This window comes from Ranitomeya imitator, chromosome 4 (assembly GCF_032444005.1).
Source record: "Ranitomeya imitator isolate aRanImi1 chromosome 4, aRanImi1.pri, whole genome shotgun sequence".
In the NCBI taxonomy this organism is placed as follows: Eukaryota; Metazoa; Chordata; class Amphibia; order Anura; family Dendrobatidae; genus Ranitomeya; species Ranitomeya imitator.
In genome coordinates, this window is record NC_091285.1 from 35,337,893 (window position 1) to 35,406,186 (window position 68,294).

The following is a 68,294-nucleotide window of genomic DNA, read 5'->3' on the forward strand; positions in this document are numbered from 1 at the left end:
TATACAGTTCAGCTATCTTTTCCTGTAGATCCGTTGACAGTTCTTTTGCTTTCCGTATGACTCACAATCCAGAAACATCAGTGGCTGGTTGAGAGATGCAAGAGTCTGTCTGGATCCCAGAAACTCACTCAGCTTTTAAGCACACACACTGATTACAAGCAAACAGGTCACAGGTGAGGATGTTACCTTTAGTATCCATTCAAACCCATTTGTGTCAACTTCTGTGCATGTTATCAGGCCAAAATCACCAGGGTTTGTGATCAGGGTCATTTGGATGTTTTGGGTTGTTATTATGATTTAAAAAGAGCAAATACAGTAGTTTGACAATAAATGGCTACACCCAACCACTAACCATGAGTGGAGAAAAAGTTTTGGTGTTATCATTCATATTCAATGAAAATTCTGCCGGGGTATGTAAACTTATGAGCACAACTGTAAAGCCATATTAGGTACTGGAGCACTGGGGGTACACATTTTGTTTTTCACCATACAAGCTGCTTCACTCCTCTTATATAATATATTCTTAGTAAAAAGATTTATACAGGTAGACGTTCAAATATTTAATTTTCTTCATTCAGAAATTCTTTGGTATTTGCTTAAGATAAAAGGTAAACTGATATGGAATTCTGATTTAGTGACAATAACAAAGCTAGTATAAAAGTATAATAGTTAATCAGAGACAAACAATGTAATATAATCTACTTTGATGAAAGGGGCGGTGGTTTCTACCTTTCCCTATTTACTCACCCTTGTAAACGCCCATTTCTTGTGAAGTCCTCATATTTAGGAAAGCAGTAACCCTTGATTTACAGAAGACTCTGAGAGCTGTAAGCACAAGACAGACATCAGCCATAAATACACAGGTAACATTAACTTTACCATTACTGTTTTGTATGCATTTTTTTCTTGTGTTTTGGGTTCAATTAGGATAGAGCTTGTAAGTTTATTAATTTAGTAGCTGTCAAGAATTCATTCTGCAACAACTTTTTTCGTTTAAGAATTACGGGATCTTTTTTAGAAGTTGTAAGACTTTTCAAGCATTTTATACATTTTTAACCTGTTTTCTTCTTCATTTATTTGCACTGTTTGACAGCTTTTGAGAACATGAGGCATAAATACTTACCGTACCTCAATAAACATGCAAAATACTCTGTTGTTGAAATTTGTGTATTTTTTACATTTTATTTTTTAAGCATTTAATATTTACATGATCTTATAATGATCAGACCTATAATGTCAGAAAATGCCTGCAACTGTGAATATTTGGTTGTCCTTATATTGTGAAGAAATCAACAAATAGGACAAAATAACTGAAAACTTCAGTGTGCATAACTATTCAACCATGTGTTAGGGAAGAAAAAATAGTTGCACTCACCGGTCATGTAAAATCCAATGTCTTTATTCAGGAAAATATATTAAAACTGGCTGTAGAGAGGGAAAGAGCACATACAGTATGAGGGACAACAATTGTTTTGCGCCTTCCTGCGCTACTACTGGAACGACCAGGAACGGTACAAGCGCAGGAAGGCACGAAACGATCGTCGTCTCTCATAGGTGCTCATTCCCTCTCTGCAGCCAGTTTTAATATGTTTTTCTGAATAAAGGACATTGGGTTTTTCAGGGCTGATGAGTGCCACTATTTTTACTTCTCTAACACATGTTTGCACTTCATTATGTGAGCACCCGGTACCTGCAGGTTTGACTGCTCAGTCCAAAGTTCAGATTAAAGACACATAAAAATGCGCAGGTTGATTGGTGTCGGCTTTTTCCTTCGCATAGCTATTCAACCACCTAAAGTCAGTACTTTGTAGAGCCTCCTTTTGCGGTAATTATAGCTGCAAGTTGCTTTGGATAAGCCTCTATGAGCTTGCCACTGGGGATTTTGACAATTCCTTAAGGCAAAACTGCTCCAGCTCCTTCAAGTTACATAGTTTTCTCTGGTGAACATCAATCAAGTCTGATCACAGATTCTCAATTGGATTAAGGTCTGGACTTTGACTAGGTCACTCCAAAATATTTACACTTTTCCCCTTAAACCACTTAAGTGTTGCTTTAGCAGTAGGCTGTGGGTCATTGTCTTGTTGGAAGGTGAACCTCGGTCCTAGCCTCAAATCGCTTAAAGACTGAAACAGGTTTTTCACACCATCCATCTTCCCCTTGACTTGAACAATTTTTGCTGTACCTGCTGACGAAAAACATACCCACAGCATTATGCTGCCACCACCGTGTTTAATTGTGGGGATGGTGTTCATGAGATGATGACCTATGTTTAACTTGGTGGCCAAAAAGTTCAATTTTGGTCTCATCTGACTACAGCACCTTTCTCCATACATTTGGGGAGTCTCCCACATGTGTTTTGGCAAGCTCAAAACGAGCTTTACAATTTTTACAAAAGCGAAGGCTTTTTTTCTGCCCAATCTTCCATAAAAACCACCACTATGGAGTGTACGGCTAATTGTGGTCATATGGACAGATACTCCATTCTCTGCTTAGGAACTCTGTAGCTCCTTCAGGGTTACATTTGGTCTCTGTGTTGCCTCTTTGATTAATACCCTTCTTGCCAAGGCTGAGAGTTTTGGTGGGTGGCCTTCTCTTAGCAGGTTTGTTGGTACCATTGTCTATCCAGTCGAAGATAATGGATTTGATGATACTCCGGGGATCATCAGAGATTTGGATAATTTTTTACAACCCAACTCTGACTTGTACTTCTCAACTTTGTCCCTGACTTGTTTGGAGATCTCCTTGGTCTTCATGGTAACATAACATAGTAACATAGTAACATAGTTAGTAAGGCCGAAAAAAGACATTTGTCCATCCAGTTCAGCCTATATTCCATCATAATAAATCCCCAGATCTACGTCCTTCTACAGAACCTAATTGTATGATACAATATTGTTCTGCTCCAGGAAGACATCCAGGCCTCTCTTGAACCCCTCGACTGAGTTCGCCATCACCACCTCCTCAGGCAAGCAATTCCAGATTCTCACTGCCCTAACAGTAAAGAATCCTCTTCTATGTTGGTGGAAAAACCTTCTCTCCTCCAGACGCAAAGAATGTCCCCTTGTGCCCGTCACCTTCCTTGGTATAAACAGATCCTCAGCGAGATATTTGTATTGTCCCCTTATATACTTATACATGGTTATTAGATCGCCCCTCAGTCGTCTTTTTTCTAGACTAAATAATCCTAATTTCGCTAATCTATCTGGGTATTGTAGTTCTCCCATCCCCTTTATTAATTTTGTTGCCCTCCTTTGTACTCTCTCTAGTTCCATTATATCCTTCCTGAGCACCGGTGACCAAAACTGGACACAGTACTCCATGTGCGGTCTAACTAGGGATTTGTACAGAGGCAGTATAATGCTCTCATCATGTGTATCCAGACCTCTTTTAATGCACCCCATGATCCTGTTTGCCTTGGCAGCTGCTGCCTGGCACTGGCTGCTCCAGGTAAGTTTGTCATTAACTAGGATCCCCAAGTCCTTCTCCCTGTCAGATTTACCCAGTGGTTTCCCATTCAGTGTGTAATGGTGATATTGATTCCTTCTTCCCATGTGTATAACCTTACATTTATCATTGTTAAACCTCATCTGCCACCTTTCAGCCCAAGTTTCCAACTTATCCAGATCCATCTGTAGCAGAATACTATCTTCTCTTGTATTAACTGCTTTACATAGTTTTGTATCATCTGCAAATATCGATATTTTACTGTGTAAACCTTCTACCAGATCATTAATGAATATGTTGAAGAGAACAGGTCCCAATACTGACCCCTGTGGTACCCCACTGGTCACAGCGACCCAGTTAGAGACTATACCATTTATAACCACCCTCTGCTTTCTATCACTAAGCCAGTTACTAACCCATTTACACACAATTTCCCCCAGACCAAGCATTCTCATTTTGTATACCAACCTCTTGTGCGGCACGGTATCAAACGCTTTGGAAAAATCGAGATATACCACGTCCAATGACTCACCGTGGTCCAGCCTATAGCTTACCTCTTCATAAAAACTGATTAGATTGGTTTGACAGGAGCGATTTCTCATAAACCCATGCTGATATGGAGTTAAACAGTTATTCTCATTGAGATAATCCAGAATAACATCCCTCAGAAACCCTTCAAATATTTTACCAACAATAGAGGTTAGACTTACTGACCTATAATTTCCAGGTTCACTTTTAGAGCCCTTTTTGAATATTGGCACCACATTTGCTATGCGCCAATCCTGCGGAACAGACCCTGTCGCTATAGAGTCCCTAAAAATAAGAAATAATGGTTTATCTATTACATTACTTAGTTCTCTTAGTACTCGTGGGTGTATGCCATCCGGACCCGGAGATTTATCTATTTTAATCTTATTTAGCCGGTTTCGCACCTCTTCTTGGGTTAGATTGGTGACCCTTAATATAGGGTTTTCATTGTTTCTTGGGATTTCACCTAGCATTTCATTTTCCACCGTGAATACCGTGGAGAAGAAGGTGTTTAATATGTTAGCTTTTTCCTCGTCATCTACAACCATTCTTTCCTCACTATTTTTTAAGGGGCCTACATTTTCAGTTTTTATTCTTTTACTATTGATATAGTTGAAGAACAGTTTGGGATTAGTTTTACTCTCCTTAGCAATGTGCTTCTCTGTTTCCTTTTTGGCAGCTTTAATTAGTTTTTTAGATAAAGTATTTTTCTCCCTATAGTTTTTTAGAGCTTCAATGGTGCCATCCTGCTTTAGTAGTGCAAATGCTTTCTTTTTACTGTTAATTGCCTGTCTTACTTCTTTGTTTAGCCACATTGGGTTTTTCCTATTTCTAGTCCTTTTATTCCCACAAGGTATAAACCGCTTACACTGCCTATTTAGGATGTTCTTAAACATTTCCCATTTATTATCTGTATTCTTATTTCTGAGGATATTGTCCCAGTCTACCATATTAAGGGCATCTCTAAGCTGGTCAAACTTTGCCTTCCTAAAGTTCAGTGTTTTTGTGACTCCCTGACAAGTCCCCCTAGTGAAAGACAGGTGAAACTGCACAATATTGTGGTCGCTATTTCCTAGATGCCCGACCACCTGCAGATTTGTTATTCTGTCAGGTCTATTAGATAGTATTAGGTCTAAAAGTGTTGCTCCTCTGGTTGGATTCTGCACCAATTGTGAAAGATAATTTTTCTTGGTTATTAGCAGAAACCTGTTGCCTTTATGGGTTTCACAGGTTTCTGTTTCCCAGTTAATATCCGGGTAGTTAAAGTCCCCCATAACCAGGACCTCATTATGAGTTGCAGCTTCATCTATCTGCTTTAGAAGTAGACTTTCCATGCTTTCTGTTATATTTGGGGGTTTGTAACAGACCCCAATGAGAATTTTGTTACCATTTTTCCCTCCATGAATTTCGACCCATATGGACTCGACACCCTCATTTCCTTCGCTAATATCCTCCCTTAAAGTGGACTTTAGAGAAGACTTTACATAGAGACAAACCCCTCCTCCTCTCCGATTTTTACGATCCTTTCTAAACAGACTGTAACCCTGTAAGTTAACTGCCCAGTCATAGCTTTCATCTAACCATGTCTCGGTTATTCCCACTATGTCAAAGTTACCTGTAGATATTTCTGCTTCTAGTTCTTCCATCTTGTTTGTCAGGCTTCTGGCGTTTGCGAGCATGCAGTTTAGAGGATTTTGTTTTGTTCCAATCTCCTCACTGTGGATTGTTTTAGAAATGTTCTTACCTCCCTTCTGAGTATGTTTTCCTGGATCTTCTTTGTTCAAGTCTAATGTTTTTCTTCCCGTCCCCTCTTCTTCTAGTTTAACGCCCTCCTGATGAGTGTAGCGAGTCTTCTGGCGAATGTGTGTTTCCCAGGTTTGTTGAGGTGTAGTCCGTCTCTGGCAAGGAGTCCATCGTACAAGTAATTCACACCGTGGTCCAGGAATCCGAATCCTTGTTGTCTGCACCATCGTCTTAGCCAGTTGTTTGCATCAAGGATCCTGTTCCATCTCCTGGTGCCATGCCCGTCTACTGGAAGGATAGAAGAAAAAACTACCTGTGCATCCAGTTCCTTTACTTTCTTCCCCAACTCTTCAAAGTCTTTGCAGATTGTCGGTAGGTCCTTCCTTGCCGTGTCATTGGTGCCAACATGTATCAGAAGAAATTGGTGGACGTCCTTGGAGCTAAAGAGCTTTGGTATCCTATCGGTCACATCCTTGATCATCGCACCTGGAAGGCAGCATACTTCTCTTGCAGTTATGTCCGGTCTGCAGATGGCTGCTTCTGTGCCTCTCAGTAGTGAGTCTCCCACCACCACCACTCTTCGTTGCTTCTTGGCTGTACTTTTTGCTGTCACTTGTTGCTGTGTGCCCTTTTCTTTTTTGCTTGCTGGTATTGCTTCATCCTTAGGTGTGCCATCTTCATCCTCTACAAAGATTTGATATCGGTTCTTTAGTTGTGTGGTTGGTGATTTATCCATGGTCTTCTTGCTTCTTTTGGTCACATGCTTCCACTCATCTGCTTTTGGAGGTTCTCTGACACTTTTTTCACCTTCTGTGACCAGTAGAGATGCTTCTGTTCTGTCTAGAAAGTCTTCATTCTCTTTGATGAGTTTCAAAGTTGCTATTCTTTCTTCCAGACCCCGCACCTTTTCTTCTAAAAGGGCCACTAGTCTACACTTCTGACAGGTGAAATTTGATTCTTCTTCTGGTCGATCTGTGAACATGTAGCACATGCTGCAGCTCACCATGTAGGTTGTCACATCTGCCATGTTGCTCCTAGATCCTGCTGACTTGCTGTCTGTTTTCCTTCTTGTGTAATCTACTCAGCCAAGCTCTCTTGCAATAATGTCCTACAGGCAAAAATTTGGTGATGCTTTCCAATCAGCTGGTCCCGGCTGTACCCAACGATCTTCTAGCTTAGGGAGACTCTTCGCTTTTCCCAGAAGGCACCTGGAATATGCAAATTAGCCTCCTCAAGCTTGAATCCCTGGTTTGGTGGTGTTTGGTTAGTGGTGCTTTTTGTTTAAGGTGCTGCAGCCTCTGTGGCCTTTCAGAAAAGGTAAAGTGTAGATACTGACAGACATGGGACACTTAGATCGCACACAGGGGGACGTCCTGTCACTAAGCATGGAACTTATGAAGATAATTGCTTGCACCAGAAATTTTTAGGGGCTTCATAGCAAAAGGGCTGAATACATATGCACATGCAAATGTTTAGTCATTTGATCCCATACATTTAATTTATGCCAACATTTTCTCATTTCACTTCACCAACTTAGATTATTTAGTGCTGGGGCATCACACACAAACATATTACAAAAATATTTAAACATCGGTTGTAAAGTAACAAAATAGGTAAGAAGCCAAGGGGGGTGAATGCTTTCACAATCCACTGTATATCCAGGTATTTGATCAGTAGATAAATAAAGACGCACAAACCAGGCACTGTTACAAAGAGTCTCATTTATTATGACAAAGACAATATTTTTGTTAATAGATTCTTTGCTTACATAAGATATTGCATAATGGTTGCATAACTATAACTAGTGGTAAAGAATAATTGTTTGGCAGAAATACACATATCGAGGTACTGTATGATGAATGGACCTACTGACACTTGAACTGCATCTGAAAAAGAATGTAATTATTTCTTTCACAATGTTCCTTTGTTTACCATGTTGTCAAATGTTGTTCCTTTCCTAGGGTCCCTTTCAGATTGTCCATGTTCAGTGGTCCCATTGGGACTGGCGTCAGAAACCCGAGCAAAAAGGGATTCAGTTAAATGCACCGACGAGGCCACTGACCATAATGATGCCAACAGAGTCAACGCGTGTGCTATCGTGCATTATTTTCAGCCGTATACGCCTACTGGAGGTGGGCCATCAGACACAGTCTACTACTTTTGGGTGTCCGCCTCAAGTAGGCTTATAGGCCCCGTTAACGCATATCATATTATTGATTTTATTTATATTTTTCTTTTCTTGGAGAACCCATTAAAAGAAACCTGTCACCAGAAAAAATGCTATTAACCTGCAGATATCTGGTTAATAGCGTTACTAACCTGCCTACGACCTTACTTAGTTGAAAGCTGCTGGGAGAAATGACCTTTATTCCCCCCGCAGCATTCCAGTTTCAGATATGGGGGTGACGCCGGTGTGGGTTCCGTCAGTGCCATGAGAATACAGAGCGGCTGCTGTAACTGCGCACCCCGGGCGCTGACTGAATCTTGGGTCACGTGTAAGACACGGTCGGTGGTGTCATTTCAGCCGTCGCTCTGTATTCTCAGAACAGTAACTGCATCTGCGCTGGCATCACCCCCATGACTGAAATCGGAACGCCGCGGGGGAATAAAGTTAATTTTCTCCCAGCAGCGTTCAGCTAAGTGCGGGTGCAGAGCAGGTTAGTAACGCTATTAAATTTCAGATTGACCCCATATCTGCAGGTTAATAACATTTGCTCCATTAAAAGGCAGTAACATTTCCTAAAATCTAGCTAAAGGAAGGAAACATTTTGCAGTGTTTTGTTCACGTGGCATGAAAACAAAACGTCAACGCATACATTAATTCTGAGAAAATGTTACACCTATTTTATCTAAATTATGACTACATTCGACATGTTTGAACCTGATCTCCACATACCAGGATACAATTTCTGCTGCAGCAACAAAAAAAAAAAGTATTATCCACTAATATAAATTAAAGGAAACTTGTCTTCGGGTTTCACCACCTAAAATAGAAACACCACACTCTAATTCACGTTGAAAAACCTTCTAAATCTATACTTGTCTCTATTCATATTATTTATCGACCTTCTGCTCTATCAAGAGCCATTGCAACTTGATGGATAAACGATATGTAGGAAGATCGATGTTGTGCTAGCCCAGATAGGTCCACAAGGGTCTTCTTTGCCATCGTTTGGATTATATCAAGATATTGGTTTGCTAGTCTTCCTCTTCGCCTTGTTCCTTCCATACTTCCGACCATGATGTCCTTCTCCAGTGATTGCTCTCTTCGTCTGATGTTCCAAAGCAAGCAAGTCGAAGCTTCATGGTCCTTACTTTGAGTGACATGTCTGGCTTGATTTTTTCCAAAATTGATTTGCTTGTTCTTCTTACCATTCATGGTACCGCTAATATTGTTCTCCAGCACCACATTTTGAATACATTGATTCTTCTTCTGTTTTGTTTCCTCATTGTCCAGGTTTCACATCTGTATGTTACGACAGAAAAGACAAAACTATGTATGAGCTGTAATGTCTCCATTACATCAGTATAATTTAAAATGTCCCTTATGTAAATGAAATCCAAAGTCCAAGTATTTGAAACCCACCTACTTTGTTCTTCATTGACGCTGGTCATACGTCCTGCATCATCCACCACCTTCCCCTAATCAGAACCGGTGCACATGCAGTAGGTTTATTTCCAACATTTCCACTGCCATATGACAAAAGTTTATTAGAAAAGACTGGATGATTCAGGAGACGCCATCCACATCAATCAAGGAAAGATTGTTGGGTTACTAGTGAAAATGCTGGACATTCCAGAGTGTTCAGGCAATGGACATTTCTGCTCTCATTTACCCTCAATACATTTTTTTAGTATTTACATGTCTTAGAATGTGGTAGAACAAAGGTTTCCTTTAAGGCCGAGTTCCCATAATGAGTATTTAGTGCATTTTTGATGCTGCAATGTTTTTAAAAAATAGAGTGTTTTATAGCTCCAGCAAAGTTGATGGGATTTAAATAGATCTCATGCCCACAGTGTATTTTTACACTATGGAATCTGATCTGCGGAGTAATTTTGAAATCTTCAACATGTCTATTTCTCTTTTATTCGTGGAATTTCCCCATAGACTTGAACGAGATAAGGAAAATTCACAGGGAAAAAAATGCATATACATGTGATGCGCACACGACTTCATCCATAACGTTTTATCAAAGCTAAGTAACGGCAGGTGTCCAAAAACAAGACACACCAAAAGGAGAATCAAAAACGGAAATTTAAAAAACTGCTGTAAAAATGCATCCAAAAAACGCAAGTAACCCTATTTATGTAACTGCAGAAATGCTGCAGAAAACCTGGAACATCAAAACTTTCTAGCATTTCCGGTAGAACTGGTGAAGATACCTGCACACGAATAAATTATTATTTCTTTAGAAATATTACTACAGAGTTTAAAATCTCCAGGCTTCATTACAGGAAATTTGTCTCTGCGAGGAAATAGGATGTTGAAACTTTGGTAATACGAATAAATACACCTTCCTCTTATTTGGAAATGTCCCTGAGGTTATATTATGCCACTTTCTGATAAGTATGGCTAAACCAATTCAATGCAATTGCATTGCATATCATTCATTATATGCTGAGTTGGGTATAAAGTACAGTATGAATGTTTTTTAAGAATTCTCGTAAAAAATTTTTTTTTTTTTTTTATAAGTTGTGGGAACACTTCAATGTTAGAAGTTCCCCTCATTTAAATGGTTGGTGAATAGAACTATAGTATTTCTCACTTATCGGGCATATCATATTGATTACCTTTTTTTATATTGATGACCTTGGGTTTTCAACATGCTTTTGCATTGGAGCTAAACTGCAGCACTCAGCAGCGACTGCTACACATACAACAGAGCTGAGCAGTGCAGTTCTGTTCAGTGTTTCGATCTGGCTGCCAGCAGAGTTAATATTTGATTGGTACTGTTGCCAGGTGTTGGATTACCAGCAATCCAAAATTGATGATCTGTCCCGTGTATTGATCTTGAATATTATATGACTTAACAACACCTTTACAGCACTTCAATGGAAAATCTGTAACAGGATCTCCTACCTACCATCTCCCTTTTATAACACTGGCGTCTTCATATGTGGTAGAGATGCAATTTGCATCTGTAGACCCCATTTGTTTCTTCCACCTCTGTAGTCTGTATCAATAGACCCTCATTTTTAGTATTACTACCTCTAAGCAAGTAGATGTACTCATTAGAAGCGTTAATCCCAAAATAGTTAAACAAAGACACAGAGGGAATCTGTACGATGATCCTCAAAGTAATTTAGATAAATATCTTGTAAAAATCCCAGAATCTGTTGTTCTTTTCCGCTTTATGCTCCATAGCAGAGATATTCATATTTGTTTCTCTTGGAGCTCAATCTATGAAATCCGCAGGGCAACTAGGCATTTTTTTAGAGTCTTTATGGAGCTAACTGGATATTACAATTGATCGTTGTACTAAGCTTGGTTATTGTATTCAAGTACCCTTTGTTCAGGTCATGTTTGTATTTGCGTACCTATGGTGGTTCTCGTGATGTATTCATGAACTGATGGAGGTTCTGGTGATGTATTAATTTACTGATGGTGGTTCTGGTGACGTATTCAAGTACAGCTGGTTGGTCTGGTGACATATTCATGTACTTTTGGTGGTTCTGGTGACATATTCATGATCTGATGGTGGCTCTGCCCAATCTTCCATAAAAACCACCACTATGGAGTGTACGGCTAATTGTGGTCATATGGACAGGTACTCCATTCTCTGCTTAGGAACTCTGTAGCTCCTTCAGGGTTACATTTGGTCTCTGTGTTGCTTCTTTGATTAATACCCTTCTTGCCAAGGCTGAGAGTTTTGGTAGGTGGCTCTCTCTTAGCAGGTTTGTTGGTACCATTGTCTATCCATTCGAAGATAATGGATTTGATGATACTCCGGGGATCATCAGAGATTTGAATAATTTTTTAAAACCCAACTCTGACTTGTGCTTCTCAACTTTGTCCCTGACTTTGTTTGGAGATCTCCTTGGTCTTCATGGTGGTGTTTGGTTAGTGGTGCTTTTTGTTTAAGGTGTTGCAGCCTCTGTGGCCTTTCAGAAAAGGTAAAGTGTAGATACTGACAGACATGTTACACTTAGATTAATAATAAATAATAATAATAATCTTTATTTTTATATAGCGCTAACATATTACGCAGCGCTTTGCAGACATTATCATAACTGTCCCCAATGGGGCTCAAAATCTAAATTCCCTATCGGTATGTCTTTGGAATGTGGGAGGAAACCCACGCAAACACGGAGAGAACATACAAACTCTTTGCAGATGTTGTCCAAGGTGGGATTTGAACCCTGGACTCTACCGCTACAAGGCTGCAGTGCTAACCACTAAGCCACCGTGCTGCCCACTAGATTGCACACAGGGGGACGTCCTGTCACTAAGCATGGAACTTATGAAGATAATTGCTTACACCAGAAATTTTTAAGGGCTTCATAGCAAAAGGGCTGAATACATATGCACATGCAAATGTTTAGTTATTTGATCCCATACATTTAATTTATGCCAACATTTTTCTCATTTCACTTCACCAACTTAGATTATTTAGTGCTGGGGCATCACACACAAACATATTACAAAAATATTTAAACATCGGTTGTAAAGTAACAAAATAGGTAAGAAGCCAAGGGGGGTGAATGCTTTCACAATCCACTGTATATCCAGGTCTTTGATCAGTAGATAAATAAAGACGCACAAACCAGGCACTGTTACAAAGAGTCTCATTTATTATGACAAAGACAATATTTTTGTTAATAGATTCTTTGCTTACATAAGATATTGCATAATGGTTGCATAACTATAACTAGTGGTAAAGAATAATTGTTTGGCAGAAATACACATATCGAGGTACTGTATGATGAATGGACCTACTGACACTTGAACCGCTGCACGACCAGCTCTACCCTCACCTACTGTATCCTGACCCATCCCTTGTAGGCTGTGAGCCTTCGCGGGCAGGGTCCTCTCTCCTCCTGTACCAGCGGTGACTTGTATTGTTCAAGATTATTGTACTTGTTTTTATTATGTATACCTCTGCTTACATGTAAAGCGCCATGGAATAAATGGCGCTATGACAATAAATAATAATAATAATAATAACTGCATCTGAAAATTATGCAAACAGTTTGTCCTTGACAGAAATAGATGTCTGGAGACCATAATGAGAATTGTCTCCACTTGAGCATCCAAACTCCCATTCTATCAAAGCCAAATATTGCTAAATAAGGATGTTATGTAGGCAGAGGATAACCACTTAAAAAAATTCCAAAACGATCCCAAAAGAATGTAACTATTTCTTTCACAATTTTCTTTTGTTTATCATGTTGTCAAATGTTGTTCCTTTCCTAAGGTCCCCTTCAGATTGCGCATATTCAGTGGTCCCATCGGGGCTTTCGTCAGAAACCCGAGGAAAAAGGGATTCAATTATATGCACCGACGAGGCCACTGACCATAATGATGCCAACAGAGTCAACGTGTGTGCTGTCGTGCATTATTTTCAGTCGTATACGCCTACTGGAGGTGGGCCATCAGACTCAGTCTACTACTTTTGGGTGTCCGCCTCAAGTAGGCTTATAGGCCCCGTTGACGCATATTCACAAATGCTGTTTTGCACGGGGTTCGGACGCAAGCCTCAACGTGACCACTGAACGTGCACAAGAACACAATGTGAATGTAATAGAGTCATGAATATACAGACAAATGAGATCTGATGTAATATTGGAGCTACTAGTGGTGATGAGGTAAGAAGACGCTGCTCACACTGCTGTCCACTCTGCCTATCTGATCTAATACTGGAGATCGTAGGAGTGATAAGATAAGAAGAGGCTGCTCACATTTTGTCCGCGCTTGTCTTTGTGAATGTTGATTGGCTGCTGTTACTTTCAGAAAGCTTGGAATCATGTGAAATAGGTTATCTCCAGGTCAAAGAAGCAGACCTTCCTACTGCACATGCTCATAGGCCCCTGTTCTATCATCACTCTAGGACAGGTCACGACATTGTAACAAGACAGAGTTCATTTTAGTTTTACAGTGATTATTTATCTAGTCAAAATGAAGGTGATTTGCTAATAAAAGTTATTTAGAAACATATATACAGCTCTTGCAAAAATTAAGAGACCACCACATCAAAACTCTGCCCAATCTCCAGACCTGAACCTCATGCCCACAGTGTATTTTTACACTATGGAGTCTGACCTGTGGAGTAATTTTGAAATCTTCAACATGTCTATTTCTCTTTTATTCGTGGAATTTCCCCATAGACTTGAACGAGATACGGAAAGTTCACAGGGAAAAAAATGCATATACATGTAATGCGCACATGACTTTATCCATAACGTTTTATCTAAGCTAAGTAACGGCAAGTGTCCAAAAACAGGACACACCAAAAGGAGAATCAAAAACGGAAATTAAAAAAAATGCTGTAAAATTGCATCCAAAAAACAAAAACGCAAGTAACCTAATTTATGTAACTGTGCAGAAATGCTGCAGAAAACCTGGAACATCAAAACTTTCTAGCAATTTCAGGCATTTCCTGTAGAACTGGTGAAGATACCTGCACAAGAATAAATTATAATTTCTTTAGAAATATTACTACAGAGTTTAAAATCTCCAGGCAGGAAATTTGTCTCTGTGAGGAAATAGGATGTTGAAATCTTAGATACTTTGAATAAATACACCTTCCTCTTATTTGGAAATGTCCCTGAGGTTATATTATGCCACTTTCTGATAGGTATGGCTAAACCAATTCAATGCAATTGCATGCTTTTCTTTAAAATATGAAGAAAAAGTTATCCACGCCACTCAAAAAGCAGCTGGATCATGGGAGGACTGCTGTTTCGATCTAGCCTACTGCTGTTTCGATCTAGCCTACTGCTGTTTCGATCTAGCCTACTGCTGTTTCGATCTAGCCTACTGCTGTTTCGATCTAGCCTACTGCTGTTCCGATCTAGCCTACTGCTGTTTCGATCTGGCCTACTGCTTTTTCGATCTAGCCTACTGCTGTTTCGATCTGGCCTACTGCTTTTTCGATCTAGCCTACTGCTGTTTCGATCTGGCCTACTGCTGTTTCGATCTAGCCTACTGCTGTTTCGATCTAGCCTACTGCTGTTTCGATCTAGCCTACTGCTGTTTCGATCTAGCCTACTGCTGTTTTGATCTAGCCTACTGCTTTTTCGATCTAGCCTACTGCTGATTCGCATGCTCTTGCACTTTCTCATGGACCCATAATAGTTCTTTAAGAAAGTATGTGTTTCTAGCGAAACAGACAGATCGGAGCATCACTCTTCCCATGGATCTGCTCTTTTGTGAAATAAATAGAACTTGCATTGGCAGATGGTGACTGACGCAGATTATTTATTTTTCATGTTTGATTGATATGTTAATACGCTATTTTTATACCACAGATTACGTGATTAAAATCCAATTCAACCACATTGGAGTTGAGTTTTTTGTGATGTGGTGCATGCAGGGGGATTTAAAAGTAGATTTTTTTTCTAAAAGTAGTCATCACGCATTTCTCTGTATGCATACCAATCATGCCATATGGCTTTTTTGGACAAAAAACAATATCAGGCTTTTCTATTCCCATAAAACCAAAAAGGCTTTCCTACCTATTCTTTATTTACCTGAGAGTTTTTGTTGACTCAAACGGGTCAACATTCAACACTGGTAAGGAATACGTTATCAAAAAGTTGGCCAATTCGAGTCAACGAAAACTCTTGGATTTCCGTATTACCTATTATCTTTATTTAACCAACATGTGAAACCCTTCTTTGATCCAGTATCTGCCAATAAAAGAGGGTTGAGAAATCTACATTTACATTAGTTTGCCGATTCAACCCAAATCATTGGGCTTGTACAACTTTAACATTTATGGACACCATCAAACTGTTTTGTCTTCTATCAGAAAGACATATTGTGTTGGAGGTACTTATCTTTCCTACTCCAGTCTGCAGACTACCCGACCATGCTCCCTTCTACAACTCCAAAGGAAACGTACATTGTCAAAATTGATTTTACCCATATGTGAACTGTCATTTGATTTAATTTCCAGATTGTTTTTACCTGTTTTTGAAGACTTTTTTAGCCCACTAACATAAAAACTACTCAGCCCTTGGTCATCAATAATAAATAATTTATTGAACTTGTAAGCTATGTAAAAAAAAAATGGCCAACAGGGCACTTGATATTTAAAGGAGTTGTCCTCTACCTGAACAACAACGTTTTTAAATTAAGTAATCCCTCTTGTAAAATAAAAATGACAGATACCTCCTGCATCGGCACCATTCCAGCAATGTCGTCGCCGGGTCTCCTGGGATTTACGAGACATAGTTATGTCACTTGAGCCCTACAGCTAATCAGTGGTCACTATTGAGCTGCTCCGCTTTCACTTCCTTTGGACAAAGCTCAAACAAGCAGAAGAAAAGAGCGCAGCAGCTCAATAGCGAAGGCTGATTAGCTCCCGGTCAAGCGAGACCTGGAGACTCAGCGCCAACATCGATGTAATGGTGCGGTAGGTGAATCAGAATGTATGTTATTTTTATTTTACAAAAGGACTATGTGATTTCAAAAAGGTTTGTTCAGGTAGTGGTATTGTCCATGTCAACAATGAATTGGGGCCAGAGAGTAACTAAGGACACTAAGTCCAATGACTTTCCTGTATGGGTTTACTTGGGTTCAATAAGGTTATTGCCAACATGAGACTCATTACAAATTTCCAAATCAATAAAATGCTAATAAATGCATAATTGTTTCATAGACTTGAAAACAAACATGGAAAGCCATCGTTTTATAATAGGAAATAATATAAAAAAATAAAAATAAAAATGTTGAAGTTACAAATTTAAAGAATCCAAATCTTTACCTCAGCAGCCATCACATTTTTCTTTAAATGGCCATACACATGAGAAAAAACATCAGCTTCCAGCTAACTTTCCCTCACAAACGTGAGCTCGTAGTCAAGTGTTGATGTCTTTTCGACGAGGAATGAGGAGAAAGCCTCTGTGAGACACCTCTGGCACCGGCTTATTCTGAAAACAAAAGGATTAGGCGTTGAAATTCCAACTGCCTGATAATTCTCTCCCCAACAGATAAAAGTCAGGAGTCCCCATACACATCAGAAGGTCAGCAGGAAGGCATTAGTGAATCATATGAAATTTCGATTCACCAGCTTCCCTACATTTTCTAAAAAGTTTGATTAATGGAAAATCAATTCTTCATGAATCACCAGTACTTCAATTTTCCTCAAGAGACATGTATACAACTCTGAGGTCTCCTAGGATTCCTAGGCTTACAACCCCTTTTCAAGCACTTTAATTCAAACACAACTTTAGTAATGTAATCTGTAGAATGTGTTTATTGCTTTATGGTTTACCCTTCCTATATCTGTTGCTGAGCTGAGACGTCCTCTCACTATCCAGAATCACCCTAAAATGGCTGCTGCATTTCATGCTTCAGCTTTTATGTAGGCTAAATGAGTCTCTCCTGATTGGTTTTACTATACCATGTGATGTTATGCACCTAGATCATGTGAGTCTTCTCTGGCTGACCCAATATTGTACTTTGTGCAGAATGACTGAGGACTTTTCAGTGATTCTCAGTAATCGAATCACAAATTGTTTGAGTTCACTGGGTTAAGTGAATTCCAAAAAATTCTATGCAGTTATGAGTTGCATTGATTCAATTTACTCATCTCTATTAGCCAATCCTTCAGAAATCGGTGGGTTTATGCATTAATGTATATTGGGATCTAAAAAAAATGTTGGGATTAGTGTGTTAATACAAATTGTTTAGTGAACATTACAGAAGCAGCTGCATTCAGGGGTGATGAAAAACAAAGAGTGGCATAGATGAGGGTTCTTTAGTAAAATACTGGGGGTCATATACCAAAGAGAGAAGGGGTCTCCTTACTAATTAACAATGAATTAATCTACACATCCAACTTCTTTTTGTTTGATTGACAATTATTGGTTCGATAGTTGAAATTTTCTGCACAAAGGAGAAGCCATATAGTAGAGCTAGAGTTGAGTAGAGTAGAGTTTGGGCTATTCACTAATTCTTGTGGTACCATCCATACGATAGAGGGCGAAGATGTATCTATACAATGTTGTGAGTTAGATGCAAGAAAATTTATATTTTAATGTTTATTTATTTAAAGCACTACTCCAGCATTTTTTTTAAATTTAATTTTCAATTCTTTTACTGAGTTTTAAAACATTTTCAATGTTTGTTCTTTTAATTTTATCACTGGAGTGATATCACTAATGCCTGTTCCCTGATCCTAGTCATAAACTTATCAGCCGCTGTCTTCTGCTCTTCCCGGAGCAGTTGTGGTCTCATTCCACCATTTTGTGACTGCAGTTATGACTTAGCCATAGCTAACGATCACAAGCTCTAATTAGAAATCTTTGAGAACCTCATTCTTGCTCTCATGGACTTTTAATGAGAAGTGACATCCGGTATACCCACCCAAAACTGAAGCGCTCCGCCTAGTTACCACCAGCAGAAGATGACCAGAGAGGCGCCAAAAACAGAAGACATCAGCGGCTGGTAAATATTCTATAGAGTTCAGGCAAGGAACATCCATACGGAAGTGAGAATAAAACAAGAAAGTGATGTTTATAATGAGACCATTTATAATAGTTCTAACAACTTTGCATTTATTGTCTTTTTTTTTGCAGTTGTGAGAATACAAAAAAAAAATGGGCAAAAAGAACATGAAGACAACAGCTAAAATCACCTCTTGTAAGTAAAATAGGTTTCCAAGCTTGGAAAAGCAAACTCTCTATTCTGGGACTTCTTGTGATCAGCTGTAATCTATCAGGCAATCTGTCAGTAAGTGTTCAGATTCCCTGCAGCGCCACCAAAGGGGAAGTAAAGTATTGCACAGTCCATATTCAAATCAATGTTATGTATGTGTAATGCAGGATAGGAAGAGTCCTCCAGACGGACACTCCTTGTAACCGTTCTCCAATCTGAAATGTAAAAAATGAAATGTGAACCCTGAAAAAAGAATTGTGCAATTAACTGTAGAATTGGTGTTAGAAAGAAAGTAAAACAAAATAGATAATGAAAGCTAAATGGAATGTCTAAGTCATAATACTATGCAATTGCGGAAGTGATGGCTACATTATTTCTAACAATTCCACTAAGACCCATGTACCAACCAAAGTTCTTTTATCATTTCAGTTAGTCGGCAATTATTGAATAGTCTGAAACGGAAACAGTCGAATCCTCCAAGTCAAGATGTAAATGATGGAAAAGCTCCGGAACCCAAAAATGATCCTCCAAAAACTTAATAAACCTAAGAAGTGATAAAAGGTAAGTGCCTTGCCATTTGTGGATTCAAAAAACATGGGCCCAATTCATCAACACTTTCATGGCAGAATTCTGGTGTAAAAGCTTTGAAAAGTTGCCCAATTTAGGTGCAACTCGCGTCTAAATTTTGCAACGTTTGGTGTCTTCTGTTTCTCCCAGCTTCACCGAAACAAGTGGGGAATGTGGTGGCTAATTCATGATGAGCTGTGGCGTTACGTACACCAGAAGTCTCCCTTCAGTGTCTGACTGGGGTGATAGTTCTGGCATAGTACACGAAGGTGCACACTGGACATCAGATGATCCTTATTCATGAAGAGGCATGCGCCTCTTCATGAATCAGGAGCATCTGACTTCAGCATGCCCCTCATTAAGGCCTTTGCCTTTACATTTTTTTGGCACAACCTAATGGAAGCAAAGCCTAAATATCCAGTCAGATGGTCCCACAATATGGGTAGTTTTCTCCAACTTTGTGATGGACCAGCACCGTGCCGTACGAGGGATGCCTACCCCTCACAGTCGATTCGGCACTTGATCGCAAATTCCATCAGACCAGATCAATATAGAAAATATCCTTAAATTAATTTTTGGCAAGCACAGTTAAGTATAGAATGGTCAAGAAATAGGATTAAAAGGTCTTTGGGTATATTTTTGCTTACATTTTTGTTATTAGCCAACTTCTTTATTATAGCTATTATTATTACACAGCGAGACAGCTTGTGGTTGACGAGTTCTAATCTTTGTGGTGCAAAATCTTCCTAAAACCTTACAGAAACGTATTCCTAGAAGTGTTTGAAAAGTGTCCAAAATATTATTACGCTTATTCTAGATTTTATTCATGCTTTTTAGCCTTTTTTATTTATGGTCTCTGCTTAGCTTTTCTGTCAGCTAAATGTGGCCATAATGGTCCATTATCTTGACTTCCTACACAGACACTTTTCAGTTTTGTGAAGCTGGTATAGCACAAAAAAAGACGCAATAATTTTGTAAACTGCACAACTCCATGCATGCAGAAAAAAGTATACAGCACAGTGTACGTTTTTAAGAATAGACTCATATGAGTGATGTGTTCCTGTGTATGCCCATACAGTAGGATAAGTCACAGAGTTCATTATTGCCCTCCCTGTTTGTCAGTCTGCAGCATTTTCTACATCCTTATTATCAAGAGAATCTCTTGCTCATCTCATCTGTTGCAATGCAGACCAATTAAGTGGTGGAGTAGCTAAGGAGGGACTTACATTCAAGTTCATTGTCTTACATTCAGATACAGGATAGAAGATGGATATTTCTGAGCTCCTGAAAAACACAAAGAACATTCCCTAGAAAAAAAGAGAAAAAAATAAATAGGACAAGAATATTGATGACTGGAGAAGTACAAAATTAATTTGATGCAAAAATCAAATTCGAGTCAAATTTCCTGAAATGTGCAAGTTCCAATAAAAAATCGTCCATAATCATTCTACACATTTTACTCTTCTGCTCTCTCCTCTCACCATCTGTTTCTTGATTTGGCTCTCTTTCCAATTAAGGAGGCTGTCTTTGCATTAAAGCCATGAAAAGTAGTCATTAAAATAAGTTGTATACACTCCTAGGACACCTTGGACTTTGGAGTATTAGACATATCTTTTCAGAATAACTGCTCTACCTGAGACTTGCATGAGGATTATTTTCCGCAAACTGAATTTTTTTGGGAAAAATTTGACGTATCTTGCACCTTTGATTTTCAGAAGGTTCGATCATCTTTATGGTTAACACCTCCTTTGCAAAGCTCCTCCACTCAACTGGTGAGCATCCAAAAATTAAATAAATGAGCAGGAAATTAAGCCCTTAGACAAGACCATCTAGAAAATCCTTGTAATGTGGCATCAGATGGTAGCCGTGAGCGAAGTACTCATGTTCTGCGTCCTGGCACGCTACAGGAAAATGGGGTCACTAGGTGTGTGAAAAGGAACAAAGCTTTCATCAGCTCACCAGATTAAGAAATGCTTGAGATGAGGGCGTGGTGCACAGAAGCTTCAGGCTGGTTTAATGAGCAGTGGAGCCATGAAAGAAAGGATGAAAATCCAGCAATTGCAGAAATAATCTAAAACATCACATTTATTGTAAATACTAGAAAAGTGGGAGAGGGTTATAAAAATAGGGGGTGTATATTGGCATTAAGCAGTGATGCATTTTGACCCATAACAGCTTTAAATCTTGGTCAAGATTACATATTTTCTGTGGCTGCTGGATTTTCCTCCTTTATTCCACGGTCCATGTGTGTGTGTGTGTGTGTGTGTGTGTGTGGTGAAGTTGCTGCAGATACCTTCATGTTTAACTTCTCCAGGATTTGTGCGGCGCCGGACCCCTTTAACCTCCAGCCGGACCCCTTTAACCTCCAGACTACAAAAATAGACACTGACTCGCAGATCCCCAATCCTTCTCCGCAACTATGGGCTGGCCCTACAGTTAACCCTAGAACGCATACCTGGGGCCTCGCAGGCCTGCCAGGTTACTTGTTTTCTATTTTTTGTAAAATTACTTTAGTTAGAATTTTGATATAGTATATAGTTGTTAGTAATTTCCAGTTATTCATATATTTTTATGTTACAGACATTTCGGTATAACAACCTTTTTTTGGGACTACCCCATATTCACGCACCTGGTGCCTTTTAGGCCTGTACTAGGTTTACATATGATACTCAGTCTTTTTGTCTGTATTGTTGCTGGGGAAGAACTTTTATGACTCTGCTATTGCTGGGAAGAGTGTGGATTCTGCATGACAACATGGTCATGTGATCTTGGAAGTGCAAAGAAGCTGATGCTCCAGTCCAGAAAGACCTATGTTCCGACATAGTAAAAACACTTGCTCTACCAATTTTCAATTCAGGAAAAAATATTACAATGGATAATTACTTTACCAATTTTGAAATGGCCAACTTTTTGCTTCAAAAGCAACTTACACTTATTGGTACTATGAGGCCAAACCGCCGCGAAATTCCTCCAATCATGAAGCACAATGCACAGCGAACAATCTACGAGAGTGTATTCGGTTTCTGCAATCAAGCAACACTGGTGTCTTATAAAGCCAAGAAAGAAAAATCCGTGATATTACTGAGTACAATGCATCATGATGGAAGTATTGACACCAATGTCAGGAAAAAAAAACCTGAAATCATACTGCATTATAATAAGACAAAAGGAGGTGTTGACAAGATGGACTAAATGATTGGAGAGTATTCGTGCAAAAGGCAGACTAAACGTTGGCCTGTTGCCCTTTTTTCCAATATCCTTGATGTGTCAGCCCTCAATAGCTACATTGTTTATTGTCAAACTAATCCAGAATTCCATGCCAACAGGAAAGACAAGAGACGTCTATTTTTGACAGAACTTTGTTATGAACTTTTGACGCCTACTATGATGGAGAGAAGCAGCATGATATGCTTATCAAGGCAAATTACGGAGGCAATGATCCGATGTGGAATACGCTTTCTGGAACATACAGAGCAAAGAGAAAAAAAAGAAAGCGCTGCTATATTTGTCCAGCAAAGAAGGAAGGAAAATCGGAGCATTTCTGTTCTACTTGCGGACAAAATGTATGCAAGGAACATTCAGCCGAAAAAATAATATGCGAGAATTGTCGGGGGAATATGTAAAGTTACAAATAAATATTCCTGCACCAAGTTTGCTACAACCAAAAAATGTTTTCATAACAAAATTGCATATAGAATGCCTATTTTTGGCGTGCCCGTTTACTTACTTTTTTGTTGTTTTATGCACATAATTATGTTTTGAAATATACACATCTTAGGCTGTGTTCCCAGTAGCGCTGGGGTTCGCCAGAAGGGGATCCATAATGGATCTGACCTCCTGGTAACTCCAGCTAAGGTTGCCGGAATGGCGGGATTCCGCCAGCCTTAGCTGGGGTCACCAGGAGGTCAGATCCATTACGGATCCCCTCCTGGCGGACCCCAGCGCTAGTTGGAATGCATCCTTACCTTGCAATTGTAAAATAAATTTTGAAAAGTATTTTTATTTGAGTTATTCCGTGTTATTTGCACGCAGGCCTAAAAGGCCCCAGGTGCGTGAATATGGGGTAGTCCCAAAAAAAGGTTGTTATATCGAAATGCCTATAACATAAAAATATATGAACAACTGGAAATTACTAACTACTATATACCTGAGGAACACCTAGAGTTTCAAAATTCTAACTAAAGTAATTTTACAGAAAATAGAAAACAAGTAACCTGGCAGGCCTGCTAGGCCCCAGGTATGCGTCCGCCAGCCTTAGCTGGGGTAATCCCATCCTGGTGGACCCCTACGCTAGTGGGAATGCATCCTTACTTTGCAATAAACTTTGAAAAGTATTTTTATTTGAGTTACGGTATTCCATGATAATTGTAAACAGGCCTAAAAGGCCCCAGGTACGTGAATGTGTAGATTTCTATGAGTATGCGTTCTAGGGTTAACCCTGTCGCCCCAGACTACCAGTAATTGCATTCTACAGGAGGATAACACATCAAAATACAGATCAATGAAATACATTTTCCCGTATTTAAAATACCAGGTTTCCAGGGAGATGCAACGTCATCCTCCCCACTCTCAGATGCTACAGACTGGAAAACAGTGATGGTGGCTATATTTCTAGTCTTTTTTCTTCACTTTTTTTCTAGGTTTGGTGTTTGTTTATGATATGCTCGTTAATGATAAAGTGTCTTCCTGCTGTCCTATAACTCATTCCTTCATTGGTTCATACAGTTGACTAGTAACCAGCAGCATAGGCTACTCAGGGGTGGACGTATCATGGGTGCAACCAGTGCAGCCACACAGGAGCTAACGGGTCCCATTGCTACCTCCAAAGCAGGAGGAATGGCGCATTGTGATGACACTGTAAAGATCCTATTTACTGTTCTAGCACAGGGTCACATTTCTGTGTGTGTACTACTAGTGCTTGCTATACAAAATCTCTATCATTGCCTACCGCTCAACAACGATTACAAACTTATATGCATGTGCTTTATTTTCTGTTCGCAGGTAGTCATGCTGAAGTAAAGATCCTAATCTTGTGATTGAAAAGGCATAGAAGAACAGAAAAAAATATATTTCAAAATGCTGAACTTCTTCCTTTTATTGTAACCCCTGGTATATTATGTAGTAGGATGGTATATTACAGTTATTAAGTGGTTTAGTTTGGGGTTGACCAGAAATGGAAAAAAATGATGCATGTCTCGTGACTGTTTGACAGCCGTAACACATGCAGGGATTTCCTGTCTGTTAGGCAATCACTGCATGTGTCGCGGCTGTCGAACAGTCACGAGACATGCAGCCGCGGGGACTCGAACATATTTTTCGAGCGCAACCTTATCCAAGCATGTTCGCTCATCACTAATGGGAAATTTACCATATGAGAAAAAAAATGTTTTTTTTTATTTTGTTATATTAGATGTCATACCCATTACCTTTTTTTTGGGAGATCTTGGAAACCCCCTTAAAAATCAGGCCTTTCAGATCTTCTATTTTCTTTCACTTATTTTTTATTGCATTATTTTGTATAATTGTTTGATAAAGATGACATTGGTACTGTTTTTTTTTAATGAACTTGTCCACATCACGCAGGAGGTGATTCTATATGGTTGGTATGGGTGGTTTTTGTGACCACTACTTATAGACGAGGTCCAATATCCATAATGATAACTTGTTCTCCCATATATGCTCAGATGCATATAAACATATTTTAAATGTATTATTGACAAACCAATAAACATAAAATAATAATAACAATAATATAATACAATTAGGAAATCCCCTGTATAAGTTGAAATGCTCACCATGATATTTTATACTGTCTAGTTTTCATTTTGTTAGCTTAATTTTATATATACACAAATAAAAATGCATACAAAATGAATATTTGTCTTTGATTTCTCTTGATTCAACTTTCAGATCATAAAACACAATGAGAAATAGTTATAACAAGTTGCATTTTAGCATCAATGTTTCGCATTAACCAAAAATGAAGCTAATTGTGACCTATCGCAATTAGTGATGAGTGAACGTGCTCAGCTAAGGCGTTGCTCGGGTGCTAACCGAGAGTCTTTGGCGTGCTTGAGTACTATGTTCTAATCCCCATGGCGGCATGTCTCATGGCTCTTCGACAGACGCAACACACCTAGGGATTTCCTGGTGGTCGAACAGCTGCGAGACATGCAGCCTCGGGGACTCAAACATATTTTTCAACCATACCGAAATCACACGGTTAGCACCTGAGCATGCTTGGATAATGCCTTATCCGAGAATGTTCGCTCATAACTATTCATAACCCATCGTTAACCAAAATGGAGCTAATTCTATTGGCCATACCTTTTATTCATGAGTGAAATATCTAACAATAGCATGGAATGACCATACAATCTATGGCAGAACCATACACTCAACATGTAGGGCGACCAAACAAGTAAAGGTAAGTAAAAGGGGGGCACTTCATCATGAACCCCTTAACACTGTTTAACGTACATGAGCCCAATTCTCGTCATGCTAGATGTCCTACATAGCCATCATGCTTCTGTACCGGTGCGATTATCTGCAGGCACCCGATTGATATACACAGCTGGGCTCCTGCAGTTTAACCCCTCCAATATCTTCCTTTGACTTGGTTGATCCCACATAAACCCATGTTAATGCTGGGGTATGAGGTTATCCTTACTGGAGATAATTCAGGATAGCATCTCAGAAAATCCTCAAAGATTTTGCCCTCTTCCGGCCTATAGTTTTTGGACTCAGTTTTTAACCCTTTGGCTTCCCATTTGCTGTATGGCAATCCTCTACAAAAGATCCTATGATTATGAAATAATTAAATATTAGGAATAATGGTCTATCTATCACAATACTTACTTCCTGTAAAACTTAGGGATGCATGCCATCCAGTCCCGATGATTTCTCTATTAGGCCGGTTTCACACGTCAGTGGCTCCGGTACGTGAGGTGTCAGTTTCCTCACGTACCGGAGACACTGACTCACGTAGACACATTAAAATCAATGTGTCTCTGCACATGTCAGCGTGTTTTCACGGACCGTGTGTCCGTTTGAAAAACACGGAGACATGTCAGTGTTCGTGGGAGCGCACGTATTACACGGACCCATTAAAGTCAATGGGTCCGTGTAAAACACGTACCACACACGGATGCTGTCCGTGTGCAGTCCGTGTGCCGTGCAGGAGACAGCGCTACAGTAAGCGCTGTCCCCCCAGCTTGTTGCTGAAGCCGCCATTCATTTCTTCTCTCCAGCAGCGTTCGCTGGAGAGAAGATATGAAAAATCTTTTTTTTCCACCCATAGGGGTGGAGCCGCATATTCATCACTGTAATGGGCGGCACCACGTGACCGCTCATACAGAAGCTGCGGCGAGGAGAGGAAGCAGCGAGGGAGCCGGGTAAGTATTTTACTAACAGCAGGGTGGGTTGGGGGGACGCACAGGGGGTGGGAGGGGGTTGGGGACAAGGATTTTTTTTTAAACACCAAAAAAAAAAAAAAAAAAAAAAGATTTTTCATATCTTCTCTCCAGCAAACGCTGCTGGAGAGAAGAAATGAATGGCGGCTTCAGCACCAGATGCAGGGGACAGCGCTTAACTGTAGCGCTGTCTCCTGCACGGTGCATGTGGTACCCAGTCGGCACACGGGCGGTCCATGGATGCCGCACGTGTGCCACACTGATGTGCCATGTGAGCACACGGACACGGATAATTCCTGTACCGATTTTTCCGGTACCGGAATTATCTGGATGTGTGGGACAGGCCTTATAGTGTTTTTGAGGCGGCAACATAATACCTACTGGGTTAAGCAGGTGACTTTTAATGGATAATTTATGGTATCCCTGATAATGTTGTGTGTCATGGGATTTTCGTGTGTAAATATGGTATAGAAGAACTGACACACACAGTTGCCTTACAAAAGCGTCTCTTTGTTAATAGTGATGGGTACCAAATTGGGGACTTTCTAGCATGACACTAAAACAGCCTAATGATAACATTAATGAATGTGACAATGTTGCTTGTTCGTAATTGTAATTTGCCTAATTATTGTATTATTTGTTTCAGTAGTTCTGCATATCTTTGGGAGTCTTAATATTTCATAGGGGTGATGTAGAAATACTTGGCACTCATATAGGTGCTCTTCCCGTCTCAGCAGTGGACACTGCAGACCTTCACACAAGCATGCTTCCACACAGATCTCCTCTATCCAGATGACTGATGAAGGTCAGGTATTGATCGAAACGTTTCTTATTTTTCTGGAATTTCTATATTCAATAAATAAGTTCATGAATACACCTATATGAGTGCCAAGTATTTCTACATCGCAGTTGACGGACTTGTACACCACCAGAATTCCAGAAGTGCCATGTTTTCCTAATTACTTAATATTCCATAGGGTCTATTTTTATTTGAGTTTAATGTTGTAGTGGACCGATAGGTATCTTAAAGCGTTTTTTTTTATTGCACTTGTGGAGTGGCGCTTTAAATGTAATTTCCCTGTCTCATACTCATTTTCACCGTTTTCCAGCGTCACTCCCATCGGTCTCCGGCGAAAAGGAACCTACTGGCAACTCCGGTATTTAATGGAGAGTTGCATAGGTCAATTTTTAATACAAGTCTATGAGAGCCTCATTCTGGATCTAAAAGATTTGCATCAAGAGCTTGTGATGGAGTTTCTGACTTCTGGCCAGTCAGAAGGGAAGCTCATAAAATAGAGCTGGTGCAACGGAGCGGTGCTGAAAAACTGTGAAGACGATGGATGGTGAGTACAGTATAATACCAGGGGCAGGGGACTTACTTTTAAAAAGCCACTCCAGCGCTGAAAAAAAAAACCTGGAGCGATGCTTTTATGGAGGAGAGATAGATAGGCCACTACAAGTATGAGTCTTATCTCCAAGCTGTACCAAAGTATAGGGCATGTTAAAATCCAAAATGCCTGTTCCTTGGTTGTTGCCCCCTTGACAGTCGGGTGAGAAAGCTGTCCTACAACAACTCATTATTTTCTTTAATAACACTTTATTTCAGACAGGTCATAAACATAGGTTGGGTATGGGGTCCAGGGGTGGATTAAGGGTAGCCAGGGCCCTGGGCTGTTCAGACACTGTGGGCCCCCCGGTCATGTGACGGGGTCATGTGGCGGGGTCATGCAACGGGGTCATGCGACGGGGTCATCACATACCTGAACCAGATTATTCCAGAAAAATAGTTGCTGTGTGAAACTATAACCTGTAAAACATCCATTGATCTAGTCAATTTACCCTTCAGTTAGGAACAAAAAAAACCCACAATACTATCACCATAAGTGCCAGTATTCACAGGAGATCTGTACTTAGTATGCAGTGTCTGTGCAGAGGTAATACAGTGATCACCGGTGACATTATACACAGGACCTCTGTATATAGTATACAGTGTATAGTGTCAGTGTATAGGTAACACTGACTCACCAGTGACGTCTCTAGGTGAAGTCCTTCATCTTTCATCCAGCACAGACCGCCATCACTTCATCCAGCCAGGACTTGTCTCTGCAGGAATTAACACAGTTATCTCGAGCTCCACTTGCAGAACACATTACTTAATTTTTCCCAACTTCTACATTACACCACATGAAGAAAAATAAGCGACATAGTATCACTCTACACAGTAATAGGAACGCCCCCCATTTAAAACAGTGTTCTCAAAAAATAAGGGATATTATTACTGCAGTAATATATTTATTTTAATTAGCCCCTATGGTAATAATAATATCCCCCATCCTGGCCCCGTGTATCTCATTCCTGGCTCCAGCCATATGTTCTCCCATCCTGCCCTCATGAGTATCCATTCTGCCCCATATGATCTCTCCATCCTGCCCCATATGATCTGCCCCATCAGTCTCCATCGTATCCATCCTGCCCCATGATCCTGCATGATCTTTCTCCAATCCTGCCCCATGTCTTTCATTCTGCCCCGTGTCTCCAATCATGCCCCATGTCTACATTCTGCCCATGTCTCCAATCCTGCCCCATCTGTCTCCAGTCCTGCCCCATGTGTCCAGCATCCTGCCCCCAATGTCCAGCATATTGCCCCCAGTGTGTCCAGCAATCTGCCCCAGTATCTCTAGCGTATTGCCTCCAGTTTGTCCAGCATCCTGCCCCAGTGTGTCCAGCATCCTGCCCCCAGTGCTTCCAGCATATTGCCCCCAGTGTGTCCAGCAATCTGCCCCAGTGTCTCCATCATACTGCCCCCAGTGTGTCCAGTAATCTGCCCCAGTGTCTCCAGCATATTGCCTCAGTGTGTCCAGCATTCTGCCCCCAGTGTGTCCAGTATCCTGCCCGAGTGTGTCCAGCATATTGCCCCCAGTATGTCCAGCATTCTGCCCCAGTGTGTCCACCATATTGCCCCCAGTTTGTCCAGCATCGTGCCCCCAGTGTGTCCAGCATATTGCCCCAGTGTGTCCAGCATCCTGCCTCCAGTGTGTCCAGCATCTCTGCCCCCAGTGTGTCCAGCATCTCTGCCCCCAGTGTGCCCAGCATTTTGCCCCCAGTGTGCCCAGCATATTGTCCCCAGTGTGTCCAGCATATTGACCCCAGTGTGTCCAGCAATCTGCCCCAGTGTCTCCAGCATACTGCTCCCAGTGTGTCCAGCAATTTGCCCCAGTGTCTCCAGCATATTGCCCCCAGTGTGTCCAGCATTCAGCCCCCAGTGTGTCCAGCATTCTGCCCCCAGTGTGTCCAGCATTCAGCCCCCAGTGTATCCAGAATTCTGCCCCCAGTGTGTCCAGCATATTGCCCCTAGTGTGTCCAGCATTCAGCCCCCAGTGTGTCCAGCATTCAGCCCCCAGTGTGTCCAGCATCCTTCCCCCAGTGTGTCCAGCATTTTACGTGCTGCGGCTGACTTCAGCTGCCAGCCTCCAATTGGCTAGCGGCTGTTAACTATTGACGTGCGTGCGTGCCCGCATGTCAATAGCGTTAAACTGCCGCAGCCCCGGGAGGGGCCCGGTGAGCAGATACGACGGGGCCTGATGCGGGTCCCCTCTGCCCAGCGGGCCCATACGCCAGTCAGGGCAGTAATGCCCTGATAGCGGCGGTCAATCTGAGCGGTTGCCCAGGGCCCATCCACACCACTGGGCCCTGGGCTACCGCCCAGATTGACCTCATTACAATCGGCCACTGATGGGATCTCATTGTTGCAAAGAAGACTGCCCATTTTGGTAGCAGTGTTTGCAGGGGTCACATAGCTAGATTTCAAGTGATTAGCTGCGGAAAAGTAAAGGGGCTGCTGGGAGACATAGGAGTGTCTAAACCTGGGTGGTGGAGATAAGTGAGTATGGCTTTTTATGGCTGTTCAACCTGTTTTATGGATAATTCCTAGCCATGTGCTTATGGATATCATGGAGGTGGTCCAATGCTTGATACTTCCTTAAACTCTTGAGGAGCTGGACAGTTTATTTACACTATTACACAGTCGGTCATTTGTCAAAATATATGGCTAAACAATTGAAATGTGAGGAATAGCAAATACTAAATTTCTCCTCTGCGATGACAGCTGACCACCAGAAATTTCAAGAGGATCTGTTGAGAAACGTTGTCTTCAATGCACAGTTTGATGTTTGGATATAATGAGGTAGTGATATAGGGCAAGGTACTGGGTGAGGGTGATACATATATTTATTTATATATACCATGCATGCTGCTTCTTAAATAACAAATTATTAGGAAAAAAGAGCTAAAGGAAATCTGTCTGGTCATTTTTGGTGATACAAGTAATGTATGCTTGAAAGTCTTAGTTACTTACCGGTAAAGGGATTTTTCGGGATCCATGACAACACCATGAGAGAAGGGATCCACCCACCAAGGACAGGAAACCTACAGGATAAAAAGGGCGGCACCTCTCTCCAGTATCAGTTGGATTAAAGAGCATGAGAGGACCTCCAATGGTTATTATAACAAAACAAAGCCCCTGGATGAAGCTTTGTGAGCAAACGCGCGTCGGGTGTGGTTGGCACCTGGATATCTACACTGTATGGTAAATATGCAATGTTTAGTTTGATCTGTACACACTGCTAATGCCTGGGCTTGTTATTAGCACTATGTCTGTGGTCTGGACTATATGACACTTTGTCTTATTACCTTAGGTCCGTGTTTTATACAGGGATGTATCTCCTCTGAAATCTAATTTGGTGGTCCACTCTGTTTACAAGCACTTGCACTTCAAAAATATTCGGATTTTCGTATTTATGCGCATTGGGTACTCCCCAGGACTATGCATAAACCGAACTCAAGGCCCTTCTGTAGAAACTCCAGAATCTCTCCTATTGGTGCCCCTTTCTCCACCCTAGAACCTGAAAAGGATAACAACTTTCTGCAAGTTCTAGCATATATCTAATTCGTGACTGGTTGCCTACTCTGGAGCAGAGTGGATATGAGATTGGCAAAAAAAAGTTCCACTCTGTCAAGTGGAAGACGATTACTTGTGGATGGAATATTGGCCCATGGACAAGTAGGGTCAGAATTTCCGGTAGAACCCACGGAGTGGACACTGACATCATCCTCACACACAAGAACCAAGATCTCTTGGGCCAGAAGGGGGCAATCATCATGATCTTCGCCTTTTCTTCCCTGATTTTTCTTATGACCATTGGAATCAGTGAAACTGGCGGGAAGGCGTACGCCAGTCTGAAATCCCAAGGAATCAGGAGAGCATCTACAGCTAAGGTATTGTGGCACCCCTAGGGGTATTTGCCACAAAAATAGTTACTGACACTAAATACAAATACTAAAATAGCAAGACTGCACTACCACCTCCGGCCAGAAGGGGGAGCTCCAGAGACTCCCCTTGATCCATTCTGGTCTGAGAAAAGAACTGGCAGTTGGGCTAAGGAGCTGAAAGTGAGAGGTCATACAGCTGAATTTCTAACAGCCCTATGACAGTTTCCAGGCCCAAATCACCGGCCTGAGGAGAAGAGGGACAGAGAAAAAGGACATTGTGAGAATCGGGTAGCATTAATCACTACCCAGAACAGGCGCAAAGACGGATACCGGATCCGTGGCTGTATTCATTATATATAATACGGCAACCGAAAAAACGTGAGGTGATATCAGCTTCACTAGGGCCGGACGCAGCAACAGACACAGAGTTCAGCGGTACTCCCGGAGGGGGTAAGCCAATAAAAGGACTCGGGTTGCCCGTCGAACCAGGACCCGGAGGGGACAGATTGGGCCGGCAGCCAGTTCACATACAGCAGCAGGGCCACACAGAAACTGCGTACAATAAGAGGCGAAGACCCCGGCAGGGTCAAAGTAACTCAGAGTTCCCATACAGACTCCAGTGACAGTACTGGTTGTAAATCCCTTTATGTTGAAGTAAACTGGTTAAACGTTTCAGTGCCTCAGTCTTTCATTTGGACAATAGCCATCTATCCAGGATCGGGATCATCACCGCTGGGAGAACCTGCTGCTGATCAAGTAAGTGCCTGTTCCCTCACGATACCCCTTACACTGTGCATTGCCTGAGGCCACAGCACCGGGTCAAGCCACCCGTGACATCTCCCTCAAGAGACAGACCCCATTGGTCCGGTGCTGGGTACCCCGGTCTCCTGGGCGTCACAATTGGCGTCACGAACAGGATCGAGCCAGCCCGTATACCGGGTATTGTGTGCTGTGATTGGAGCCCAACACTGTGAAAGCTTGGATGAAAAATATTGAAAATTGACTTTATTAAAGAAAATTCCATTCCCCATTGAAAACTATTGAAAGTGACTTTTCCCCATTGGTTATAATGGAGTAAAGATGGCCGCCATCCCCTGAGGTAATCACCTCATAACCGTTAGGCACGAGACTGTTAATTGAGCTACGCCACTACCTGAGCCCCAGTCTGACTGAAAAACTTCAGAATCCGCCATTACAGAGCGCGCGGCGGGCGGGAGCAGCAGGGGGCGTGTCATTGTGGGAGGCACCAAGCTGAGCGCTCTGACGTCAGAGCAAGGGGAAAACCAATCCTGCTGCACAGCGGAACAAATCTACACTATCCCGACGGAAGCGGAGGACCGGAAGGGTCCGGATTTACTAAGGGGGCACAGTATGTCGCAGCACGGAGACGCCGCAGCACCCGGCGACGCTAATGCAGCTGAAAGACAGAGTGTCGATAGAGAGTCTGGCAGTGCAGCGGTGCAAGGAGTGGCGCCCATCATGCCAGTGCTGATGCCATATACCCCGGGTGGCCCGTGGCTTCCAATGTATGAAGGTGAGCCTAATACCCTTGACGATTTCAGAGAAAAGATGCTGGCCCATTTTGACATGTTCCCCGTGGGTGAAGTTCAGCGTGTTAGTCTCCTGATGATGCAGTTAAGTGGCCATGCTAAGCGAGAAGTCACAGCATGGGCAGCTGATCTAAAAGGCACTGTTGAACGCATATTTGCTGGATTAAAAGCTACATTTGAAACCACTGCCAGCAGCAAAGCTAAAGTACGATTCTTTAATTGCAAACAAAAAGTTAATGAGGGCGTGAGAGACTTTGCCTTAAACCTGCAGGAAGCCCTTAAATCACTTACACTGGCTGAACCCATTTTTGACACCGGAGCGGATAAACTGCTAAGAGATCAATTTATTGAGGGACTCTACACCCCTTCTCACCGGGGGCATGTGAGCATGCTTGTTTTTAAGAACCCTGAATTGACATTTGCCCAATTAAAGGAGAGCGCTATACGTCTCCAGCTGGGAGAGGCACCTCGGGATCAGGATCCTGCGCAACCCATGGCAGAGGCACCTCAACAACAGGGAGTGCCAGTGACATCAGCTATGTCCGGGGCCATTGCTAAGCCCCTGGGGCCCAGTACTAATGAGGCTCTTCAACAAAAGCTTGACTCTTTAACTGATGTTGTTGCTTCAATGGCTAAAACCATGCAGGAGATGAGAGGACCCAAGATGGAGTTGGCAAACCGTAGAGAGGATGTTCCATGGATGAGACCCCGGAGATACCCGACATGGAGAGGACGACCCCGCGACCGCTACCAACCGGATGGACAGCCCATTTGCCGCCGTTGCCAGCAGCCAGGCCACTTTGCACGAGATTGTGATTTAAACGGGAATCCCCTGGGAATGCGGGCCGCTTCGCAGGAATGAACTTTTAAGGCCCAACACCCTGGCACGACAGGTACATCGGAGGACGACCCATTATCCCTATCGTGCTGGACGGAATTCCCCTCAACGCTTTGCTGGACACAGGTTCCCAGATTTCATCTATACCGTATATCATTTATAAGAGGTACTGGGCTGATGCAGATATTGATAAAGGGCCCTCTGATGTTGAACTAGATATATGGGCAAGTAATGGTAAGTTGGTACCGAAACTAGGATTCAGGGAGATGACCATAAATATTGGTAAAGTAGAATTGAAGAAACAGGGTATAATTGTTGTTGATGTTGACCGGCGGAACTGTGAACCAACTGTATTGATAGGAATGAATGTGTTAGAGAAATGCTTTGCCGAAGTTATTTCTGTCTTACAGCAAATTGCTGAAACTGCCCAATCCTGCCAGCAGAGAGTTCTCCGGAGGGAAATAAAAGTATTGATGTTAAGGCAACAGGTAGAAGTTGCAGGTGGAGAAATCGGCAGTGTGAGGGTAAGTGATCCAACGTCTATTGTAATCCCACCAAAAACAGAAATGCTGGTATGGTGTAGAGCAGCCATTGGTACTAAGGGACGAGATTATCAAGCCTTAATAGAATCAGTGTACACCGACAGCAGGCCCACTATACTCACAGCACGAGGGGTAGTCGAGGTACAGCGGGGACGAGTGCCGGTACGACTTTTGAACTGTGGAGAGGAAGAGGTCACTTTGCCAAGGTATGCTACAGTGGCAAAGCTATATACTGTTGACAACAACGCCATCACAACCATTGAGCCCTTAGAACCAACCTGTCAGGTGGAAGGCAACGGCTCAGACGGAGAATTGGAGGATTGGTGCCAACAGCTACACGTGGACATAAATTCAACACCTACCCATCAAAAACAAGGGGTGTATAGGCTAGTGACGGAATATGAACAAGTCTTCAGTAAAAACCCATTGGACTTCGGACGGATAGAAGGGGTAGAACACACAATCCCCACTGGTGACCATCCCCCAATAAAAGAAAGATATAGACCCATACCCCCCGCTCACTATCAATGTGCAAAAGATATGCTGAGGGAGATGAAACAGGCCGGGGTAATAAGAGACAGCTGTAGCCCCTGGGCGGCCCCTCTAGTGATTGTCAAAAAAAAGGACGGAACCATGAGAATGTGCGTAGACTACCGGCGGATTAATAACATCACCCATAAAGACGCCTACCCCTTGCCTAGGATAGAAGAGTCCTTAACTGCTTTGAAATCTGCTAATTATTTTTCCACCTTAGACTTAACAAGCGGGTATTGGCAAGTCCCTGTGGCTGAGAGAGATAAGGAAAAGACGGCATTCACCACACCAATGGGTCTATGTGAATTTAATCGCATGCCATTCGGACTCTGCAACGCATCCGGTACCTTCCAGTGGCTGATGGAATGCTGCCTCGGACACAAGAACTTCGAGACCGTCCTCCTGTACCTAGATGATGTGATCGTCTACTCAAAGACTTACGAACAACACTTAAAAGACCTGGTAGAAGTGTTCGAAGCCTTATCCAGGTATGGCATGAAAATCAAGCCATCCAAATGTCACCTTCTCAAGCCAAAGGTACAGTACCTGGGACACATCGTGAGTTCGGAGGGAGTAGCACCGGATCCCGAGAAAATAAGCACCATAAGGGATTGGCCAAGACCTACCAACGCAAAAGAAGTGAGGCAATTCCTGGGATTGGTGGGTTACTATCGCAGATTTATAAAAGGATTTACCAAGTTGGCAGCACCCTTGCAAGACGCCTTGGTAGGGCAGACGAAGAAACCTTCAAACCGAAACCCTCCTTTTCAGTGGAACGACGAAAGGGAAGACTCCTTTGAACAACTAAAGAAGGCACTAACCGGAGAAGAGGTTCTGGCATACCCAGATTACCATCAACCTTTCATCCTCTACACCGATGCCAGTAATGTGGGACTAGGAGCGGTGCTGTCACAAAAGCAAGAAGGTCGGGAGAAAGTCATCGCCTTTGCAAGTAGAAAGCTCCGGCCTACTGAAAGAAATTCAGAAAATTACAGCTCCTTCAAATTGGAACTACTGGCAGTAGTTTGGGCTGTGACTGAACGTTTCAAACACTATCTGGCCGCTGCAGAATTTATTGTCTATACTGAAAACAATCCGTTGACCCATCTGGACACAGCCAAATTAGGTGCGTTAGAACAGCGATGGATAGCCCGGTTATCTAATTACAACTTCATAATCAAGTATCGAGCAGGTCGCAAGAATGGAAATGCCGATGCCCTATCCCGGATGCCACACTTGAGAGATGTAGAAGAAGAAATGGAGGAGCTTGAAGAAATTGAACTACCAACCTTCCATCATCCCAAGGCAAAACATCATCAGTCAAGTACCTATCAGAAACAACAAGAGGTGAATTTTAATCCGTTAGCACACCATAGATGGGCTGACACCCAAGACAGCAATCCGGCTGTGAAGTTGGTGAAGGAACTGCTGACTGAGCAAAGTGCATATCCTGATGAGGATGCCCCAGAAGAGACGCATAAACTCTGGAAAGAGAGAGGCAAAATGTTCCTGTATCAAGGGAAGCTCTGTAGAAGGTACACCAATCCGAAAACACATGAATTGGTTTGGCAGATTATCGTGCCTAAACAAGATGTGAAGATGGTCCTCGAAGCTTACCATAATGGTGCTGGTCACTTTGGTTGGAAAAAGTTAGAAGTACTTCTAAGAGAAAGATTTTATTGGGTCGGGATGAGAAAATCAATCGAACAGTGGTGCAGAAACTGTGGCCCGTGCAACCTCAGAAGAAACGATCAAAAGAACCAAAGAGCACCACTGCAGCCCATAATCACCAAACAACCACTTGAACTTGTAGCCATAGACCACGTGAAGTTGACATCAAGCCGGTCCGGCTATGTCTATGCCTTGACCATCGTGGACCATTATTCACGCTTCTTGGTAGTAGTACCCATAAAAGATCTGACAGCAAAAACAGCAGCCAAAGCGTTCCAAACATACTTTTGTAGACCCCATGGATATCCGGAACAGGTTCTCACTGACCAAGGTACAGCCTTTGAATCAGAGATCTTCAGAGAATTCTGTAATATGTATGGTTGCAAAAAGATCCGGACGACGGCCTATCATCCACAAACAAACGGCTTATGCGAGAAGATGAACCATATTGTAATAGACCTACTAAAGACTTTACCTGAGACAGAAAGGAATCAATGGCCAGAGAAATTGCCTGACTTGGTGGATCTGTATAAGCATGTCCCGGTGAGCTCCACCAACTGCACCCCAGCTTACCTTATGCGTGCAAGACCCGGCCAATTACCAATCGATCTAGAAATGGGAATTCTGAAACCAGACGCAGAAGTTCAAGACTCCAATTGGGATATCATACGGCAAAAGCAGTATCGCCAAGTGCAAGAGAGTGTGGAAAGAAGCCTTCAGCAAACTAGAGAAAGACAAGAGCGAACTTTCAACCAGAATGCTCTAGCGACCCCATTAAGACCGGGTGACCAAGTGCTCAAGAGAAATCGTCGAACCAATAAACTAGACAATCAGTGGGAAGCCGTACCCTACACAGTTTTACCAACAAGAATGGATAATCCTAAAATGTGTCTCATTAGCAAAAACGGAGGCTTAACATCTGTACTAGTGTCAAGAGACAATCTTAAATTATGTCCGGAAGCATTGAAAGAGCCAGAAGTTGTCCAGCCAGAACCAGAAGTTATTCAACCCATACAGGTTCAACCAGTAAAGGAAAAAGAAGAGGAAATGTATCACACCTGTATAGGAGACTTTCCCAAAACCCTACTAACATACCATGGTGCAGTAGTGGTTTCCATGGTGGCCTTTTACCCAACACCGAACCCAATCCCAGAAGTCCCAAGACAGGAAGAGGCTGACCCCGTACTACGGGAGGTTCCAGGCCAGGAAGAACAGATTCCTGATCAGAGTAATCCCATTCACGGTGGACTTGCCAACTCCATAGTCGTGGAATTATCTTTAGCAGAGCGGGCAGATACTACATCCGCAGTAGACAGTAATACACCACATGAAGAGACACCGCTATTACGTAGATCACAGCGTAGTACCCAGGGTCAATTACCGGCCAGGTATGCGGATTACCAACTATAAAACTATAGTCATTGTTATCATTCTGCAACGTTTAAGCCCAGTACCTACAGAAACTTGTCTGTATGAACTTATTGCATATTCTTGAACTTTTTATCAGCCCGGAGGCACTAAATCAAAGCTCTGGAAAGACTGCTTTTTGAACTTTGCTTTTTGCTCTTTTTGAACTTTCTTTAGATTTTATATTGATAACTCCGTCGGAAAAATGGAACTAAATTCCTGGACACAAAGTGCAGTGCCTTTCCTAGTACCTTCAAGGATAGAACTGTATTAATGGACGCTATTTGAAGTGACTTTTTACAGAACTCTATTTTTGTTTCCTTGAGTGGTTTTTGTAACTTTTCATTTTTAAGACTCTGTACATATTAATTGTTATTTCAAAATGTTATCATCCCACAGTCCCGGAGTACTGCTCTTAACTAAGGGGGAATGTGGCACCCCTAGGGGTATTTGCCACAAAAATAGTTACTGACACTAAATACAAATACTAAAATAGCAAGACTGCACTACCACCTCCGGCCAGAAGGGGGAGCTCCAGAGACTCCCCTTGATCCATTCTGGTCTGAGAAAAGAACTGGCAGTTGGGCTAAGGAGCTGAAAGTGAGAGGTCATACAGCTGAATTTCTAACAGCCCTGTGACTGTTTCCAGGCCCAAATCACCGGCCTGAGGAGAAGAGGGATAGAGAAAAAGGACATTGTGAGAACCGGGTAGCATTAATCACTACCCAGAACAGGCGCAAAGACGGATACCGGATCCGTGGCTGTATTCATTATATATAATACGGCAACCGGAAAAACGTGAGGTGATATCAGCTTCACTAGGGCCGGACGCAGCAACAGTCACAGAGTTCAGCGGTACTCCCGGAGGGGGTAAGCCGATAAAAGGACTCGGGTTGCCCATCGAACCAGGACCCAGAGGGGACAGATTGGGCCGGCAGCCAGTTCACATACAGCAGCAGGGCCATACAGAAACTGCGTACAATAAGAGGCGAAGACCCCGGCAGGGTCAAAGTAACTCAGAGTTCCCATACAGACTCCGGTGACAGGACTGGTTGTAAATCCCTTTATGTTGAAGTAAACTGGTTAAACGTTTCAGTGCCTCAGTCTTTCATTTGGACAATAGCCATCTATCCAGGAGCGGGATCATCACCGCTGGGAGAACCTGCTGCTGATCAAGTAAGTGCCTGTTCCCTCACGATATCTCTTACACTGTGCATTGCCTGAGGCCACAGCAGCGGGTCAAGCCACCCGTGACATCTCCCTCAAGAGACAGACCCCATTGTTCCGGTGCTGGGTAACCCGGTCTCCTGGGCGTCACAATATCTTCCCTGGGGTTCATGGAACAGAACTCCCTCACCTACCAGTTTAGTTTTGTGCCAAACCGATCTACTACCGAGAGGCCTCACAGCCAAACTGTCTGTGCGAAGACATCTTGATCCAGGACCCATTCCCATTGTCACATAGGATTGTGGCTTAGAAAATCCGCTTTGGTATATTCCTTCCTCCTTATATTTAGGGCCGGCAGGGAAAGGAGATGCTTCTCCGCTATTTGAAACTGACGATCCGTCACTATCATCAATGTTTTTGACTGAGTTCACCCATGTCAGTTTATGTTAGGGGTGGGAGAACCTCAGGCCCCAATGCCATTTAAGGCCCTTGATGACCTTTTATCAGGCCCCCCGAGCAGATTCTCAGGGACCGCATTCTTGGGCAGGGAGGTGTATTTTGATTACAACCAGCTCATTAATTTCTATTTGCTCTGTTAGCAGACACACGCAATGTTCACTACTGAATACTGAAGGGAATGCAATGTAAGATTACGTCCTGAAACCAGTGCCAGAGTCAGGATGCACTTTGTGGGCAGAGTTTGTACGGCCCCCGAAGGATGGTATAAATATTCAAATGGCCCTTGGCAGAAAAAAGATTCCTCACCCCTAGTTTAGAGTAGATACGCCACAGATACTCAATGGTCCGAGAGAATCTTGACACTCTGGTCCTGTAAGGATACAAGGAACTTGCTTACAGCCTGCTCTACGACTAGTAACTCTTTTACACTGGACAGAAAGTGAGAAAATCTTGTCTTCCAGATTCCCTAGACCACCTCCCTACCTAGATGGGCTCCCTACCCTGTGGGACTCACATACGTGGTGACTATTTGAGTGATATTATCCACACAGTGAACCCCCTGGACACGTTTGATCCATCTAACCACCGCCAAACAGACTACACTGACCGAAGAGACAATGTCATTTTTCCCTCTAACGGAAAACTCGTTATGCAACACAAACCACTGCAGCACTCTGGAATGGAATTGTGCCCATAAAACTGCTGGGAAGCACTATGTCAAAGTACCCAGCAGGGTCATTGCACCCCTAAGAGACATGAGTGGGACTCTTTTTGCTATTTCCACCTGGTCCAGAATTGTCTCTATTTTACACTCTGTGAGGTGACATTCCTGAATCTCCGAATCCAGTAGAATCCCAAGAAGCTGCTGAGCTTTTAAGGGCACTAATTTGGATTTTTCTACATTCAGCAACCAGTCCAGACTTCTTAGGGTGAACATAACCTCCTCTGGGTGTTTATTACATTGGTGGGCCGAGTTTCCTACCACCAAGAAATCATTCAGATAAGGGATGATTAAGATATTTCATTCTTGAATATGAGCCATGACTTCCGCCACTACCTTTGTAAATGCCCTAGAGGCTACTGCTAACCCAAACGGGAGGGCCCTGAATTGGAAGTGCCTAACCACCTCATCAATGACCAATGTCACCCTAAGGTATCTTTGATGTTCCATATATATGGGTATGTGATAGTACACATCTTTTAAATCCAGTACCGCCGTGTAACAACCAGAAAAAAACAGTTTTATTGCTGATTTGATAGACTCCATTTTAAAGGTTTGTACTCACAGGAATTTATTCAGGGCTTTCAGATTAACAATAGTCCTGAAGGAGCTATTTGGTTTGGGAGGAGCAGAATGCCTTCTCTCTTTCAGACTCTGGGAGTTCCATAAGGTTGGCTTTCTGAACTAGAACTTCTTTTTGTAGGGCTGTCTGCACTCCCAGTAGTAAAGCTAGGGTCTCCTCTTCCACTGTCTGTTGTATGCATGACTGACAGAGCCTCTTCTCATTAGAGTCTACTAATAGGGAATTGCACAGAGCACACTCCTTGTGCTTGGTCTTAGCAATGCACTTCTTTCTCTGGAAAAATAGACAAGAAAGAAGAGGACACCCTATTAACAAGTGAACTTTCACGAAGATCACTTACCACCTTGACCCAATAAAATGGTACCGGTTTGGAGGAAGGATTCTTCTCAGCCGGAAGATCATCCCTGGAGCCTACAGTTTAGTCCACCTTGCCAGAACTTGCCCACAGATCCACGCCTGTCTGCGGTCCGTCTGCCTCCGCTGACACAAAGTTGACTACACTCTACATGCTACAGGGGCTTTACATGCAGCTGCTGCTCATGCTTCAACTCTATCATCATTATAATAGGGGACTGATGGACTGGAAAACCATGAGCAGTGGTGCCAGCACACTATATACTAGCTCCTCCTCCCGGTACCTTAATCACAACTGGGTCATGCCTGCGCAGCCTCCATAACACCAAAAATACATTCCCTCTCTGACGAGGCATGGCTCCTCACAATTTTCCACCTCATAGAGCAACCCAGGCTTGGCCCCTTGTTGTGTCACGGCACCTCCAAATTTTGTCATCAGCCACGCTCCCTCAAGCCGTCACCACCCATGATATGCCTGCCTTTTCCAGGAGTGCAGAACTTCCAGACTCGGCCACCATGTGACTGCGGGGAGGACATCCAGGACATGGCGGGCACCGTATACCCACTGCGTGCACCACCAGAGCCAATTATTCCCAGGCATGGGATGCCATTCATCTTGCCATCGGACAGGCGTACCAGCACCCTTGAGCCCACCATGGCGCCTCTGGGAGCCCCGCGCCGACCATGGCAGAGAAGGGATCCCAGTCTGAACCGGCCGTCCAGGGCTGGGAAGAAATCTTTTGACGATCTTCTTTAACAGGTACACTTGTTCCAGGTTCCCAATTAAAAGGACAGGAAACCAACTGATGCAGGAGAAAGAGTCGCCCTTTTTAACCTGTAGATTTCCTGTCCTTGGTTGGCTGATCCCTTTTCTCAGTGTGCTGTCATGGGTGATCGATAAATATTGCTCACTATGCTTTTGACACATCAGGTGTCCATCATGTGTCCATTTGGCTCCAAGATTTGAACTTTTATCACTATAAATGTAACTGCATTATGGTGTGAGCTAGGCTTCTCTTGTCCTGATGAAGAAGTCTGTAGTCCTGCATTGACTAAATAAAGTAAGACCGCATGTACTTTCTGTCTGGATTTGGATTTATTACAAGGGATACCTGCAGCGCAGATTATCCGCAAATCCTCCTTATCTGTGTTTTCCCCGTCTGATGATTTGTTGGACCAGCAGCAGCTGGATGTATAAGTGATTGAAATGTTGGGTATACACAACTAAATCGGGTTAGTATAACCTTATTCAAACACCTTTATCTCCCTTGGATAAAACACTATTGTGCTATCTTTTTCCTCCTGTTTTATTCATAGTGAATCATTAGGACTTCATAGGTCCCTTCCTCAGGCATAGTATAACAAAGTTTCTGAAGAAGCACAAGTAAATGCATAAACAAACAAGAAAAATAAAAGAGAGGCATGGTATAATAAACCACCGCCTCGGTCTCGCCTCACTTCAGGGATACCCACGTCATGCAGCACTCTTAATACAGCAGGGAAAGGCACAACAAGAGCAACAAAACTAGGGGGAAAAAACTCTTCGGCCATGCATTGCCATCAACATGGGGGAACCTAGAACTTTCCCAATTATTAGATGCAAAAAGCGCAACATGGCCTATTTCAGCCTCCGACTCCATCTTCCTTTCTGTTCACACTAACGCCTGTCTTGGTCTCTCCTCACTTCAGGGACACCCACGTCACGCGGCACTGCTTACTCTACAGACCTTCGGTCCATTTCAGACGCACACTGGGTACTATCAGTCATTCTGACAGGAATCTGTCTCTGTCCCTTCACCTTTTCACCTCACACTCTGGGCTAGTCCCAATCATTACCTCTACCTCTTCCTCCTGTCAAACAGAACACAGTAGCAACACCATTAACGCATTTCACAGTTCACATTTTCGTTCTTCAGGGGAGAACGTAGCCAGTATGTCCATCTTCTTACACATGCACAGACTTAGATCTCGGCTTAATGACGAGCCGAGATCTCAATTTGTGCCTGCACCACCACAAGCACCATTTTACTGAAGACCACCAGGAAATCAATCTACACAAGGGACGCCCGCAACAAGGACAGTGCGTTTGCAAATTTTAAAATAGGAGGAAGACGCAAACACGAGAGGCAGGAGAAGGAGCTGGGCAGGAGCCAAAAGGCCCTACCCACAGTCCCGCCCCTACGCACCAAACGTTTATTACACCCAAACTTCAAATGCTGATTAGCAACAACCAGGAAGTTATGAGTCATGAGTAAGACTGCCTTGTGCAGTCGAAACGCGTTGACTGGGTCATGTCGACCATGTACATTTTTCTTTTGTATGCACTATAATTTCTTTTGAAAAATAAAAATAAAATCCAGTCCTGTTGAGCCAGACTCCAATTTTTTCTATTAACCAGGAAGTCGACTTCTTTATTAAATGTATCTATTGAGTCTATAACAGCACCATTATGGCCGTGGCTTTACTTTAACATGTGTAATCGTGATGACAGGTTCTCTTTAAACAGATAGACTTGCAAAGAATTAGAACATTTTTTATTTACTTTATCCAAACTTTCCTTGGTATTTACTCAAGGTATAAGGTAAACTGATAGGGAATTATGGTTCTCTGAAAGTAAATATATAAGTATATAAGTACTTATACTAGCAATAAATTATGTAATATCATCTACCTGGAAAAGGGCAGTGGTTTTTACATGTCTGTAATTTACTCACCCAAAACACGCCTAGTAAATGGTCACTTCCTGGTGAATCTTTATATTTAAGCTGTAACTTGTAATTTACAGCAAGAAACGCGAGCAGTAAGCACAAGACACACGTCGGCCATAGATATACAGTTAACACTAACCTTAACATTAATACCACTTCTATTGTGTTTTTCATATTTCTGCTCGTCTCTTGCGTTTTCCATTAGGATAAAATCTTTAACCCCTTAAGCCTCAAGGGTGGTTTGCACGTTAATGACCGGGCCAATTTTTACAATTCTGACCACTGTCCCTTTATGAGGTTATAACTCTGGAATACTTCAACGGATCTTAGTGATTCTGACATTGTTTTCTTGTGACATGTTGTACGTCATGATAGTGGTAACATTTGTTCAACATAACTTGCGTTTATTTGTGAAAAAAAAATGGAAATTTGGCGAAAATTTAGAAAATTTTGCAATTTTCCAACTTTGAAATTTTATGCCCTTAAATCACAGAGATATGTCATGTAAAATACTTAATAAGTAACATTTCCCACATGTCTACTTTACATCAGCACAATTTTGGAACCAAAATTTTTTTTGTTAGGGAGTTATAAGGGTTAAAAGTTGACCAGCAATTTCTCGTTTTTACAACACCAATATTTTTTAGGGACCACATCTCATTTGAAGTCATTTTGAGGGGTCTATATGATAGAAAATAACCAAGTGTGACAACATTCTAAAAACTGCACCCCTCAAGGTGCTCAAAACCACATTCAAGAAGTTTATTAACCCTTCAGGTGTTTTACAGGAATTTTTGGAATGTTTAAAAAAAATTAACATTTAACTTTTTTTTAACAAAAAATTTACTTCAGCTCCAATTTATTTTATTTTCCCAAGGGTAAGAGAAGAAATTGGACCCTAAAAGTTGTTGTGCCATTTGTTCTGAGTACACCGATACCCCACATGTGGGGGTAAACCACTGTTTGGGCACACGGCAGAGCTCGGAAGGGAATGAGCGATTTTTGACTTTTCAATGCAAAATTGACTGGAATTGAGATGGGACGCCATGTTACGTTTGGAGAGCCCCTGATGTGCCTAAACCTTGAAGCCCCCCACAAGTGACACCATTTTGGAAAGTAGACCCCCTAAGGAACTTATCTAGATGTGTGGTGAGCACTTTAACCCACCAAGTGCTTCACAGAAGTTTATAATGCAGAGCCGTAAAAATAAAAAATCATATTTTTTCACAAATATGATCTTTTCGCCCCCAATTTTTTATTTTCCCAAGGGTAAGAGAAGAAATTAGACCCCAAAAGTTCTTGAGCCATTTGTTCTGAGTATGCCGATACCCCACATGTGGGGGTAAACCACTGTTTGGGCACACGGCAGAGCTCGGAAGGGAAGGAACGCCGTTTGACTTTTCAATGCAAAATTGACTGGAATTGAGATGGGACGCCATTTGCGTTTGGAGAGCCCGTGATGTGCCTAAACATTGAAACCCCCCACAAGTGACACCATTTTGGAAAGTAGACCCCCTAAGGAACTTATCTAGCTGTGTTTTGACAGCTTTGAACCCCCAAGTGTTTCACTACAGTTTATAATGCAGAGCCGTGAAAATAAAAATTATTTTTTTTTTCACAAAAATTGTTTTTTAGCCCCCAGTTTTGTATTTTCCCAAGGGTAACAGGAGAAATTCGACACCAAAAGGTGTTATCCAATTTGTTCTGAGTACGCTGATACCCCATATGTGGGGGGAACCACCGTTTGTGCGCATGGCAGAGCTCGGAAGGGAAGGAGCGCAATTTGGAATGCAGACTTAGATTGATTGGTCTGCAGGCGTCACGTTGCATTTCCAAAGCCCCTGATGCACCTAAACAGTAGAAACCCCCCACAAGTGACACCATTTTGGAAACTAGACCCCCCAAGGAACTTATCTAGATGTGTTTTGACAACTCTGAACCCCCAAGTGTTTCACTACAGTTTATAACGCAATGTTTTTTTAGCCCCCCAAATTTTTATTTTCCCAAGGGTACTTTTCTAGCGGATTTTTATGATTGGCATCCGTCACACACTAAAAGACGCTTTTTATTACCACATTTTGAGACCTATAATTTTTCCATATTTTGGTCCACAGAGTCATGTGAGGTCTTGTTTCTTGCAGGACGAGTTGATGTTTTTATTGGTAACATTTTCGGGCACGTGACATTTTTTGATTGCTTTTTATTCCGATTTTTGAGGCAGAATGACCAAAAACCAGTTATTCATGAATTTCTATTGGGGGGGGGGGGGCATTTATACCGTTCCGCGTTTGGTAAAATTGATAAAGCAGTTCTATTCTTCGGGTCAGTACGATTGCAGCGATACCTCATTTACATCATTTTTTTATGTTTTGGCGCTTTTTATACGATAAAAACAATTTTATAGAAAAAAGAATTATTTTTGCATCGCTTTATTCTGAGGACTGTAACTTTTTAATTTTTTCGCTGATGATGCTGTATGGCAGCTCGTTTTTTGCGGGACAAGATGACGTTTTCAGTGGTACCATGGCTATTGATATCCGTCTTTTTGATCGCGTGTTATTCCACTTTTTGTTTGGCGGTATGATAGTAGAGCGCTGTTTTTTGCCTCGTGTTTCTTTTTTTTTTTTTTTTTACGGTGTTCACTGAAGGGGTTAACTAGTGGGACAGTTTTATAGGTCGGATCGTTACGGACGCGGCGATACTAAATGTGCGTACTTTTATTGTTTTTTTATTATTTAGATAAAAAAATGTATTTATGGGAACAATATATATATATATTTTTTCTTTATTTAGGATTTTTTTTTTTTTTTACACATCTAAAAAAAATTTTGTTTACTTTTTTACTTTGTCCCAGGGGGGACATCACTGTATAGTGACAGATCGCTCTGGTCCCGGAAGCAGTCCTGCAGGATCCGGAAGTAGCCCCACGGCCATTTTAGATCCGTGGCCTGCAGGGACGAGACGCTCGGTACAAGGTGAGTATATCGCCTTGTACCAATCGTCTCAGGGAAGCCCGCAGGGAGCCCCCTCCCTACGCGATGCTTCCATATACCGCCGGCATACTGCGATCATGTTTGATCGCGGTGTGCCGGGGGTTAATGTGCCGGAAGCGGTCCATGACCGCTCCTGGCACATAGTGCCGGATGTCAGCTGCGATAGTCAGCTGACACCCAGCCGCGCTCCCCCTGTGAGTGCGGCCTATCGCGTATGACGTACTATCCCATCACGGGAATAAAGTCTCAGGTCACCTTGATGGGATAGTACGTCATATGGGATTAAGGGATTAATAATGTAGTTGATGTTAAGAATTCGTTCTTCAATGCCTTTTTTTTTGGTTTGTTGGGGTGTTTTAGAAGTTGTAAGAATTTTCCTGTTTTTTTTCCCCTTTTTAACTTGTTTTCTTGGACATATTTTGCACTGTTTGACTGCTTTTGTGAAGATGAGGCATAAATATGTAAGACATGCAATATGCCGAGGTGTTTATACTAATGTTATTTTTTAAAATATTTTTTCTATATTTATTTTTCATTTTTGGTCCCCCAAAAATGTTAGAATGCAGAGTCCTAGACTGTCAGTAGTACTGAATGCAAAGTTTTTACAAAAATCTTTTATATGACTGTCTCGTTCATCTGAATAGGGTTTACAGAAATCCTTGCACATTCTGCAGAAGCAATACTGTTCAGATACATGGGGTGAAAGAAGAAAATTTAAAAATTCAGGGGTACTGGAACTTTGCAAAAAAAAAAAGGATAGATTGCCATGCGGTCGGTTCTGGCTGGGTTCACATTCATTTGTACATGAATCCGCTAGGGACTTCCATCTGTATTCAGGAACTATTGAGTCAAATTAAGTAAACATCTGCATATTTTGAGCTTTAGGTGAGTTTATAAAATTGCGTATTTTCGATGCTCAAAAATTGTCAAAGCCTATGTATCCATGATGAGTTTTTGTGAGTTTTTCAAGCTGCATACTTTCGAAAAAAAATGCAAATAACCTATTTTACACAATGGGTGCAGAAATGGTGCAGATAATCTGCAACATCAAAAACTCACCGAAAGCTCATAGTGCGAACGTAGCCTAACAATTCCAGCAAATGGTTGGGATTTATAGAAATCTCATGCCCAAACAGTTTCCATAAGGGAAAAGTGGCTCAGAATGATGCACTTTTTCTTCCAGCCTTTGCAACATAATGTAGTATGAATTTAGTGTCACGGGGAGGGGGGGACACCATTACATTGATTGTCCCTATGTGTAAAATACAGATTGGTTGGAAAGGAGGGAAAAATAGCATTCTCTTCACTAGTTGTATATTTATTACTATGATACTGGCTTGTGGGCTATAGTGCAACTACAAATTTTAACTTAATATTTGTTGTTCAATCTCTGAGCCAGTTTACAATAAATATGCTCGATAGTTTGTATGAACAATGATTCAGGCAATTATCATCAAGTAAAATTAATGGAAAAAATAAATAAAAAATAAATTCCTAAATACCCATAATCAGCAAATATCAGTGATACCAGTAGTGCTGAGGTAAGAATAGACTGCTCACACTGCTGTCCATCCAGTCTATCTGATCTAATAATGGAGATATTATGGATGCTGAGGTAAGAATAGACTGCTCACACTACTGTCCACCCTGTCTATCTGATCTAATAATGGAGATATTATGGATGCTGAGGTAAGAATAGGCTGCTCACACTGCTGTCCACCCAGTCTATCTAATTTAATACTGGAGATACCAGGGGTGCTGAGGTAAGAAGAGGCTGCTCACACTGCTGTCCACCCTGTCTATATGATCTAATACTGGAGATACCAGGGGTGCTGAGGTAAGAAGAGGCTGCTCACACTGCTGTCCACCCTGTCTATATGATCTAATACTGGAGATACCAGGAGTGCTGAGGTAAGAAGAGGCTGCTCACACTGCTGTCTATCCTGTCTATCTGATTTAATACTGGAGATACCAAAGGTGCTGAGGTAAGAAAAGGCTGCTCACACTGTTGTCCACTCAGTCTATCTGATCCAATACTGAAGATACCAGGGGTACTGAGGTAAGAAGAGGCTGCTGTCATTGCTGTCCACTCAGTCTATCTGATCTAATACTGGAGATTCCAGGGGTAATGAGGTAAGAAGAGGCTGCTCACACTGCTGTCCACCCTGTCTATGTGATCTAATACTGGAGATACCAGGGGTACTGATGTAAGAAGAGGCTGCTCACACTGCTGTCCACTCATTCTATATGATCTAATACTGGAGATTCCAGGGGTAATGAGGTAAGAAGAGGTTGCTCACACTGCAGTACATCCTGTCTATGTGATCTAATACTGGAGATACCAGGGGCGCTGAGGTAAGAAGAGACTGCTCACACTCCTGTCCATTCTGTCTATGTGATCTAATAATGGCGATATCAGGGATGTTGAGGTAAGAAGAGGCTACTCCCATTGCTGTCAATCCTCACTTTCTGAATGATGAGCAACTGCTTTGACCTAAGGAAAAACTATGTCACATACTGTCAGGCTATCTTCAGAACACAGCAGGAAAGCTTACAACTACACATGTTCAAAAACACCTCTTATACTAACATATTTGGACATTTATCTGTAGCATGATGGAGGCCATTTTAATTTTACATTGGTTATCATCTTAAACAAAATTAAGGTGATTTGCTAATTAAAGGTATTTAGAAACATATGCTTTATATTTATTTATTGTTGTCTTTTCATGAAAAAACCCTTTAAGGCAATAATTATTCCTAAACCATAGCTAATGAAAAGAAAATATTTTGTGGAATGTCTTCTTTGAATTCTGTTCATGATATGACATGAAAACTCTCTAACATAAACCACCTCAGGGCAAACGTTAAAGCTGAGAAAGTGTCATGCCTATTTTATGTTTATTGGCATTATCTACTCACATAATAAATTAAATGGAACCTGTCATCAGGTTTTACCTTCCAAGGCAAAGTTCATATGTTCATTATTTTGCATCAGTATTTGTAAGCCAAATCCAGGAGTGGGGAAGTTTCTATTATACTTTTCCTCTGATTGTTCCATTCCTGATTTTGGCTTACAAATACTGATGAAAAATGCTGAACATGTAAATGTGACCCAAAGCTACGTTCCCACAATGAGATTTTGGTAAGTTTTTTTTTACACTGCGTGTTTTTAAAAAAAATACAAGCAACCTATTTTAGTCATTTGGTGTAGAAAATTAGCCTAAAGTGGTTCCACCACATTCTATGTCATGGAAAAAACTTTTGAAAACCTTTACTTGTCCCCAGTAGAGCAGCAGAAGGTACGTCCAATATTTGAATGAGGGCAAAGTGTCCACTGGGTGAATGTGTTGCTTTCAAGTGTCCAATGGTCTTTGTAACCAGTCAACTTTTATTTCCTTGATTTACAAGGGTCACATCTCTTGCATCATTCACAGTCTTCCTCCAATTCGGACAGACGCATGCGCAATCGGGAATTCCCGAAGTGTTCAATGTAGCAAGCTACAAGTTCATTGTAGATGACTGTGGGTGATACAGGAGACATCATCCACATCAATCAAGGAGAAGTGTTTGGGTTACAAATGAAAATTCTGGACATTCCCAATCAGAGTACATGCCATGGGGACACTGCCGCCCTAATTGCATCTGGTGTAGAATATTTTGGAACTTCTTTATGTAAGTAACACAGCTCTATTGGAGACACACAGAAATAGATTTTATGAGAGCAGGTGGTCATGTGACTGTAAGAATGCGAAATGCATACAGATGGTCACATGCCAACTAGACTTGCTGGGCCTCCCTTAATTTACTGGTGTTGAGAGAAGCCAGGCACGTCTAGTCGGAATGTGGAGAGATGTACACAAATTGCCCTACGTGCTGTCAGGATTCAGAAGTCTGTAGTGTCAGAGTGACTGCCAACTTTTATCAGAAGACCGGACAACCTCTTTAAGGATTGTATTTTGAAATATTGAGTGTTTTGAACACATCCATCAAACACATAACCCCTTTCCTGGAAAATGTCCCTGTAAAAATTAAAAAAAAACTTAGAGCATGTGGAGCGCCCTGTGAGGCCGTGGGGAACTCAGTACCAGGTCTGACAGGGCAGTTCTAAAAGGAGAAGGTCACGGCAGCAGTGACCCGGCCCATGGCCCTGGGCGTCCAATACTAAAGCGTTGTTTTAGTGGTAAATGAGAAATGGGAATAGAGTTTATGGGGAAAAGGGGAAATGTTCGTGATGCCACTCGTGGTGTTTGGCAATGAGTTGGTGGCCGACGCTGCAGTTCATATCCTCTGGGGCAGATGGTGATGCAGCAACGATGCTGTAGCTCCCCACGGGTAGAGCTGACCCCAGGGCAGATGTAGTGTAGAGATATAAGATGGCGGTGGTGGTTATGCCAGGCAGGTGTGATAGGAATAACACAAAGGACACAGCAAGGTGCAGTTTCCAGACTTTTACTCACAGGTCCTCATGGCACCCAGCCGGGTGTGCTGTGTCCTCCAGGGGTTTGGTCCAGCAAACTCCCAGGTAGATTGGGATGCACCATTCCAGGACTCCGTTCATAAGCCTCTCTCTAGCCATCTCTTTAAGCTGGCTTCCACTTCTCCTGCCCAGCGCCTTACCCACAGTGTCCCAAGCCAGCAGCCACGAAACCTGGTTAGGCGATGTCCTCTCAGTCCCCTGGGTTCTCTACAGCTGCCTTTTCGGTGAGTTATGGGTGGATTTGGTTGTGGCCCTTGCAGAAGCCACAACCTCCAGTTTCTTAGCTGTGCATAAAGCTTCTCACTAAGTTGGGGCTGGTCCCCTGACTGCGACTTGGTCTCTCCACATCTGGATATGGGCCCCACGGGTGGCTTCAGCACTTCCTGTGCCCCTGAGACCTCTTCTGTCCTTCTGGGAGCTTCTCTCTGCTTCTCCCTTTTAATTCTCTGATCTGTCTGTCAGGAGCTGCAGACCCACACGTCTGCTCAGCTCCACTTCTCCTCACAGACTCCTCTCTGCACTGCTTTCCCACCTTGTAAGCTCGTCCCCTTTTTCCTACCTACCCCACCCACTCCGAACACCCATTCCTATCCGGCCTGGGATGATTTCATCCTCCCTAAGGGTACACCCAGATGTCCCGACTGAACTGGTGTGTGTTTGATGTGAGTGTTAGAGTCCTGGGTAGGGCTCCCTCCTTACCTGAGAGTGGGATACCACACCTCGGGATGAGGAGAAGTATCTCTGTAGCGACTGGACCCCAGAGGTGCCACATACCTCCTCATTAAACACAGCATGTCCATGGGCTGAAACACAGTAAAAACAAACAGGTGTTACACAGAAACTGGTAATATATAATTTTTAGACATGCATGTCAACAGGTAAAACAGATAAAACAATTCTTCCTTTTATGGGAGGCTCTTCAAATTTAAACGTTGCATTAACAAAAGATGACCTTTAAGCAAATTGCAAAGCATTATCGTCCCCCCAATAAAACAGTAACAAACTTGCAATAAACATTCCTCATTAGGTGCAATAGAACATTTTTATGCTAAGTGCAATCTACCAGTCTTAACTGAGTCCAACAGGCTTTAGTGGGATCCCCAGGCGGGGCATCCCTCCAGTCAATGTGCTATGTGGGAACCTTCCCAAACCCCCCACATAGGCTCTGGGCACGATTGCAGAGCATAACTGGTCTCCACATAGGACCACGTCTTCGGTCACGCCAGACGGTTTTAGTTCTGTGGTACAACTTTAAACAAGCAAGGTTCTACGCACACAAAATAGGTGTGGTAAAACCAATAAGGAGCACTTTAAAAGGTGCTAACTATTTACAACAAAAGTGTTTGGGTCACCCCTTCTGTTCTTCTGGGAGATTCTCTCTGCTTCTCCCTTTTAATTCTCTGCTCTGTCTGTCTGGAGCTGCAGACCCACATGTCTGCTCAGCTCCACTTCTACTCACAGACTCTCTGCACTGTTTTCCCACCTTATAAACTCCTCCCCTTTTTCCTACCTACTCCACCCACTCCCAACACCCATTCCTATCCAGCCTGGGATGAGGCCATTCTCCCTAAGGGTACACCCAGATGCCCCGACTGAACTGGTGTGTGTTGGATGTGAGTGTTAGAATCCTGCGTAGTGCTTCCTCCTTACCTGAGAGTGGGATATCTCTGTTGCGACTGGACCCCAGGGGCGCCACACATGTGCAATCTTACTCCTATTTGTATATTCTTATTAGATGGTGCAGGAACCATACTTGTTCCAGATGTGTGAAGAGCATTCTGTAGATCACTACTTATCATTAAAAAATGCAGAAGAAATAATCTCCAGCAGTCACCATCTGCCAGTACAAATCTTTTTTATTTCTTAAAACAACAGGTTCTTTGATATTACCTGCGTTTATTTGTGAAAAAAATGGAAATTTGGCAAAAATTTTGAAAATTTCACAATTTTCCAACTTTGAATTTTTATGCCCTTAAATCACACAAAATACTTAATAAGTAACATTTACCACATGTCTACTTTACATCAGCACAATTTTGTAACCAAAATTTTTTTTTGTTAGGGGTGTTATAAGGGTTAAAAGTTGACCAGCAATTTCTCATTTTTACAACACCATTTTTTTAGGGACCACATCTCATTTGAAGTCATTTTGAGGGGTCTATATGACAGAAAATAACCAAGTGTGACACCATTCTAAAAACTGCACCCCTCAAGGTGCTCAAAACCACATTCAAGAAGTTTATTAACCCTTCAGGTGTTTCACAGGAATTTTTGGAATGTTTAAATAAAAATGAACATTTAACTTTTTTTCACACAAAATTTATTTCAGCTCCAATTTGTTTTATTTTACCAAGGGTAACAGGAGAAAATGGGCACCAAATGCTGTTGTACAATTTGTCCTGAGTACGCTGATACCCCATATGTGGGGGTAAAGCACTGTTTGGGCGCATGGCAGAGCTCAGAAGGGAAGGAGCGCCGTTTGACTTTTCAATGCAAAATTGACAGGAATTGAGATGGGACGCTATGTTGCATTTGGAGAGCCACTGATGTGCCTAAACATTGAAACCCCCCACAAGTGACACCATTTTGGAAAGTAGACCCCTAAGGAACTTATCTAGATGTGTGGTGAGCACTTTGATCCACCAAGTGCTTCACAGAAATTTATAATGCAGAGCCGTAAAAATAAAAAATCATATTTTTTCACAAAAATGATCTTTTCGCCCTCAATTTTTTATTTTCCCAAGGGTAAGAGAAGAAATTGGAGCCCAAAAGTTGTTGTGCAATTTGTCCTGAGTATGCTGATACCCCATATGTGGGGGTAAACCACTGTTTGGAAGCATGGCAGAGCTCGGAAGGGAAGGGGCGCCGTTTGACTTTTCAATGCAAAATTGACAGGAATTGAGATGGGATGCCATGTTGCGTTTGGAGAGCCACTGATGTGCTTAAACATTGAAATCCCGCACAAGTGACACCATTTTGGAAAGTAGACCCCCTAAGGAACTTATCTAGATGTGTGGTGAGCACTTTGACCCACCAAGTGCTTCACAGAAATTTATAATACAGAGCCGTAAATATAAAAAATAATATTTTTTCACAAAAATGATCTTTTCGCCCCAATTTTTATTTTCCCAAGGGTAAGAGAAGAAATTGGACCCCAAAAGTGGTTGTTCAATTTGTCCTGAGTACGCTGATACCCCATATGTGGGGGTAAACCACTGTTTGGGTGCATGGCAGAGCTCAGAAGAGAAGGAGTGCCGTTTGACTTTTCAATGCAAAATTTACTGGAATTGAGATGGGATGCCATGTTGCGTTTGGAGAGCCACTGATGTGCCTAAACATTGAAACCCCCCAAAAGTGACACAATTTTGGAAAGTAGACCCCCTAAGGAACTTATCTAGATGTGTTGTGAGAGCTTTGAACCTCCAAGTGTTTCACTACAGTTTATAACGCAGAGCCGTGAAAATAAAAATTATTTTTTTCCCACAAAAATTATTTTTTAGCCCGCAGTTTTGTATTTTCCCAAGGGTAAAAGGAGAAATTGGACTCCAAAAGTTGTTGTCCGATTTGTCCTGAGTACGCTGATACCCCATATGTGGGGGGACCACCGTTTGGGCGCATTCCAGAGCTTGGAAGGGAAGGAGCGCCATTTGGAATGCAGATTTAGATGGAATGGTCTGCAGGCGTCACATTGCGTTTGAAGAGCCTCTAATGAACCTAAACAGTAGAAACCCCACAGAAGTGACCTCATATTGGAAGCTAGACCCCCCAAGGAACTTATCTAGATGTGTTGTGAGAACTTTGAACTCCCAAGTGTTTCACTACAGTTTATAACGCAGAGCCGTGAAAATAAAAAATATTTTTTTTCCCACAAAAATCTTTTTTTAGCCCCCCAATTTTTTATTTTCCCAAGGGTAACAAGAGAAATTAGACCCCAAAAGTTTGTGTCCAATTTGTCGAGAGTACGCAGATACCCCATATGTTGGTGTAAAATCCTGTTTGGGCGCACGGGAGAGCTCGGAAGGGAAGGAGCTCTGTTTTACTTTTTCAACGCAGAATTGGCTGGAATTGAGATGGGATGCCATGCCGTGTTTGGAGAGCCCTTGATGTGCCTAAACAGTGGAAACCCCCAATTCTAACTGAAACCCTAACCCGGGCCACAACCCTAACCCTAGCCCCAACCCTAGCCCCAACCCTAGTCCTCCAACCCTAGCCCTAGCCCTAACCCCAGGGCCGTATTTAGAGTTTCTGCTGCCCTAGGCACTTTCAGTGCTGCCTCCCCCATTGGTGAGCATGACTCTATCGGCAGTGACTCTTGGCTAAAATTGCTGATGTGAAAGTAGCCTTTTGCAGCAGATCCAGCAGTTTTTCCGCATCTGCCGCGTAACAGATCACTTATGGCAACACTGCGCTTGGCCTCATTCATTCCCTATGGGATTTGCGGACATTTGCGGCACTTGCTGTGACCCGGCAAATGCGGTACCATATCTCTCAACTTTTGAAGGAGGTGTAAGAGGGATAAAGTTTGCATTGCTTATCTCACCGACCCTGTATGCATGGCTCATCTCCCCCTACCTGTATGCATGGCTCATCTCCCCCCTGTATGCATGGCTCATCTCCACTCCCCCTGTATGCATGTGCAGCGCCCCAGAGACCTGGTCGTTGCAGTAATGTCGCTCTGCCACTAAGAGGAGTGATGGTACGTCTGATGGCACTAAAGGAGTTCACCTGACCAGGTATCACAAGCACACATTACACTTCACACTCCGGCCACTAGGGGGAGCAAAAGGTTTTATTTATTAGGCCATTTCTCACACTGGTAAAACTAGGGGTTGGATAGGAAGTTAGATCAGAAGCTGACTGGGTTTTGTCCTGGCAACATCCCGTGGCAGGGGGTGCTGCGGGGAAGATTCAGGGGGGTCCCTGTCAGGCGTGGGAACCTGGCAGGTACCTAGCAACAAGGCAGAACGTTATGGAACCGCACCTGCACTACCTTGCGGCGGTATCCTAAGAAAGGACACGAGGCAAAGGATATTGTGGACAGTGAGAAACGAGATCAAGCACAAAGGAGAGCCAGTAGGAGTCGTGCCCGGAGAACGGCAACATCCTACTGAGGCGCGTAGACGGTGCCCGGAACACCGAGGAAGTAACTGACTTTAGGCCTTACTTCAAATACCGCAGGACATTTAATTATAGGTTGGCTGTCTACCTTACATCACCTAAGCAGACATAGGGGGCAACGCGTGGAGAGGGGCATCTCTAGGGTCCCGGAAGAGCTCCGAGCCTACCCGTCAAACGGGTGCATCCTAGCCATAACATACCTGGGGGATGGAGAATAGAAAGAACTAGAAAGAACTGGAACGAACGAGAATAGAAGTTGTGAGGACTATCCCGAATGCTCAGCAGGGAAGCACTACAACACACAGGCTCTAGTGGTAGGCAACGATTTCCACCTGCAAAGGGAACTCTGGAGGTGCCTTCGGACCGGCCGGTCTCAGACAGCCCTGTTAACTGTGCTCTGGATTGAGGATCCTGAAGTCACCAGTAAAGAGGTAAAGAGACTGCAACCCTGTGTCCTCGTTATTGTCTGCACCTCACACCATCACCATCCACCTTACTGGGAAGCCCTGGGGACATACTTACCATCTAGCTGCCATCACATCACCCCAGTGGGCCCCCTAGCAGCGTCGGTCACCCTGACCGAATACCACAAGTGGCGTCACAAAACCTTGATAGACTCGTATCACCTTTCATTGGATGCCCCTTAGCAGGGTCACGGACCGGGTCAAGCCACCGTGACATCCCCAGAACTGAGCCAGCAGAGGACCGGTACCGAGTAACCCGCGGCCCTACGTCTGGGGGCGCTCCACATGGCTCATCGGCTCCCCTCTCCCATCTTGCATGGCTCATCTCTACCCCCTGAATGCATGGCTCATCGGCTCCCCACTCCAATCTTGCATGGCTCATCTCTCCCCCCCTGTATGCATGGCTCATCGTCTCCCCACTCCCATCTTGCATGGCTCATCTCTCCCCCCTCCTGTATGCATGGCTCATCGGCTCCCTGCTCCCATCTTGCATGGCTCATCTCTCCCCTCCTCCTGTATGCATAGCTCATCGGCTCCCCGCTCCCATCTTGCATGACTCATCTCTCCCCCACTCCTGTATGCATGGCTCATCGGATCCCCGCTCCCATTTTACATGGCTCGGTTCCCCATCCTTCCCGGCTGTCATACTCACCTTTTCCACACCGCGCCGAACATTCCTCCAGCTCTGTCCCGGCGCGGGCGCAGCACCTTCTTCCTGCGTGAGCAGTCACGTGGTACCGCTCATTAAGGTCATAAATATGCGTCCATATTCATCACCTTAATGAGCGGTACTATGTGACCGCTCACACAGGACGAGCTGCTGGTGCTGAGACCAGGCATCGCTGGAGTAGGTGAGTATGACGTCTTCAAGGAGGCGGTCGGGCGGGTGTGGGAGCATCGGGGGCGTGCGGTCGGGAGGTGACCCCAGTCTTCAATTTAAAAAAAATGAAAAAAAAACTTGCTCAGGTGCCGCCCTCCCGCATCGTTCCGCCCTAGGCACGTGCCCTCAAGTGTCTAGTTGCAAATATGGCCCTGTCCTCCTGTATGCATGGCTCATCAGCTCCCCGCTCCCATCTTGCATGGCTCGGCTCTTCATCCTCCCTGGCTGTCATACTCACCTTTTCCACACCGCGCCGAACATTCCTCCAGCTCTGTCCCGGCGCGGGCGCAGCACCTTCTTCCTGCGTGAATGGTCACATGGTACCGCTCATTAAGGTCATGAATATGCATCCATATTCATCACCTTAATGAGCGGTACTACGTGACCGCTCACACAGGACGAGCTGCCGGTGCTGAGACCAGGCATCGCTGGAGTAGGTGAGTATGACGTCTTCATGGCTCATCTCTCCCCCCCCTGTATGCATGGCTCATCGTCTCCCCACTCCCATCTTCCATGGCTCATCTCTCCCCCCCGTATGCATAGCTCATCGTCTCTCCACTCCCATCTTGCATGGCTCATCTCTCCCCCCTCCTGTATGCATGGCTCATCAGCTCCCCGCTCCCATCTTGCATGGCTCATCTCTCCCCCCCTCCTGTATGCATGGCTCATCGACTCCCCACTCCCATTTTACATGGCTTGGTTCCCCGTCCTTCCTGGCTGTCATACTCACCTTTTCCCCACTTGCTCAGGTGCCGCACCCGCATCGTCCCGCCCTAGGCACGTGCCCTCAAGAGCCTAGTGGCAAATACGGCCCTGACCCTAGTCACCCTGTAAACCTAGATTAAGTCTGAAAATTTAGCAGTCTTTTATTTTTTAAAAACATAAAAACCCTACATTAATTGGAAAGAACGGTATTTAGTATCAATTCTTTTATGGCATAGAACTAATAAAATAAAGTCAAATTCTAAACAGTTTTCCATGAATTAGGAGTTAAAAACATACTTTCTGGCAAAATGTCCTATGAAATCTGTTTTTTATGTACTATAATTTATTTTTACATTTAAATGGCCACATAGTTTGACTTCTGTTTTAATTGTCTTTTACCTATTTATCTCTATTGCAAAGGAGAAATATATTGGTGCCCTATAAAGTTTATTACTGTATTGTATGCAGTGTGTCGACATCTAGTGTTCATCTAAGGTACGACATCTCCAATAAGAAATCTCTAAATATTCTTCCATCGAGTCATAATAAGTCTTCACATTTTTATAGCAGTAATACGAGTTAACATGATAATGGATATAATTTTTTGCCATGTGGATGTTACTAATCTATTCTGTTATTATAGGGAACCAGGGCATGCTGAGGGTTGTAGTTTTGGAACTACTGGGGGGAGTATATTTGGAAATGAGAGGATATGTACAGGTTGGCACCACAAAGATGCTATGGGGAATTTATTAATAGCTCTATTCATTAGGCAATAGAATATCGTTTTGGAGCTACTCCACTGAAGAGCTCCCATAAGTTAAAGACGTTTTCTGATCCTGTTGCTCAAAAAAAAAAAGTTTAAAAGCAAATCTGTGCTGGGCAGTAATGAAAAATTTCCTCAAATGTTGCAGTTTTTTTTTTTGTCCAGTGCCTCCATGCTGGCTCTTTCCACATTGCTCTACTTTGTTAGGCCGCTTCCTGTTTTTTTCTCTAGCCTCACAGACAGTGATAGCCTGGCCCGGGCTTTGGCTTACAAATACTGATGTAAAATACTGAACGTGGCGTTAGGATCACTGATCTGCTCCCTCTGTGTCCCCCCCATTACTTGTATGTCTGTTACTTTACCAACTTATCTCCTACCTTCACAGTATTTTCCCTTTGTCGATTCCTATCCTTGTGCCCCCCCATCGTAGTGTTGTATAACTTTTATCCCCCTCACGCCCCATAGTGTAATCTCGCTCCTATCCCCCCTGTAGTATAGAACTATTGCACATTTGTCACACCTGTCCAATCAGCATGGTATGTCGGTTGATCTATTCCACCTGCTTCTTTATTGGATAGCGCACTCTTTCCCCAGCTGCATCCTCCACATCTCTTCCGATTACGGTTCTGTATGATTACATTTGTATGGTGGGGGGTGGGGAGAGGGTACGTAGGTGGGCATAAGTTTCTGCCTATGGCCGGAGTCACACTAAACGTATGAAAAATAGGTCTGAGTCTCCCTGCCAAGAGTCGCACAAGTGTCTTGCAAGTACAATCCGATTTTTCACAACTAGCATCCGAATTATATCCGAATGCAGTGCGATTTTAACATGAGCTTTTACATACAGCAATTCTCTGTCATTTACACATCGTTTACACAAAGGAAATATTCATCAAAACATACACACACACATACAGTACAGACCAAAATTTTTGACACACCTTCTCATTTAATGACTTTTCTGTATTTTCATGACTATGAAAATTGTACATTCACACTGAAGGCATCAAAACTATGAATTAACACATGTGGAATTATATACTTAACAAAAAAGTGTGAAACAACTGAAAATATGTCTTATATTCTAGGTTCTTCAAAGTAGCCACCTTTTGCTTTGATGACTGCTTTGCACACTCTTGGCATTCTCTTGATGAGCTTCAAGAGGTAGTCACCGGGAATGGTCTTCCAACAATCTTGAAGGAGTTCCCAGAGATTTTTAGCACTTGTTGGCCCTTTTGCCATCACTCTGAGGTCCAGCTCACCCCAAACCATCTCGATTGGGTTCAAGTCTGGTGACTGTGGAGGCCAGGTCATCTGGCGTAGCACCCCATCACTCTCCTTCTTGGTCAAATAGCCCTTACACAGCCTGGAGGTGTGTTTGAGGTCATTGTCCTGTTGAAAAATAAATGATGGTCCAACTAAACGCAAACCGGATGGAATAGCACGCCGCTGCAAGATGCTGTGGTAGCCATGCTGGTTCAGTATGCCTTCAATTTTGAATAAATCCCCAACAGTGTCACCAGCAAAGCACCCCCACACCATCACACCTCCTCCTCCATGCTTCACGGTGGGAACCAGGCATGTAGAGTCCATCCGTTCACCTTTTCTGTGTTGCGCAAAGACACGGTGGTTGGAACCAAAGATCTCAAATTTGAACTCATAAGACCAAAGCACAGATTTCCACTGGTCTAATGTCCATTCCTTGTGTTCTTTAGCCCAAACAAGTCTCTTCTGCTTGTTTCCTGTCCTTAGCAGTGGTTTCCTAGCAGCTATTTTACCATGAAGGCCTGCTGCACAAAATCTTCTCTTAACAGTTGTTGTAGAGATGTGTCTGCTGCTAGAACTTTGTGTGGCATTGACCTGGTCTCTAATCTGAGCTGCTGTTAACCTGCAATTTCTGAGGCCGGTGACTCGAATAAACTTATCCTCAGAAGCAGAGGTGACTCTTGGTCTTCCTTTCCTGGGGCGGTCCCCATGTGAGCCAGTTTCTTTGTAGCGCTTGATGGTTTTTGCCACTGCACTTGGGGACCCTTTCAAAGTTTTCCCAATTTTTTGGACTGACTGACCTTCATTTCTTAACCCTTTCATGACTTTGGGATTTTCCATTTTTCCGTGTTCGTTTTTCGCTCCCCTCCTTCCCAGAACCATAACTTTTTTATTTTTCCATCAATATGCCCATATGAGGGCTTATCTTTTGCAGGACAAGTTGTACTACTTTTGAACAACATCATTGGTTTTACCATGTGGTGTACTAGAAAACGGGAAAAAAATTCCAAGTGCGGTGAAATTGCAAAAAAAGTGCAATCCCACACTTGTTTTTTGTTTGGCTTTTTTGCTAGGTTCACTAACTGCTAAAACTGACCTGATGTTATGATTCTCCAGGTCATTACAAGTTCATAGACACCTAACATGTCTAGGTTCTCTTTTATCTAAGTGGTGAAAAAAATTCCAAACTTTGCTAAAAAAAAATAAAATTGCGCCATTTTCCGATACCGATTTTTCATGATCTCAGATCGGTTGAGGGCTTATTTTTTTGCGTGCTGAGCTGACGTTTTTATTGATACCAATTTTGTGCAGATACGTTCTTTTGATCACCCGTTATTGCATTTTAATGCAATGTCGCGGCGACCAAAAAAACGTAATTCTGGCATTTCGAATTTTTTTCTCGCTACGCTGTTTAGCGATCACGTTATTGCTTTATTTTACTGATAGATTGGGCTATTCTGAACGCGGCGATACCAAATATGTGTAGGTTTGATTTTTTTTAATTGTTTTATTTTGAATGGGGCGAAAGGGGGATGATTTAAACTTTTATATTTTTTTAACTTTTTTTAACTTTTTTTTAACTTTTGCTATGCTTCAATAGCCTCCTTGGGAGGCTAGAAGCTGGCACAACTCAATCGGCTCTGCTACATAGCAGCGATCATCAGATCGCTGCTTTGTAGCTGAATTGCAGGCTTGCTATGAGCGCCGACCACAGGGTGGCGCTCACAGCAAACCGGCATCAGTAACCATAGAGGTCTCAAGGACCTCTATGGTTACTATGCAGAAGCAACGCTGAGCCCCGATCATGTGGCGGGGGTCGGCTATGCGCTCATTTCCGGCCCGATGGCCGGAAGCGCTGGTTAAATGCCGCTGTCTGCGTTTGACAGCGTCATTTAAATAGTTAATAGCGGCGGGTGAATCGCGATTTCACCCGCCGCTATTGCGGGCACATGTCAGCTGTTCAAAACAGCTGACATGTCCCGGCTTTGATGCGGGCTCACCGCCGGAGCCCGCATCAAAGCGAGGTGAGCCCGCATCAAAGCGAGGGTTCTGACCTCGGACATACTAACCCGTCCGAGGTCAGAAAGGGGTTAAAGTAATGATAGCCACTTGTTTTTCTTTACTTAGCTGCTTTTCTCTTGCCATAATACAAATTCTAACAGTCTATTCAGTAGGACTATCAGCTGTGTATCCACCAGACTTCTGCACAACACGACTGATGGTCCCAACCCCATTTATAAGGCAAGAAATCCAACTTATTAAACCCGACAGGGCACACCTGTGAAGTGAAAACCATTCCTGGTGACTACCTCTTGAAGCTCATCAAGAGAATGCCAAGAGTGTGCAAAGCGGTCATCAAAGCAAAAGGTGGCTACTTTGAAGAACCTAGAATATAAGACATAATTTCAGTTGTTTCACACTTTTTTGTTAAGTATATAATTCCACATGTGTTAATTCATAGTTTTGATGCCTTCAGTGTGAATGTACAATTTTCATAGTCATGAAAATACACAGAAATCTTTAAATGAGAAGGTGTGTCCAAACTTTTGGTCTGTACTGTACATACATACCGTATATACTCGAGTATAAGCCGAGATTTTCAGCCCCCTCTCGGCTTATACTCAAGTCATACCCAGGGGTCGGCAGGGGAGGGGAAGCGGGGGCTGTCTAATTATTCTCACCTACTCCTGGCAGGTCCCTGCTTCTTCCAGCAGCTTCTTCCTGTAGTGAGCGGTCACATGGTACCGCTCATTACAGTAATGAATATGCGGCTCCACCTCCCATACAGCGGTAACGGTGACCGCTCACTACAGGAAGAAAATACAGTGCCGGGGAACAGATGTGCGCCAGGAGCAGGTAAGTATGACGGGGGCAGTGCGCAATACTCACCTGCTCCTCGTGCCACTGTCGGCGCCGCTGTCTTCTGCATCCTCTGCACTGACGCTCAGGTCAGAGGGCGCGGTGACGCGATTAGTGTGCGCCGCTCTCTTCCTGAACGTCGGTGCAGAGGATGGGAAGACACAGCGGCGGTCAGCGGTGGAACGGGAAAGGTGAGTATAGCAAGTGCCGGGGGCTTGAGAGGTGAGTATGTAATTTTTTTATTTTTTTAATGGCAGCAACAGCATATGGGGCAAATATCTGTATGGAGCATCTTATGTGGCCATGTGCAGCATTATATGGGGGCAAATATCTGTATGGGCCATCTTATATGGCCAAGTGCAGCGTTATATGGGGCAAATATCTGTATGGGGCATCTTATATGGCCATGTGCAGCGTTATAAGGGGCAAATATCTGTATGGGGCATCTTATGTGGCCATGTGCAGCATTATATGGGGCAATTATCTGTATGGAGCATCTTATGGGGCCATAATCCACATTTGTGGAGCATTATACGGGGCATATTTTAATATGGAGCATCTTATGGAGCCCATAATAAACTGTATGGAGCACTATATGGGGCTCCTGATTCAATATGGATATTCAAAAACACTTAACCTACTGATGTCTCAATTAATTTTACTTTTATTGGTATCTATTTTTATTTTTGAAATTTACCAGTAGCTGCTGCATTTTCCACCCTAGGCTTATACTCGATATACTACGTGACTAGGCAATATACTACGTGGCTGGGCAATATAGTATGTGACTGGGCAATATAGTATATGGCTGGGCAATATAATACGTGGCTGGGCAATATACTACGTGGCTAGGCATTGGGCAATATAGTACATGACTGGGCAATATAGTACGTGGCTGGGCAATATACTACGTCACTGGGCATTATACTACGTAACTGGGCAATATACTACGTGGCTGGGCAATATACTACAAGGGGGTTTGCCAATATACTACGTGGGCTGTGCAATATACTATGTGGACATGCATTATTATTATTATTATTCTAGAATACCCGATGCATTAGAATCGGGCCACCATCTAGTATATATATATATATATATATATATATATATACACACGGTGGGCCATTTATACACCTAAATAGAATGGGAATGGTTGGTGATATTAACTTCTTGTTTGTGGCACATTAGTATATGGGAGAGGGGAAACTTTGAAGATGGATGGTGACCATTTTGAATTCAGCCATTTTGGATCCAACTTTATTTTTTTCAATGGGAAGAGGGTCATGTGACACATCAAACCTATTGAGAATTTCACAAGAAAAAACAATGGTGTGCTTTGTTTTAACCCCTTAACGACCGCCGATACGCCTTTTAACGGCGGCCGCTAGGGGTACTTAAACCACAGCGCCGTTAATTAACGGCACTGTGGAAAAAGTAAATAGCGCCCCCCAGAGTCCGATTTTCTCCGGGGTCTCGGCTGCCGGGGGTAGCCGAGACCCCAGAGAACATGATTCGGGTCGGTTTTTACCAACCCCGCTTTTGCGATCGCCGGTAATTAACCGTTTACCGGCGATTGCAAAAAAAAAAAAAGCGATTTCTTTTTAATTTATCTGTCCTCTGATGTGATCGCACATCAGAAGACAGAGAAATGGGGTCCCAGGTAGCCCCCCAATACTTACCTGTCTCCCCCGGTGCTCATCGTGGCTCCCGATGGGTGCCGCCATCTTTTTCCGGCAAAAAAATGGTGGGCGCATGCGCAGTGCGCCCGCCGGCCGGCACCGTGAGAATCTTTGGGGTCTCCACTGCCGGGGGTAGCCGATACCCCAAAGAACATGATCGGGTTTGCGATCGCCGGTAATTAACTGTTTACCGGCGACCACAAAAAAGAAAAAAAAAAAGTAATGTGTAATTCTCTGTCCTCTGATGTGATCGCACATCAGAGGACAGAGAAATAGGGGGATTCGGGGACCCTGCCATACTTACCGGTGTCCCTGGGTCCTCCTGCTGCTCCTCCTGGCTGCCGGCATCTTCATGGCAAAAGAAAATGGCGAGCGCATGCGCAGTGCGCCCGCCATCTGTCGCCATCTGCTGGCCGGCAGGAGAAGAGCAGTTGGGGCTAAAATTAGGGTTAGGGCTAGGGTTAGGGTTGGGGATAAATTTAGGGTTAGGGTTGGGGCTAAATTTAGGGTTAGGGTTGGGGCTAAATTTAGGGTTAGGGTTGGGGCTAAATTTAGGGTTAGGGTTGGGGCTAAATTTAGGGTTAGGCTTCTTTCACACTTACGTCGGTACGGGGCCGTCGCAATGCGTCGGCCCGACATACCGACGCACGTTGTGAAAATTGTGCACAACGTGGGCAGCGGATGTAGTTTTTCAACGCATCCGCTGCCCAATCTATGTCCTGGGGAGGAGGGGGCGGAGTTACGGCCACGCATGCGCGGTCAGAAATGGCGGACACGACGTACAAAAAAACGTTACATTGAACGTTTTTTGTGCCGACGGTGCGCCAAAACACAACTGATCCAGTGCACGACGACGACGGACGCAACGTGTGGCCATCCGTCACAATCCGTCGGCAATACAAGTCTATGGGCAAAAAACGCATCCTGCGGGCACATTTGCAGGATCCGTTTTTTGTTCAAAACAACAGATTGCGACGGATGCCAAACGACGCAAGTGTGAAAGTAGCCTTAGGGCTAGGGTTAGGGTTGGGGCTAAAGTTAGGGCTAGGGTTGGGGCTAAAGTTAGGGTTAGAGTTGGGATTAGGGTTAGGGTTTGGATTAGGGTTGGTATTAGGGTTAGGGTTGGCATTAGGGTTACGCTTGGCATTAGGGTTAAGGTTAGGGTTGTGATTAGGGGTGTATTGGGATTAGGGTTAGGGTTTGGATTAGGGTTGGTATTAGGGTTAGGGTTGGCATTAGGGTTAGGGTTGGCATTAGGGTTACGCTTGGGATTAGGGTTAGGTTTGGGATTAGGGTTAAGGTTAGGGTTGTGATTGGGGGTGTATTGGGATTAGGGTTAGGTTTGAGGTTAGGGTTGAGATTAGGATTAGAGGTGTGTTGGATTTAGGGTTTTGATTAGGGTTATGGTTAGGGTTGACATTAGGGTTGTTTTGGGGTAAGGGTTGTGATTATCGTTGGGGTTAGTGATTAGGATTATGGATTGGGTTGGGATTAGGGTTAGGGGTGTGTTGGGGTTAGGGTTGGAGCTAGAATTGGGGGGTTTCCACTGTTTAGGTACATCAGGGGGTCTCCAAACACGACAGCCAATTTTGCGCTCAAAAAGTCAAATGGTGCTCCCTCCCTTCTGAGCTCCTCCGTGCGCCCAAACAGTGGGTTACCCCCACATATGGGGCATCAGCGTACTCGGGATAAATTGGACAACAACTTTTGGGGTCCAATTTCTCCTGTTACCCTTGTGAAAATAAAAACTTGGGGGCTACAAAATCTTTTTTGTGGAAAAAAAAATATTTTTTATTTTCATGACTTTGCATTATAAACTTCTGTGAAGCACTTGGACATTCAAAGTTCTCACCACACATCTAGATAAGTTCCTTGGGGGGTCTAGTTTCTAAAACGGGGTCACTTGTGGGGGGTTACTACTATTTAGGTACATCAGGGGCTCTGCAATCGCAACATAACGCCCACAGACCATTCTATCAAAGTCTGCATTCCAAAACGGCGCTCCTTCCCTTCCAAGCTCTGCCGTGCACCCAAACAGTGGTTTACCCCCACATATGGCACATCAGCGTACTCGGGATAAATTGGACAACAACTATTGCGGTCCAATTTCTCCTGTTACCCTTGTGAAAATAAAAACTTGGGGGCTACAATATCTTTTTTGTCGAAAAAAAAATATTTTTTATTTTCACGACTTTGCATTATAAACTTCTGTGAAGCACTTGGGCATTCAAAGTTCTCACCACACATCTAGATAAGTTCCTTGGGGGGTCTAGTTTCCAAAATGGGGTCACTTGTGGGGGGTTACTACTATTTAGGTACATTAGGGGCTCTGCAAACGCAACATAACGCCCACAGACCATTCTATCTAAGTCTGCATTCCAAAACGGCGCTCCTTCCCTTCCGAGCTCTGCCATGCGCCCAAACAGTGGATTACCCCCACATATGGGGCATCAGCGTACTCGGGATAAATTGGACAACAACTTTAGTGGTCCAGTTTCTCCTGTTACCCTTGTGAAAATAAAAACTTGGGGGTTACAAAATCTTTTTTGTGGAAAAAAAATATTTCTTTATTTTCACGACTCTGCATTCTAAACTTCTGTGAAGCACTTGGGCATTCAAAGTTCTCACCACACATCTAGATAAGTTCCTTGGGGGGTCTAGTTTCCAAAATGGGGTCACTTGTGGGGGGTTACTACTGTTTAGGTACATCAGGGGCTCTGCAATCGCAACATAACGCCCACAGACCATTCTATCAAAATCTG

The 68,294-nt window shown here is 43.1% G+C and overlaps 1 long non-coding RNA gene across 1 annotated transcript; it reads left to right on the forward strand.

The window, feature by feature from the left end:
• The first annotated feature begins 748 nt into the window (after positions 1–748).
• Positions 749–24,980, forward strand: LOC138675389 (uncharacterized). Its single transcript, XR_011320674.1, has 4 exons — positions 749–863; positions 18,460–18,523; positions 18,968–19,099; positions 24,107–24,980. It is a non-coding gene; the product is annotated as an uncharacterized lncRNA (long non-coding RNA).
• Positions 24,981–68,294: the final 43,314 nt, after the last annotated feature.